The sequence below is a fragment of the Liolophura sinensis genome, chromosome 7 (assembly GCF_032854445.1).
Source record: "Liolophura sinensis isolate JHLJ2023 chromosome 7, CUHK_Ljap_v2, whole genome shotgun sequence".
Taxonomy (NCBI): Eukaryota; Metazoa; Mollusca; class Polyplacophora; order Chitonida; family Chitonidae; genus Liolophura; species Liolophura sinensis.
This window is the reverse complement of record NC_088301.1, coordinates 46,841,322-46,913,410: the sequence shown is the minus strand read 5'-3', so window position 1 is coordinate 46,913,410 and position 72,089 is coordinate 46,841,322. Positions and strand designations below refer to the sequence as shown.

Below are 72,089 nucleotides of genomic sequence, written 5' to 3'. Positions count from 1 at the left end.
TTTACAAAAGCATTTTAGAAATTACCTGAATGCTTTACCTATAAACATCAAACAACTCACTCAGTGTCTAAGGAACATTATATTTACAAGTCGTAATGGTTTAAATGATATGTCCATTGTTTTTCTACCGAGGCATAAATGTTTTTACTGACCAAATTGTTATTCAGCATTAATTTACATTAAACATTGTGGGCATGGCAGAAACATGGCTTGTAAATATATAAGTATGAATAATGAAAAATAATGTGAGACCTGTGAAAAGAGAATTGACAGAGAATTTACTATAGGTCAGTCTAGCGAAGGGATAAAAAATTAACACCGTTAACGAAAACTGTATACAGAACGCTTAAGCTATCTAACGTTATATATATATATATATATATATATATATATATATATATATATATATATATATATATATATATATATATATATATATATACTGGTGAAAATTTAGACACCGATAGCAACAAGATGGATTGTGTAATGAACATGCCACATTGCACAATATATCTATCGGTACATATCTGTACAACAACTGGTACAGATGTTCATGCATTATAAACCTACCTGAAACTTTATACGCTATGTGGTAAAGGTACGTGTACATGTAACATGCAACCAGATCAACTAATTAATTGGTACCAGGTAATCATTACCACCTCCAGGTGTTGGCAGAAACAGGGACTAAGTTAAAGTGGATATTACCTACTCCCATGGATGAATTTATAATAATTCGTAAGGTTGCATTTTGGTGACACATGATTGCTACGCCTAATTATCGACATGTTCTGTAGAAGATAAACAAATGCAGTGCAGTGCCATAAACAAGAACAGCTAGTATAGGCGTGCCTGTGTTATAATTGTGATGTCTTGATCGGTGCTCATGGTGTTTTTGACACTGTCATGGAGACATACGATGTATGACTCGGCTTCCTGTGGGGTTAATCTACGAGCAGAAGGGTTAGAAAATGTAGATGTATATATATTATATATTCTCATACGCAGATGCAATGTCAGTATAGGCGCGTTATGGGCTGACTGGAGCACGAATCGTAATCAATGTTGTATATAAACCAATAAATTATGTGTACCGCGAAACGAATATAGTGAGTGAACAGGGGTGCATGGTCAAAATCATACTAATTAAAGACAGGTCTGTCACATGGCCAGCTTGGGAAAGTGTTAAGCTTGTTAGTTTTGAGTCATGGCAACGAGCGTGGTATTCATGTCTATGGCAACCAAAGCATAGACGCCTTGCCACATGTTGTGGCGACAATTTTTTGAATCGTCAAAAAATCTCTACATATATGTAACTTATTAAACTTAGGCAGGTTAATCGGAAAGCCTTTTATCTTCATTTCGCATTGTCACGATACAGACACAAGCACAAATAAACGTAAAATGTTTAAAATATTGCTTCACACATTGCATAAAGCCATTTTCCTGCATTATATGTGTATTTAATTTTTTCCTTGTTTTTATTGATTTTAATTTTTTGAATTAATTGTGGATGAGAGACGGATGTACAAGGGAAGAAAACTTTCTGCATGGACATATTCCAACTGCAGTTCCGGACTTTTCATTCTTATCAAGGATACTTTCGTTTTCATCAGTGATACTTTCGTTCTCATCAGGGATACTTTCGATTTCTTCAGGGATACTTTCGTTCCCATCATCAGGGATACTAGTTTTGTTTATAAAATGATCGATTTTGATCACAAACCTCACATGCTGTAAAAGCATGAAAAACGTGACCGGATAAAGGTACACGTGGTCGCCTGTATGGTCGCCTGTGGACATTGAATAGTAACCTTATGTTAAGGTATAAATGATTGATCATACACAAAGATACACATTTGTGGCAAGTCCTTCATCCTCAAAGCACCAATGGAACTAGACAAGCGACATTTGCTTGACATTTGAGTTCCATCGCACCTGTTGTGTATGACTGAGAATGCCTTGAGCAGATCACAATCGAACGAATAGCTGTAGATGCCCACACAATGGCCGTTGGTCATGGATATGGATAATGGGGGTAAGTGGTATCACCTGTGTCAGACTGGCGCAATGTTTACGACCTTTATCTGTAACAAGGTACTAAACCCACAGGTTATCAGCACCTTGAGGGGACTGGTTTTCATCGGTGATCCGAAAATGTCCTGAGACCTGTCTGTTAAAGTGCTTGAAAGGTCAACATTGAAAATTTATGACGGAGTCTCTATGGAATATAATAGGTCTGAAATAACGCCCAAAGTAGCATACCATGCGTACCAGCTTCAATCTTCTGGATGTATACAAAAGTTACTACAATATAGAATGATTTGTTCATACTGAGTCGTATATCTACTTTAACTGACCTGTTCATGATAACGCATACATGTGATCGGTATGCCTGGAGCGTCCTGGAGTGCCTGACAAATAGTCAGAGATGCTTTTAGTGATCTTGACGGTATTTAGGGAACTGCAAGAAGTACGCTTAGTCCTCAGGAGTTTCCAAATCACTTGGCATCGTTACACGTGCTGATTGCTTAAAGCATTAGGCATATGATCCATCAGATGCAGTCGGCGTGAAATTTCTATATGCATCGCTTTTGGTGGTAGGATATTATTTTCAAGGCCTTAAATTCATACAGATGAATTTCCTAGTTATAAGTTCATAACATGTTTTAATATGCGATAAAATAAGAACACATACCTTGTCATCATCATTTCTTAGCGCCATAGTTCAGCATTATCAGTCCTTACAGCCCATCTCAGTAATATCAGGCTGTAAACACCCATTTCAGCATTATCAGTCCCTAGTACCCAAGGTCAACTGAATCAGACCATATAACCCAGTTCAATGGTATCAGTCCCTATGTTCCAGTTCAGCATTATCAGTCCCTATATCGCAGTTCAGCATTGTCCACATATCCAGTTCAGCAATATCAGCCATTTGCATCAGGGTTTGTCATTCCCTGTAACTCAGTTCAGTGACATCAGAGCCCGGTTTCACAGAGCACTCTTAACGTCAAGTTCACTTGACTACCACGGCAACTGGTACCATAGGAATTACGTCGTCATGGTAGTTGCGAGCTAGTAACGTTAAGAGAGCTTTGTGAAACTGGACCAAACTCCTATATCCCAGTTCAGCGTTATCAGTCCCTATACCCCAGTTCAGCATTATCAGTCCCTATACCCCAGTTCAGCGTTATGAGTCCCTATACCCCAGTTCAGCGTTATGAGTCCCTATATCCCAGTTCAGCGTTATCAGTCCCTATACCCCAGTTCAGCGTTATCAGTCCCTATATCCCAGTTCAGCATTATCAGTCCCTATATCCCAGTTCAGCGTTATCAGTCCCTATATCCCAGTTCAGCATTATCAGTCCCTATACCCCAGTTCAGCGTTATGAGTCCCTATACCCCAGTTCAGCGTTATGAGTCCCTATACCCCAGTTCAGCGTTATCAGTCCCTATACCCCAGTTCAGCGTTATCAGCCCCTATACCCCAGTTCAGCGTTATCAGTCCCTATACCCCAGTTCAGCGTTATCAGTCCCTATATCCCAGTTCAGCATTATCACGCCCTCGCTCTCATTCCAATACAGTGTTATCAGTCCTTATATCCGAGTTCAGCTTTTAAGCCCCTACGTTAGTTCTCTATAACATTTTGAATTTCCATAACCAATTTTCGTTTTTTCAAGACTGGGAGTGGGCGCGATATTCGGGAGGCCAGTCAGTTCCGTAGTTGATTGGGTAAGGTGCATGTCAGTGTTTTTCAATCGCTAGGAGACTCACGGTGTTGGTTCAATTCCAGTCTCAGACAGAATGTCTTTGCATGTCTCCATTGTTCATTGGTGATTTCATGACCGTAAGCAAGTGACAGCGCTCGGAAAGCCCTTTAGATGGACTTACATGGAATTCAGTGTAGATGTCTTGCCTTAATTTCATCAAATGACATGTTACTAAAAATAATCCGTTACTTTTGCCAGAAAATCTGTTGTCTGAATGACGCTGCAATGTATTCTGTTAAAATAACATAATACTGTCATATTCAACATAACATCCTGTCAGTGTTATAGAATCCTTATGTTGATTTAAATTTGTGTTAAATTTAACAGATTATTTTTTGAGAGTGCACATTGAGCTCGCGCTGGGAGTGACATTTTATTCATAGTTTTGCAGTGGCGTCATAGCCGCTCTGAACCAATCATCAGCACACTCTTTGTTCACGTGACTAGAGTACTGGAGGTCTACCAGCAACTTGCGGATGGTCGTGGGTTTCCTTCCCACCATAATGCTGGCGGCCGTCGTATAAGTGAAATATTCCTAAGTACGGCGTAAAACAACAATCAAATAAATAAATAAATAGTGTACTGGATGTGAAAACAAAGCAATTTTAACCAGGCGAGATGGGTATTAAAGAAGATTTTAGCATAAAAAATGGAAAATATAGTTTCAGGTAAGAATTTTTTTCTGGAAAAGTAATTAAGATGTATCTAGCCTTTAGATATGATAGTTTCAATGTCCGATAGTATTTTAAACTTTAGCAATGGGCAAAAATCAGCATATCACCCATTTAGCTCCATGTTATCTATCATATCCTGCTTGCTGATAGGAACCCGGATGCCCGAAACTATAAACAATGTGTCACGTGTGGAAAAGGTCGTCATTTGCGTGCCAAAGATAGATACGAAGGTGGTTTACTCCTTTTGGCACTTTGGTTTCATCCACACAAAACCCTAACTGGTCGCCGTCGTCAATACTGTATACATGTAAATGCAAAAAAGTGCATGGCGTGGAACATATGCATGAAATCATCTTGTTCGGTTCTGAGAGCCGTGAAACCAAGAGATGGATCCAACACATCCGATATCCCACCACCCCTTCTCATGACAAAGTTACTTTTCATTCCATTCCCGGTGAAAGCAATTGTGACGTCATGACGTGACAGAAAGATTGAACATTTGTAAGCAATTAGTGGGGTTGAACTATTTGCAACAATATTATTTATGACTGGTCAGTTGCGTGTAAAATCTGAGCAGCGACGAAAAGTGTGATAGCTGACAAATGGTAACACGTACCTGGTGAAAGACGGCCTGTTGTCAGTTTAGGGTTGATCTGACTGTCCAGCTATCTTCTTGTGCTATCCATGTTTTGAGACCGATCAGAAACAAGACCAAATATTGGCAAAAAAAGCGTATATATTTTGAAACGCATTTCCATTTATTAAAATCAGGTGTAATAAAGTAGTTTTGATACTTGCACATGCAACCATTGTCTGAGCCCCAACATTTCTGTTGATATAAAGACCATTGTGCAATAATTCAAACATACATAAATCAATGAACCTTGCATCGTAAATAAGGCCGCATATCTTGGAGTTTTCATTAGATTTCTTTTATAATTTTTAGATATTTCATGACATAGCAATTAGAATTGCTCAGTAAAGTGCGTTAAATCTGGATAGCCTGCAGGTCACCGGAACTTCATCATGCGTTGCTTGAGGCCACAGACATTAAACTAAATAATACATATTGGGTTAGACAGCATTCACCAACACGGATAACATTCCCCAAAGCTACAGGATGTATATGTTGGCAACACTTTTAATTATATATCATGTACAAGCATCAAAGTATTACTGCAACTGATATTTTCATTCTGTGTTTGTCATAAAGAGGGATGTCATCAAAATTTGCACAGGCTTTTACTTCACACAAAGAGAGCGACAATACGTTTGTTCAGTTTTGCCGGAAATATATAGTATAGTGTATTTTATGGCGTCAATGCAATTTTACATTAAATGCCGTTTGTTACATAATAATTTTGGACTGCACGTTAAAATTATTTGCAATTAAAATGGGAATTGTCCTTAATCAAACCATGGAGATGCCCCAAGAGCAGTACTAACATAAGTGGCATATGTGTTCCATAATTTGATTGCTGCATAATGGGTACATAAAAAACTGTAAAACACAGATGATGACATTAAGGAAATCTAGAAAGTACCCCCACACGTCATTTTTATATTTCTTAACAGTCCCTCTATTTATGCATGTTTTTCCGTCAATTTTGGAAATGACATCATCCTTGAACTCAATGGACCAGCTTAGCGCATCGTTCGAGTATCCCCCACATATTCATTGATTTGACACATGTAACCCTTTGACAGGCTGCTTAATATCCGAAATGACCGCTGAGGCCTAAGGAAAAAAGTAGTTTGACGCCATTTTTAGCCCTCAGTAGGATAGTTGAGAAGCATGTTTTGTACTCAGTGCCCGGAGCAAAGCATGCATCGAAGTTCTCCATGTACTTCTTACAGCGCATGCGCCGATCTCTACGTTCGCTTTACATCACTGCTACCACTGGCAGATTTTATACTGAAATCTTGAACAACGCCTCAGTCACTGGGGTCATGGTGATGAGGCCGGAAGTTGTGTCAGAGAACACAAACAATCTGTCAAAACCTATTAATACTTGATAGACATGCATTCTGTTCTAAAGTATATGCACAACAAATGATTCTCAGTATGAATGGTCCGAACTAGGCGAATGTTTAAGCTGAGCATAGCTTGCGTCAATGGATTAAATTCAGTCCAGTCATCTTGACCCAGGAATCAATGAAACACGATGATAAGGCAACCTGGTAGAAGAGATAACCAACCACATGGGAGTTGTCCGCTGACAGGACTAATGACTAAGTAACGTTGTAGTCCCATTAAAGCTAGGCCGTCAGTCACAAATGGCTCCCTATACATACATACACTATATACACTACCTGATCTGGAAGTACGGAAACTGTATTAAACATTTATGTACTAAGTTAGATACGTCTGGACCAGAGTGGCCTGAGTCAGACCATGTGAGTATGGAAAGCTTGAGTCTAAAGCACCGTCAAGGCGGTTGACGCACTCCAAGGACTTGTTCTCCTGACCTCTACATACCTGGCAGGTCTAGTCCAAACAAAGGGAATATAGTTTGACGAATGCGTAAATCTGTATGAACCGAACATGAGAAGTCCTAAATAATGTAATGGAAATGACTATAGATGTATTGTATACACACATGTTAGATAACAATGCCGCCAAGCGCATGTATGATCCATTGTAAATATACATTTTTCATTATAAATACCAAAGCCATAAAAGAAAAAAAAAAAGAAAAATACACTACGAAAAGGGCAAAGGCCACATATAGGCCTATATTTAGTAAATGCCTTCGAATCACAATTCATCCGTTGTAAGGTGCAATGTTAATGGTAGAATAAAAACAAAGTGTAATTTATATGGAGCGAAATTCTATTCAATCTTCTGAACTTCTGTGGCAAATAATGCTCTCACATGCGACAGCAGAATAAATGGTTTTCTCTGGTAATGCTCGCCAATCCGGTGTTTTTATTGGCCTGGTCGAGAGTTGTGCGGATCTCTGTGAAAAGATATGACTATCTCTGCTCTATGCTGACATTTACTTCGGTACAGATCCACTTGGATCTGTTTTATATGTCAAACCACCATGCATACAAAACATTACTCGTTACTGATGGTTTTGTGTTGGGAAGCCATCAATTTGATCTCAAGTAAAGTCCTCTGCATGTCAAAAGACCTCACGGTTGCCTGGAACGAGTGGATTGATTTTTTTTTTTTTTGATTGGTGTTTTACGCCATACTCAAGAATATTTCACTCATACGACGGCGGCCAGCATTATGGTGGGTGGAAACCGGGCAGAGCCCGGGGGAAACCCACGACCATCCGCAGGTTGCTGACAGACCTTCTCACGTACGGCCAGAGAAGAAGCCAGCATAAGCTGGACTTGAACTCGTATCGAACGCATTGGTGAGAGACTCCTGGGTCATTACGCTGCGCTAGCGCTTTAACCGACTGAGCCACGGAGGCCCCCGAGTGGATTGAGATTCTGTAAGTAAGAAATCTGTCCATAGGACTCAAAGTTTTCCATGCCAACTGACCGAGTTTAATATATTGCACGAGTATTACAATTTTTGGGAAACGTATATATAAAAAACGGTCCCGGTTATTCATGAAAAAAAGAGAATATCGGTATATTTCTTCTTTAATTGTCCAAGGTGACTCACTGAAAGACAGATGGCGATTTGACGATATTCTTCATGAATGCAACCTCCACCAAATGTTAAACATTCTCTACATATTTAGTAAATCCCATCTCCTGCCAAGGTTCTTGTAATCAATTCATTAGCCAAATGCTACACATAAAATCAGTAGGAATTCCGGAGGTAGGCATGTATGTACAAAAATGCTCTAAATAGTTAGATCTTGATTGGTTTGAGTTTTCGATATTAGCTTTTTAAGAAACTCGAACATATCGCTGGAGTGTAACTCGGTGTTGTATCTATAAAAAATTATCATTCTTAAAAAGAAACTGATATGAGGAAGATGCAAGTCCCTTGTTCTTCACCTTGAGTCGCATTTGTTATCCTAACTTCGTAGATCTTTGTCAAACAGCATCTGAAGTGCTGACATATATCTGACATACCGGTCAAGATTGAGTCAAAGACGGCAGAAATATAGCTTAAGGACCCATGGGTTAAGGGAGCACTGCGCATTCACATTCTGATTTTTTCTGATTTATCTGATCTCTGCAGGAGAAATAAGGATTACACAACATGAACATGAATAGAAAGAAATCCATGATGTCGTCAAATAGTCCTATGTAAGGATCCAGGTTTGTAAATGTTGATATCATGGTCTCGAGATATATTACAAGCCGGATGAACCCGATAACGATACTGAATGTCCGGAACGATCAGATTTATATATACTGACCTATTACCTGTATTGCTTATTGCGGCTTTTATATGAGGCGGTAGGTCATGGTTTGATGCTAAGCATGAGTTGATAGATGGTTTGCAATGGCAGCCATCTTTGAGGTAAATTTGTGTCTATGAACTACCGCCTCATATAGGTTACATATAAAATATGTAATCAGCAATGCAGGCGATAGGTCATTATATTTCACCTGTATCGGTATATGCTGTGCCTGAGTGTCCGGTCTGGCGTCTTCAGCATGGCGTTCCAGTGAGGGAGCACTGTAAATATATTTGCACTGATATTGGCTCGTTATACAAGGAGATGTTTCTGAAAGCGACACAAAATACACAAAAAAGCAGATCAATTAGTTATATGCTACAACTACAGGATCTCAGAGGTCCCAGCCCCTTTGAATCACATAATATGAACCCTGAAGTGTTGTATGAAATGTTTTCACCAGATAAATTTCCGTATCACTTCACGGAGTAGTGTAGGCTATGCACCTAGCATTGCATCTTTGCATGGACATATACAACGGCTTAATGATTTCCATTCGAATTGAATTTTACACGTTTTACAATGGTGTTGGAAGGTCGAATTTTGCTACCGCTGGCTCTGTCGAAAATTTAGGTGAGAAGTTTAGCATCCACAATTTGAGATTCGGTGGCTTCCCTTGGGCTCTGCGTATCCGGATTCATCCACCCACAAATTTGATCGGCGTCATGTAAATGAAACATTCTTCAGTGTGCGGCGTAAAAACCACGCGGTAAAATTAATAAATAAGATATACTAGGCTTTACTTATAGAACTGAATGTTGTTAAACCCACGCGATTGTTATGAGGGTCCCATGACGGCGGATGTTCGCTTCCTGCCAAGTCAGCTAATACTACTTGTTCTGCCTGTGGCTCATTACGTGTACATCACTATTATTATCTTTTATTTACGATTGTTCTAATTCATATAACCCACAGAATTAAGCTTGAAAGATAATTTTAGGACCACAGAACATCGGCTTTACGCCCCACACCAGTGGCCACGATTTAGTTTCAACCAGTATTTCCGTGTCTTAACTCTCCTGCTTTCAAAATTCACAGAATTACAGTCCTGGTGTCTATTGCACGTTGCTAAAAGGTCATCGATAAGCTCATAACATCTGCACAGTCCGAAGTTTTAACTTGTTTTCCTAGGAGAAATGTATCTATTTTATAACGCATTTCTGGCCCATATAGCTTTAGATTGAAAAGTTATTCTACGGCGTGTAGGAGCTACATGTACCAACCCTGTGGAAAAGAGAAAATATCGCCACCAGCTCTGCTTGCGTGAGACATGGCAGGTGTTGATGTGATTCTGCTGGCTTGGTTATGACACTAATCACCACTATCCCGTTTCAACCACGCATACATGTATATATAAATTCATACTGGCCCAACATAACATATTATTGCAGGTTGTTGGCATAACACCTACAACCACACTGGAAAGCTGCGTGACTGAGTCTTATGTCTCAACCATTCCTCTCCAGTGTGATGTTCTACCGTGAGTTTTGTTCATGAGCTGTGTGCCTTCCTTACATGCGTTGGAGGACTTCTTCGGTGACCTCATGATTAGTGCGTCCGCCTCGACGTGGGAGACATGGGGCCACTTTCACAAAAGTTCGTAAGTCACATTTCTCGTAACTCTTCTCGTAAATGACGTCGCCTTATGACACAACTGCCGGTACAACGTCATTTATGTCAAAAGTCACGAGAAATGTGACTTACGAGCTTTTGTGAAGCGGCCATTGGGATCAAACTCAGGTCTATCGCGCCTACCAAAGACTAAAAATGGCACTTATTTCTGGAGCGCTTGGTGCTCAGCGCTAAGAGTTGGCCCGGTGTCAGTACAATGTGACTTGTTGGGGCGTCATGTCTTGTATGATACTTACATATATCATACATGCATCAGTCTTGTGCCTCGACTTTGTCTCTCAGTTGTTCTTGATTACCACACAATAAACACACGCGATCTTGTGTCTCAATCAAACCTTGTCTGTTGATTACTACACAGCAGACATACGTGAGTCTGGTGTCTCAACCTTCTCTCATGATTATTACACAACAGACATACGTGAGTCTTGTGTCACAACCGTGTCTCTTGATTACTACACCACACACATACGTGTCTTGTGTCTCAACCTTCTCTCATGATTATTACACAACAGACATACTTGAGTCTTGTGTCACAACCGTGTCTCTTGATTACTACACCACAGACATACGTGTCTTGTGTCTCAACCTTCTCTAATGATTATTACACGACAGACATACGTGAGTCTTGTATCACAACCGTGTCTATTGATTTGTACACAACAGACATACGTGAGTCTTGTGTCTCAATCTTGTCTCTTGATTACTACACCACAGACATACGTGTCTTGCGTCTTAACCTTCTCTCATGATTATTACACGACAGACATACGTGAGTCTTGTGTCACAACCGTGTCTCTTGATTAGTACACAACAGACATACGTGAGTCTTGTGTCTCAATCTTGTCTCATGATTACTAAACAACAGACACACGTGAGTCTTGTGTCTCAACTTTGTCTCCTGATTACTACACATGCAGTAGACATACGTGAGTCTTGTGTCTCAGCTGTCTCTTGATAAGTACACGATTCAGATGTGTGTGTCTTTTGTCTCAACTGTGTCTTTTGATAAGTATATAATAGTGTCTAAACTATTCTTCACTGCACGATACTCATGAAACTTATATTAAATACACATCACCGCGACAAGAAATCAATGCATGATTTTCTATCTCCTGAAAGAGTTCTCCTAGTGTCCTTCATACATTCTCCACACGCAGATAATTTCCACACACGAATTCACTAATGTCTTGGCCTGACAGGGTCTAATGGTGGTGCTAAAACGAATAAAAATAAACCAGGTCGAAATCCCATTCATCGGAGTAATCTGTCAAACAAGTCACGTTTTGTAAGCCAGTGTGGATATTTCTCCAAAATGAGTAATGCGATACACATGCGTGATCACATGCAAGATGTTTGAGCGTCGATTCTCTTAGAATAGACAAATGCATATATTCCATCACAAATATTAACTACATCATTTCTGTCTAGGGAAAATAATCCAAGAATTCTGCACCACACTATATAGTTTAGGCGCCTTTTGGTAAGCAACGCAGTTAAAGAATATAAAAAGACTATAGCATGTGTGGAGCTACGACAATATGATAGCTGGCAAATGATCACACATAACCAGTGAAATTTGGACCTCATGTCAATTTAATCACATTTGAGGTTTTATTCTAACTGTTTATATAAATGCTTAGATAAAAGCAACTTATGCAACCCCTGGTACAAAAAACAAACAGAATTAGATAAAAGAAATTATTCATTAGTAATTTATTAGACGTCATTCGTCTCGAATTACCCAAATGCTGAGTAGTCCTCACATTTAAGAAACAATAACATAAAAATGAAGGCAAAGGAGCAAAGCATCCCGGTTGTTTCATACTATTAAAGCAAAAGTAATATTTTATCGGAGACACAACGTCTGCTTCTTTTGTCGGTTTTCAAGATAAGGTCAAGTGATTTCTTCTTAATCTGTTGTATATTCTGTACTCATTTTGTTCTAAATCTGACGAGAACAGGTTCACATACAGAAGCGTCGTCGAAATACGTGTAAATAGTAAACTTTCTGCGTATCAATAACACATTGTTCATGTTAGAATTCCAGGAGAGTAATATGTACGGTGCAACGGTATAGTAGTGGTATTAGATGTTAGATGGTATTTACCAACGAAACCACCTGCAACGTAGGTGAATGAGTAGCTCACGGCAACGTGTCGTCAAAGATGAGAACTTCACTATACCTCCAAGCTCTCCGCTCTAGATTCTTTGTGGGCGTCCAACCCCAATAGAACATGTTCGATCATCGATAATGGGATGTAAGCCAAAAATGCATCTTTAACATAATCAGTATAATATTTATAATTTATACATATAGTCAAAATTGTATATGATCACATAACACATACCAACATTTTTATTCATACAAAAAAGAACGAAAAAAGGTCATAATTCAAGGGGCACTATGGTATATTGAAAAATGGCAAAAACATGTAATCATAACAGACATTATTACAATATTCATGTGTATAGGTACTACAATTAGAACATTATCAGGAAATAAAAATAATATAAGCAAGAAACCCCTTGTCTCACTTTTCAAACTGGTGTGACAAATCAACATCTCGAAAAGCTTGTACAAGTCACACACCAGGCGATGTGCGAACCCCTTTAACAAATAAATTTTAAGACTGGCTGGCGAAATTAAGGAGCGTTCACAAGTTATTCATGGAAGGGTTTTCAATTTTAAGTGTCTTTGGGGGGGGGGGGGGGGGTGTAATTACCGAAGTTTCCAGTGGAAAAAAAATCGATGCGCTACGTTTTCTATTAAAAAGAGTTCATCTATGAAAATGCAATTCCTGACTTTATGAAAAGGTGTATCTGACAAAACATGAGCAGAGTGTTAAGGTTTCATTAGTCGTCTTAAATCATGGGTTAGTTATCAAGGGGTAAACAGTGATTATTTCCCCCCCCCCCCCAAAAAAAAAAAAAAAACCAACAAAAATCTGTGATCATCGAAATGCCAAATGAGTATAAAGGAAATGACATAGTAGTATGGAATGGAATGAGAAGGGGATGAAGATGGGCCCTAAACTCATTATAGACGCGGATCATCAATCCTCAAATAGCGGAGTGTGTATGTTGCGCTTTTACAAAGATTGTATTTCACTGGTTAACCGCAATATATCAGTCTTCCCGGAAAATGCTGGGTATTTCTCCAACCTTTCTGAAATCAGGAAACAAGTCATGCTCAGTGGCCAAACTTGCACACAAAGGAATCTGTAAGTTGTGACCATGTGAAAGGGTTGATCGGATATTTAAATCATTAATGTCTCCATTCAACTGAATGATGGCTAAGTAAAATAGGCAAAAGTGTATAAAATTTATGAGAAAGCCTATAAATCTCTCCAGGCGTATATTCACTTACACGTTACAGCTCAAACAGAAGAGACGTAGTTAGAGCACAGAACATTCCGTACCGCAATAGGTACTGCATGGACTTGCTAGACACGGAAGCGAATAGAAAGGAATCGTTAAATGTCATTAGTCTCGGTTAGCGTCAAATTAGCTCGACATTTATGCTCTCTGCAAGTTTCCACCTTCGCATCGTTAGCACAGACATGTTACCCTACGCCAGGCGCTTCTCAGCCTTCAACCGTTAAGCCGTTAGCTGCCGGTCGATGTGAAACCAATGTGTCACCAATCCTCTTGAAGGATACGTAATTACGAAAGAACAATTTCCAAATGACCCTACCCAAGCAAGACACATCACATCAATAAAACAATCGATGAAATATTACACAAGCATCATGACACCCTGTCTTCTTTATGGATGAACAGTCTCTTTGTAAAGGAAAATTATTTTCTCGGTGTATAAGCAGGTAATAACGCAATGTTTAGCATAAGCAGGTAACAAACATGGCAATATTTCATCTCTGTCAGGCGTGACTGAAGGCAATAGTTACTTTGAAGTTGTTAAGTGCGAGGAATTTCCACGCTCATTCTTTTATTATGAATCTTCACGATCGCACAATCCCACAATAATGTCGCTTCAGATAATGTACAATCAATATATAATATAAAGAATTGTCCACATCTATAGGTGAGTATGTCTATACAAATATTTGCTTCTTGATGTATTTTAGCAGATAGCTCTAAATATCTATTACAACTTCAGGGTAATTCTTTCTTACAATGAGTATAGCATAATAAGAACTTGGTATGATACCACAAAACGTGTTTCACTACGCCAATATTTAGATAATGCAATGTAATAAGCGTTATGTATCAAATTTGTTATGTATTCGCAATGGTAACACCTAATATTAAAAAAAATGAGTATAACACTTAAGGTTTTTGTCTAAAACTGCCTTTCTGGAATCCAACCCAGATACAGAACTGCTAAGCTTCTGCACTATATCCTCATGGCTGTGAGATCACACATAGCCGGATTTATTTCAATTTTATAGAATTAAATGAACCAGATATACATCTCTTTTTGTTAGATTTATGTTATACCCTATTACGCATAAACATCCGGACGATAATATTAATTAACGTTAACACTGAAAACACTGATATAAGCTTTTGATACAATAAAGTATTTTCACGAAGTCAGTCAGTTCCAGGGGGACATTTCTGCTCAATGTTCTCTGCTTAAACGGAATGCAGTCACGTCACCAGAATGACAGTCTGCTGTGAAAGCCTACAATATAGTTGTATAGTCACATGTGTATAGATTAAAAGTAAACTGATGGACATAAAAACTTTTGCTGCTGATGTGATCCAATGCATTTCACCATATATGTATAACAGTGCAAGATCACTTTTTCAGATAAGACACCCATGCCCGAGAGGGGTTGATAGCACTCGTTTAATCGAAAGTTAATTGTTAGCAACCAAATCCTTCCTTACCGTGTCACCGACCATTACCGCTGTATTACCGGTAAAAAATCAATTAATCAGCATTAGAATGTTACAAAATTTGTATTATTATTGTTGTCTTCTGCAGGCTGCTCAACAATCTGCACACGCAATTGGAGTTGCGTGCACCATGTATATGAAATGATGTATACTTAGTTAACAACTTCCGATTTCATCTACTCATTCATAAATATGAAACCCAACTTCAGAAGTGAAAAAGTGTTGTTGTTACGCAACAACCAAACAAATATACAAACAAATAAAATGATTAAATTTTCGCTATCCCAAACGAAGATGGATATTTTCGATATAACCCGTCAATGCAGACAGCAATTGCAGCTTTGCAGATATCTATAAAAGAGAACGTTATGCTATATCATACACTGCTGATTAATTCTATGACAATGAGATATACACGGGCAACTCTCTGCATTGCAAAGAAATATCATGAACGTCCTGTATATAAATCTCACAATGTAGGTCTAACCATTCGTACAGCATTTATTGTTTTAAGATAAATTACTAACTCTCTACTATTCACTTTCGCTTTAATATTATTTAGGCCTGTTAATTCAGATAAACTTTTACTTTATAGTAGTCATATACTACAAAATATGGAAAAACACTGTATTCTTTTTTTTTTAATTTTATTATGGATACTGCCTTTTTTGGCTGCCGAAATGAACTGTGATTTTGATTTCATCACTATTACTTTTCAGGCATCCGAAACACAACGAAGGAAGAACATAATATTTAACATCGGCGCGATACATAACAGCATATTTATTTCAGAGGACTTTTCCCATAAAGTGTCTAATCAAGTAGCACTGTATAAAGCCTATCGGTTGTTGCATACATGTATAACCAAATAATGCCATATAACGATCGTAACACATGTAGCCCCACAAGACATTGTTTTCTATTGTCTTCTTTAAGAACGCAACGAGATTTCTACAGTATAAACAGACACGGGGCTGTATTTCCGGTGATCGATAGGTCAGGAGCCAAACATCTTGAGCACCTGGGGAGAACACCCACAGATTTAATTAGATGACAGGAGGCTGCCATGAAGGTTTTCAGCAAATATCAATGATATCAGATGGCTGCCACATTGATTGGTTTTAAGCAAAATGCCACGATCAGCACACAGACACATGCCTGGTTGTTCACTTGATGAGTTAGACTCCAGGCACTAGATTTGGTAATTATCACGACATTACGTCCATTTTTTTTCGACGACGTACACAACTCGCTGAGACGCTTTAGCACCAGTCTTTTATATTCTTCATTTCACCGGAAAACCACAGTACATCTGGCCATTTCTAGTCTTAATGATGTACACCATCGCATAAAACCCAATATAACTCTCGAGCCACGTAACATATAACAAAGCAAGACACACCTGTATAAAGCCGCGTGGTGTTCCACATGGTGTTCCACACACAAGGGTGGTTGAGCTTAGCCAGCAATGGAATGATTAACAGGTACATAATCGGGAACACTCTGTATATGGCAAATATTTTCCACCACACTGGAGTCAGAATCATCGGTGTCGGACGATTGCGATTGTCTATGACATTTGTATTGCTCTCGATTTTCAGAATTACTACAGAGAATCGGTTCACTGATACTCCTCCTAGGTGTTCCGTCTCTCACATCTGGTAGGAGAAAGGTATCGATTCCAGTCTTGTCGATCGAGGCGTCTTGCTCATTTCCAGTTTTTATATGATTAGCACCGTGAGTCATTTCCACCTGTTCAATCTGCAATGTGGAACAATCCGCCGACAATCTCACGGTAATCGTTGATGTCCGACTATCCCCACGGATATACACTGCCTTCGTTGATGAAAAGGTATTGAACGTGACGTGAGCTGTGTTATCCCCAGCACATGTGCGCTTGCGTGCACCTTTAAACCCGTCCATGTACGTTCTGCTGGCTTTCATGTCCGTGCTTTCTTTGCAAGAGCGTCCTAAGACACCTGTCATGGCAACACTGGGTTGGCTACTTAGTCTTGGCCGCTGGACGGAAGGCGTTGCTGAGGCTCTCCGGGAATCGAGCACCGCAGTAAGCTGTGTGCTTTCCTCATGATCCGTTGAATCCCAAAACCTCCGCGAGGCCGGCCAGCTTGGACCACAGCCCATAAGAATACCATGCGGCTTGTCGAGGGCAAACACGCAGTCGAACACCAGTGATATAGCTTGCATCTATCGCCGTGCTAAATGCCTCGCATCCTCTTCAGCATCGTGAGGCTGCCACGGCACCAGTATATACTGTCGATATAAGCAATACCTGGCGAAGGGTTACCGGACACGCATGCGCGCTGACTGCTGTTAGTAAATAAACCTACCACATGCCTCTCTTTGACTGTGAGAATAGTTTCGATTTCCAGGACGTATCTTCGAGGGAAAGAGAATAATTCCCAATACTTATTAAATCACATTCACCATACTATAATAAAAACAAGAGGTTATTTGTTATTAAGGGTTGGTTTGTAAAGCTATTTATCTTTTAAGCGATGTTTGACGTCAACCGAGATTTATTAGAGTCCGCGGACGAGCAAATCAATAAACAGGCGTCATGTGTGAGTTTATTCCTCTTCAATCTCGTCTCTGTCGACCAGATAGCTATAGGTTCCCTCAGGCGTTGTAGAAAGTAAATTATATCGGACAGTGGCTATCCGATTTAGTCGAATCATTTGAACACTGATTTTTTAAAAACCTTCTTTATGACTGAACGGATTTATGGGAACGGGAATTATATAATCTCGGTACATGAATGATCTCACATTAATATAATCGAGTATATAATTAAATTGTAATTAAATGTACATGCCATGCAGTCTTACTGGACAACGCTCCACATAACTAACCGGATGTTGGTCACATGCCCGGATATGTATTATGAGAAGCAAGTCTTCCACAATCTGTATACTGTTATAACTTGGAAATGTGAGTGCATGAAAATGGTTGACAAACCATCTTTTTGGGGGGCAATACATTACTGGTCGTAAGGTTTCAATTAAAACATTCATCGCTGTTCTGTGCCTTTAGATATGAGCAAGCACCGAGTTTATTGCACATTTCATCGGAAAAAGTTTAATGCACACCGAAAATAAATCTGAAAAGACGTACTGATATTGCAGCAGAACAGTCCTGCGAGTAATACATTGTTTTTTATTTAACATGCACAGAATATCCGAGACTCTCTTGGCATCATATTAGACCGTTAAACATGCCGAGTACACAATTCATAGGTTGAGTGGTCTTGCTTCAAACTTCCATGTTCTCAAATTGGGTGGATTTAAATAGCTATATACAAACGGCACAATGACTCGTATGTTATTCTTCGTCGATTTGTTCTAAAATAAAGTACATAATGTTCATGACAATTGTCAGCAACATCTGTATCCTATAAGCAGGTACTATAGATGCTGAAGAGTCCATGTGTAGAATATTCAATCATTTCACATATCAACAGTATACCATGCGTATAGTCAGGAGTCTATATAGACGTCTACAGTTTCCAAAAATTCTTGTTACAATGCATCAGTTGCTCGTTCATAGATACATGCATACTGTGCAGATCGACTAGCGACAAAAATAGGCTTATCCGTCAAAACTGTTATAACTACTGATGATAGGAATACTGTATGATAGATGTATATTTCTCTTTACGTCAAGCAGGAATTATTATCAAAAGTACATGCAGTAAGTAAATACGTCCGGTTTCTCATTGATTTCAGCTTGCACTTGCACTAACTGTAAGTATATCCTACAGTTGAACAACGATGGAACATGTGGCATGTGATATTGAAACATGATTGCATTTATTACATGTCTATACATACGGAGCAATGTTACGGTCGCCTTCACTCAAAAACTTAATCTGTTAATTTTTACAAAAACTTATGCTAGAGTTATGCTGGAATGTATTTTGTTAGTTTAGTAGAATCTTTATGGTGGATTAATCGAATATGTGTGTTATATTTAAAAGAATAATCTGCTGTATTTGCAGAATACATTCGTAGACTTCCTGTTAAACTTAACTGATGATTTTTTTTTACAGTTATTAGTTGCCCGTTGAGGGTAATCGACTAATCGATGCCAAGAATGAAGCTTAGCATACAGGATAATGATGAACATATAACGGACAAAACATCCATGGTACACGAGAGTGCTATATCGTTGTTAGCTCCTAACGGCCAATACTGGGATGATTTATTCATTTAATTAATTGGTCTTCGATTCAGAATATTTCCATCATTAATGTCCACAAAGCTCTCGTACTCATGGAAATCGCTTTCCTCGTATAGTATATATATATATATATATACATACTCATACTTCTGAAGGAACTATTACATTAGAAGGGATAAAATGACAAATAATAGCCTTAAATGTGATCGATCCATTCAATTATTATGTACACAACATAAAATTTCACGGTTTTTTTTTCTACTTCAGACAAGAATTTTTGGCAGCGTATTATGTAACGGGTAAAACTGAGAACTTACAAAGAATCCAGTATAAAACCTTTATAATTATGCTTTTTCTGACAAAAATGTTATACAAATTTTGTAACTGGGTAGCTTTCCACTAAGTCGTTAGTCTGCTCCTCTTTGGACTTGCATCAACAAGGATTCGGCTGAAGGAAAGAGCATCTTCGTGATCCCTTAGCATCACAGCTTTTTTTTAAAAATCTAATTCTTCTACCAGGCAATTACATGAACAACTAAAATAAAACCCTCCGTTAGACTGATAGGGGGGCGGATTTCACTGGTTAAAGATCCTCAGATTAGGATTGGAAGGACTTGAAATGGACATGCTTTTATTTCATTATTATCACAATGTCGTCGCTGTTTGTGATCTCTTCCAGAAAGATATTTTTGGCTAAATCATTTTTACAAAACCAAATATTTTAAACTGTATGCTCAAAACCTTGGCTGCGATTATAGGACCACAGCATAGAATCAGCGGTAAAAACTTCATCGATTTGATGCATATATTTAAGGTTTTATTTGGATTTTAAGCTAAAGCTCGACATCGCTTTGGAAACTGGCCCTTGTTTTACTCTATGTATGCCTGTACATTTAATCTTTCACACTGATTTAGCCAATGCTCTGTAGCTCAATAAAACAAACAATTAGTCGCGCCGTAGCTATTAGCACCATGTATGACCAATTAGCTCGCAGTTCAAACCCAGTTTTTGAATCAGGTTTTAAAGTTACCTGTTGAATTAAGGCTTTTGGCTAAAGTAACGACCAAATAAACATATCAATTGATCTAAAGGTAACCTAAATACGAAATAGCTTAACATATACAAAAAAAACGCAGTTTACAAATTATCTTATTTTATACAGTTCTTAAAACATAACTGTTTAATTGTTGTTTGAACCCATGGTCAAGACATTTTCACTCAGGGGCTACAGTGATGGCTATGGATGGTGGCAACCGCTTCTTGGCAACCAGACTCTGAGAACATTGAATTCCAAGACTCGCGGGTGACCTAGCAACGGAAACGCAAGGACCTAACCAAGCAACCATGACCCGCTTCCTCATAAGCACCAGTTTTTAATATTTTTTAACTTACATATCGTACAGGCCTGCATGGTAATATGGCATCACCCTGTAATCTCCTTTCGGCGATCTTTACTCATTCATTTCTCAAAGTGTTTGTGCCGCCTTTGAATCAGTTCTGTTTTAACGAGCAAAATCTCTAAATGAGTTATCGGCAGTCACCATCACCCACTGAATGTCCTCTGCATATTACTGTGATCATACTGGGGAAATATATGATATAATGTTCTCCCTCGAGACCCTTCCATGAAATGGACTCTCAGCCAACCACGTTGTAACACAGTGCATTAGTTATATTAGCTCTAGTTATGAGTGAACCCTCAATTACCCTCGTTAAGGTTGTCTGGCGGAATTTTATTGCACCTGTCTTCAAAGCCATGTCACGGTGAACTTTGTCCGCTTGGGGTTACAGGCGGATCGCAAACAATGCTGTGGATGTCTCACATATCGTGGCGGAGTCCGCTGAGTTGCTCTCGCGTCCATTCGTGGGTAGACAAGATCAGGTCTGATGAAGAAAAGTTGAATTCATGGCGTCTGCATTGGCTGGCGTCCAAATTAACTAATTCAGGCAAAACAGCCTGGTGAGAAAGCGTGTATAAGTTGCATGTGTCCCTGGTGCACGAAGCATTGATTAGGCTCTACTTCAACCCAGCAAAATTTCTACGTCACGCCAATATTGCATACATGTTTAATGCAGTTATATATGACATGCACCCCAATGTAGAGTCTCAATACACAGCTCAACCTTTCGTTATGAATAAATAAATACAACATCAACTAGTGAGTATTTCACAAGACTTCTTGCAATTCTGTGAATATTGTAAAAGTTAGCTAAAAAAAAAAGATATTTACCGCAAAAGATCGAACCAAATTTTTGGTAGTCAACACTTTACAAAATATAACACAAACGAATCAAATGATGTGAAAAGGCCTAAAACAGCTGTTATGGATACATCTTCATTAATATACGTTCACACATGCACCAAATAAAGCAACAGTTCCCTCACTGTATTGGTCTACTGCTAAAACCTCCTTGGGTCGAAATCGTAATTATAATTAGTGTGATATTATCTCGAATTCTCAAACCATTCCATCTTTAATAAATCCGATCCTCTTCGCTTTCCTGATTTTGACGAAGCTCATAAAGTTACAATATATACTTCTTATTTATCCCCTTAGTCAAAACGTGCAAACCGTACATGAAATATATGACTTGCCTCCATTCGATTTTGTATTTGATAGGACCTATCGCACTGCGTCAACGCTGCTTTCCCACTTTTCTGGGCAACATGCTTGGTCGTGCTTGGTGGAACAATGCACATGCAGCACACTATACACTAAAGAGAACAGTCCATGACAAAATAGATAGCCTAGCTCTGAAAATACAAGCAATGCGCAAACTCGGAATTTTGCAAACAAGAGTTCATGACGATAGTTCATGCCATCATGTACAACACGCGGGAAATCATATACATGTAACAATGCTTAATCGCGTCCCTATATGAGGAACACCATTTTGTACTGCAGCGTCTTATCATGAGGTTCAGAAGTTTAAAACTGTACATGTAGCCCCCCCACCCCATCCCAATTAGAACTATGTACTTTTACATGTTTTATTAATATCTATATTTTTCTGCACGCTAGGGAGAACTGTAGCATTTGGCACTCTAGCTTAATATCTTATAGTTCTCATATAGTAGGCCTAACCTTCTTATCGGTGTTTTACGCTGTTCTCAAGAATATTTCCCTTATACGACGGCGGCCAGCATTATGGTGGGTGGATACCGGGCAGAGCCCGGGGGAATCCCACGACCATCCGCAGGTTGCTGGCAGACCTTCCCACGTACGGTCGGAGAGGAAGGCAGCATGAGATGGACTTGACCTCACAGCGACCGCATTGGTGAGAGACTCCTGGGTCATTGCGCTGCGCCAGCGCGCTTAGCAACTGAGCTACAGCAAAAGAGATGAAGGTTCAAAGGGAAAAGGCCATCTGGAACCACTGGAAATGGAAAACGGCCGAACCATATAAGCCATTCAGTTTTGTGCACACAGCAGAAAAACAATATCGCATTACTTCATTTTTTGAATTCATAAGTTTGAATCTAATGTGTTAAAAGTGCTTCATTTTCTATGGGCAAAGTTTAAGGAGAGGGAAACAACGGGCCATACACAACGGCTATACTGTTTACAAACCGAGCCCTACACTCAGGTCGGATCGACAAACGGTCAAAGCGTTTTCGAGTTACGTTAAAGTCTGATGTCACATCCGGTTCGTTAAAATTGATTTTCTCACTTTATGGGCTGTCGCATATTGCAAATTGCAGGTTAGCAGGGGATGAAAAATGGGATTTCTTCAAAATTGCGGATATTCGGAAATAGGATGAACACTATGTATTTTACAGGAATGGCAAATAACCTACAAAACGGTGTTGTCTGTGTGAACTTTCGCCAAAAAAAAAAAAAAAAAAAAAACTTCCGCTAAAATCTTGAAATTTCCGGTAATGGATTCAGCGCACAAAGGTACATCTAAAACGGTCAAATTGGGTTCCTTTTAGGATAAACTTCTCGAGAAAATGAAACGGAAATGAAAATGTCACGTGACCTATTATCACCAATTATTTAATAATCTATATAAACTAATGGTACAGGTTTGTATCTTGACGATGTATACTCATATGGATTATAGTGCTTGAATTTCAGTTCTGCAGTGATCACATAACAACAAAAACGTTTTCTAGTTCAAAGGGTTCATTCTGAAAAAGATCTTACTACAAAGAGCTTATGGCTTATATATTGCCAATGTGGCGCCAAGTCATAATAATTTATTCCGTTATTCAGAATCATCATTGCTGTGAAACATTACTTGTGCATGCATTTTATTGTTATTTACATCATTAAACCAGTGACATAAAATCAGTTGCCTATAAAATTCATGCACAGAACATATATATGTGTATATATATACATATACACAAGAAGTGACATTCCGGCCTGCTTCCGATGAAGATTATAGTCGGCACACCTATACGAATCTGTTAAAACAAGAACGCACTTAAATTTAATGTCTAGGCATGCCTCGAAAATTTTTCACTTTTGGTAACCATATATGGAGATAAACATCTCATCACAGTGAATAATACACGTGTTGAAGTCAGAAATACACAACTATCTATTTATTTGATTCTTGTTTAACGCATTACCAATAGGGGATAGCGACCATTTTTTTTGTAGGTGGGTGGAGTGTCCCGGCGCGCCCTGGTAAACCACCTAACAATTAACATTGGTTGAAGAATGTTATACTGCACACACAAACGAACATGTGGGCGCCTTCGACACCAATGTCCTACGAGTCAGAGTTGGAAAATGTACTAAATTTGCAAGTGAACAGTCACGACCTAAATCAAGAAAATAGCCATCATGTACAACACGCGGGAAATCATTAGTCGTGGATAAGGACACTATGAACTACTTCACAATCTTAATTTATTTAAACATGGCATCTTTACCCGCCCTTCCAAAAGTAATAAGTATTTAATATCGAAACTTATTCATACAAATCGAATTCAACATGTTATATATGTAATATTACATATCTTTGCCAACAAAACGACAAACAATCAGGTCATCGTAGACTTTCGATCACCCATGTGCACCAAGGCGAACAATAAAAGTTGAATCTATTCAAAGATTTGTTCGTGTGAAAGAGTTTTCGTTGCAAAAACTGTGTCTCGTGACCTTATAAAAATGTACTGTAGAGCAGTTCATGGATTGAACTACATTTATCTGTAACTTAGCTTTGGCTACAAAAGAACTTGCCTGTACGAAACACTTCAACCCAACACTTGAACATTTACAAAACAAGAGATGCAGAGTCGGGAAATTAGAGTTGTAATTTCGTATGCCACCCTGGCCCAGTTTCACGGGAGGATGAAACCGGAGTGCCCGGGGACAACCAATGACATTTCCAACAAATGACTTACACATATGCACGTAATATTGCTGGACAAGTGGTCTTTAAAGAACATTTACGTTGTGCAAACGGCCTCAGAAGTGTCACGGGTTACTTATCAACACGACCCCACACAGTCAGTGCCCATGCAAGACCGGCGATGAACCTCGTGTTCCTGGCGATTGAAAGACAAGCGCCTCTAACTACTAGGCTATACAGACTGATCCAAATATTTCCGTAGCACAAGATGGCAAGTCATGATTTTTATTATTTACCGTGATTAATATGCACACATAGCATAAATAATGCGTACAGTCTTATCATGTTATTGTTCGCATGTATGCGCAACCTGAGCTCAATAAAGCAATACTTTTTGCGATACCCTCCAGAAAATGCAAGACATCTCCAGACCACACGTACATATGGATCGATAAAGTATCCCAGATAAAGGTTGAAAAGCATGCCTTTTTAGTTTTGTGATTTAGCATAAGAACCAAGAAATCGTGGTTCACAGTGAGTAAAATTCCGCACAAGAAAACCTAAAGCGTCACCATGTTATCACTTGTACTTATACATTTAACTGCAAAGAATAGTACGACTGTGCCTTACACCGAAGCAGACCATCAAAACAATTTGAACTTGAAGTGTACATACTTATTTTATTTGGGTAAAATCTGAGGGAGAAGACATCCCTTCCCTTCACATCAAGGAACACCTTTACCGGTGACTGTCTTCATCCCACAACAAAACATTAACACATTCTGAATGGAACATCGATCATCATCGAACAAGTAGGACTGTCTTATATATTTATTCATATAGGGTATTTAAAATACAATAATAATGCATCTTTCATAAGCAGCAAATACTTTTCTCCACCAAATCTGTTCAAGCATGGAGATCTAACTCTTGTTCTCATCTTCAGTGAAGTAAGGTGTTCAAAAAATCATGTTCATGAATGTAGCCTATGATTCATTATAAAAGAGAATATTCTTCAGGCAAATGATGAGATATTCTCTTCATGAACACTTTATAATGGAAGTAAATGTTTTCCAGTTCACCCCAGACTGAGAATCAATAATGATTGATCATTTCGTCCAGCTGACCTTGGGAATGTCAAAATGTTCTGTTAGGTTATCTAAATGTCGATTAAAATCCATGATTCTTTCCTTGTGAGTCTTGCTTGCTTTTTCAAGGATCTCCTCTTCCTGGCGCTTTTGCTTAACCCTCTCAAAAGCTAGCTCTGCTTTCGTTCGCTTGTCGACATACCCCTTTTTCACTACAACTTGTGAAGAACAACCCTCCTGTAGGCTGTCTCCATCCTCCTTGACAGTGTTCTCTACCATTTGTTTTAGCTCTTTGTCCTTCCTCTTCTTCTTTTTCTTTATTTTGTGATCAGACACTCCCTTAAGCTTCAGGGATCCTGAGGCCACACTACCGTACGGGTCTGACATTTCCTTAACCCACAAGTCAATCTCACACTACACGTCAATATGTCGACTGTTAACAGCCAAAGAAATCAAATGTGGAGAGACCTGGAATTCAAATGAGTTAATTTATTGACCTGATTGTTGTTAAATGAAATTTTCAGAAAAGTTCTCATTTATACTATCACATTCAGTTTTACAAGAAGAGAAAACAGAAGTTCCCATGGCAAACTACATCAATCAACCATTGGTAATTGCTGACAACATTTCCTGTGTGTGGCATACTGACTAGAACGCCACATTAGTGCAAGATGAGACCACACAAGCTTTTGGCTGCCTGTAGTCACTAACAACAAATTTTCTGTTTCGATTTTTGGTTTCGAACCAGTGTCATTGGGCATTAAGCCACAATCATTCATTCACTCATTCATTTAAAACAGCGTCTCTGGCTGTCACCAGCAACACCTGCCGATTGGTTAAACATGGCATTCACTAATCATTCCTGTACAGATAAGGGAGCCAAGTCAGTTCTGATTATCTGACAGGTAACATAGGAAACAACATTCTTCCTGGTGTTCTATGCTAATCATTTTATTGCATAACAAGTAAAAATTATCTCTGTGATGACAATATTGCTTTCTCAATCAAACTTGCTTTAGCAAAACATAATTCTTAATATTGCAAGATAGCAATAAAGTGGATTTTAAAGGCTAGAAAAATCCTTTTCCTGTCTTGTCTCCTCCACCTCAATGATTAACCTCATTATGTCAGCTTTATTTAAACCACATTTAAATCAGCTCTGATATGATCGGAATATTAATTTATCTTGATTCTTTTTTTATCCAAGATATTTTGCAATGCTTCTGCACACATGGAGTTCAACTTTCATATAAACTTTTTTTTAATTTTCAAATTAACAAATATTACACCTATAATGTGTCTGAAGTTTAGCTCGGACCTGTAAAGTGTGGAATGCACACAACTTTCCCTTGTATGAACTGTATAGGCTCAATGCACTCTGCAACTGCACAGCGGCACTGTGAACAGAAAGTCAGTCATCATTTAATGGTAAATGAATGGTTTTAGTGTTCGTTGACCTGCATGTTTTCAATTATAAAGAACAGAACTAAGCAGTTTGTGTAGCTGTTTCTACATTTAAATTAGATTTCATACCTTACCCCTAATATGTTTCTACAGCTAATCTATATGGAATTTTTTGTTCCCATAAGAAAAATTTCCACAACAAGTATTAACAGTTCTTGAGTTCTCGATTATGTGTTATTCATTATGTTCTGAGTATTTTTGTCCTGAAACATTTGCATTTGCTCACCTTGTACGGACCCTTAAAATTGCTTCTCTTTCCTTGATTGAGTATTTCAAAACATCAACATTTAGACTACCACCAACCTAGAACGTGAATGACAGGCGATATGTTTTGGATAAGCACAATCACACTTTCCTTCAGTGGAGAAAGAGATATACAGGGAATCAGAAAATCACAATTACAGTATGAAATCATATAACTATGTAAAGGTCTTTTAAAAAAAGATTTTAGCAAGCATCACACATCACGATACATTTCAGCATTTAAGATAAAGCAAACCTCGATTGTACATGTACTTTGTCGAATAAAACATGATATTGAGTTAAGGTGTCAAAGAACATGTCAACCTCAATAGCTACAGTCTTTAGTCTACGTTTGTCAGATGCCTTACTCAAAAATTTACACTTATTACAGTGACCGCCTCTGCAAAACTATTTACACAGCAGCAGAGATGTTTCTTCATGAGAGAAAACTATTTGAAAAGTCCAATCTTTGCAACGTCATTATGTGAAGAAAACCTGTGCACCTTGCAAAAAAAAATGGATACTTCACTGAAAAACTGTACACGTAGAAATCTTTTTATTATTTGGTCTCAATGAAAGATTTTGTATAAAATTACCATAAATAGTTTACGAACTGATTAAGAACATTTATTTGACCCCATACTTAATAAGGACATCATCAACGAAGTCTGGTATAAGATTATAAGAAAAAGTAAAAAAACTGACCACTCTGACTGTACTCTGGATAAAAATTTACAAATACCTCTCCAAAGACAAATCCAACTGCTTGTTTTACCACATACTTGAAAAGGATGGCATCAATTGTGAAGTTTTCAGTATTTTCTTCAAAATCTCTGTAAATGATAACCGTAACATGAAATTATTAAGAAACACTACACTACATTATCGGTACAACAAATTATCAAGAACAAGAAAATTTGAAGAGTAATATTTCTGAAGTTTCCACTGATCTTACAAAGAAGTTTTGAGGTTTAATTAGAAGATAGTATTCCATACACACTTTAATAATATAAAGTGGTAAGTTAACACATTTATTTACAAATGCAATTTTCTTGGTCACAATGTTTGGTCATTTATACAATATATATTCACATGATTTTTCACCAAGTAATTTCCCTTCTGGATTACAGCGTACATCAAGGTACTTTGATGGTAAAAAAAATCATTCTGTGAAATTAGAGGCGAGTACTGTACTTACAATTTGGTTTTCAGATAGGTGAAATCTGGCTTATTGATGACCACCCTCTTGTACATCACCAAGACTGGAAGGAGAGGTATATTTGTATATTTGATTAATGTTTTATGCATCCTACAGTATATTTCACTTACATTACGGTAATCAGTTGAACAGGATTGGGTGATGCAGACGATACAATTAAGCAGAAAGCTATGTTCAATATCCTATGTAATATGACGCGACTGGAGCCATATGTAAATTGTCTTTTGGTATCAGTAAAAACCACCAGTCTAAATAACAAAAACCTAAATCATTCAGATGTTTCCTTTGAGCATGGATGCCAACAAAATAGCCCCTTGTTAGTGTTGTGAAACTATATTCAATTCTCACTGTAGGAATATGTTGGTATAATTAAGGTGAAAACTTCTTTTGTCTGTCTTGAGTGGTACATAAGAAATCTTTTGAAGTGTGCACGTGAGAAAAGCAGTAAGAAAAAAAAAAGAGATTTGTGAACAATTATTAAAGCCCACTAATTATAAAACTGTGTGTGTCCTTTTAGTTGAGTACTAGTCTTGTGCACGTAGCTACACACAGAAGTTGTCGTTGTAGTATTTTCAGGCCATAACTAGCAATGTGAAAATGATGCTCCGCAAGATGACAGAAAAACTGGCCAACCATTTATCCAAACTAGCCCATACTAGAAGCCATAGTTTCTCACATCGTCAACAGAATAATATGTGGGAAATATCCATCATCAAACTTACTTATTAGCAAACCTACATGAACATTACTTCTTCTGACTTATTCTACAAAACTCCACGGTTGTAGTTTTATAGGCGGCGCCAGTATCACAGGAAGTGTATTATGTCATTGATCGGTGTGGAACAAGAGCCGTCTATGGCGGACCCCTTTCTGTCATTTTTATTTTGCTTTCTCTGTGTGGATTTATTGTCCCCCGAAAGAATCCAGAATGTTGATTATTGAAAATCATTGCGGTTATTCTTGGAGAATTCATACAATAACGATAACGGTCCGTGAAATGCGACATAGGGACAGGGGAGGTAAGCGAGTATGGAGTATCTTGAATCATCATATCCGGTTCAATTTGACACCACAACTTCATTATCTCTGGATGGTAACCACCAAATAAGACGACGTTTCAAGTATCCCATAATGCAAAAATCGCAATATATGCTTTTGATGTGTTCCGGTGTTCTTTCGAAGAAGGAAGTCAGCTGCAATTGTATCTTCGCTATGATTTGAAGTAAAGATGCACTCAGAAGAAGGCGCTTACCAAAAACCGGAGCCATGTCTGCTGTAAGCAACGCGGGAGTGAAAGACGGCTCGAAGTCAAATTTCTGGAAGAAATCCAGTAACGTCCCGGGAAGGTGAGTGCCCGGTCCTGGCAAGGAGGGCGTCCAACGTCACACATTTTACAACAACAACTACACTGCCGGATCATATTACACTGTCTGTATTCCGTCAGGTTGAACTTGGACTACTGCATATGTGAAAGTTGTAAGGCTTTATTGGATCAGAATGTATACAATGTAAATGGTTTTATAGTAGCCATGTCGGTTCAATATCTAAACAACCAAAGTACATGATTATATGGAACCCTGTCCTGAGTATGTGGGGCTGTGTTTACGTATATTTGTGGGCCTAAACATAGCCCCATGGAACTGAAGATGGCACGACAGTAAGAAAATGCCACAATCGTCCTCTCTTAATTTATAGACTTTTAGTCCAGGATTTTAAACTCATGGGTGTGATTTTAATGTCACTTAAAAGGGATAGTATGTAGAATCTTTGCTAATTGACTACCCCAAATACTCTGCCTAAGTCCGAGTACACTTAGTTGCAGAAAGTAACTCTGAAATTGATCAACATGAAATGTTGGGAGAGTTAGGGGAATAATATGTCTTATCGATGGCTTCTAATATGTCTGATCGATGGTAAGCCAAATTTACTGTATCTTCGCACGCGGATTAAATCTTCCCTGGCGTAAATTGATGTCAACCGAGTGGTTCCCATATTCGACTAACATGTTCTGACTCGCCGAACCAAAAATGATCCGTGACAACTGCACAAATTGACAACATAAATACATTTTTAAACACTACCCACTGTGGCTGCCATCACATTCTGATAGTCAAGCTTACAAGTCATGTGATCAATGTGAGCCTAGATAAAAATAAGATTGTTCAATGGAGATAATACCATGGAGTGGGAATCTTTACACTTGGCAAGCCTAGTCGTCTATTTGACTGGTTCACTCCCCCTGTCGTCAGATGGCGCTTCAGTCTCGTTCGTTCCCGCAAGTGATCAAAATGGATACAGACAGCTTAAGGCCAGAGTGGATGTATTTTCTGAAAATGTATTTATTTTGTGAATTTGTGCAGTTGCCATGGATAGTTTTTGGTTCGGCTAGACTCAGAACAGGTTAGTTGATTATGGGGACCTCTTGGTTGACATCTATTTATGCCAGGGAAAATTGTGGTAAATGTGGCTTAGCATCAGTCCGACATATTAGAAGCAGTTATTCCCTGTAACTCTGCCAACACTTTGGTTGATTTCAGAGTTACATTCCGCAACAAGAGTGCACTGAATGTTGGATGAGGAATAATTTCAATCGCTATTCAAAATTTTGTAATGAGTCCAGGACTGTTGGTGACAATTCAAGTGTTCACATGACCCGGTCTTGTGACCAGACATTTTACGCTTGAAACGATACTTTATTGGATTATCATTACCAGACTTTGTGCAGCAATTGGATGGGGAGATGTTATGATGTGGATGTGACCAGCTAGAGATATTTGGAGTTGTTATTCAGGCTGCCATCTGTGTCCCACCATTTAAACAAGGGCACTCGTCTCTGACTGTAGGTTGAACAGCCATGTATATGGCATATCCAACAGTCACTCAGTGTACTTGGATCAACTCTGCCTAGAAATGCCATACTAACATAATGGGCCAGCCTAACGAATAATTGACAAAAATGAAGAATTGCATTGTTTTCCCTTCTGTTTCTTTGAACGGATTGAAGAATTGCTAGCTGGATTGGATTGCAAGATGGATTGTAATGGTTCGCAGTCCAGATCTGACAGGGCTTCCCAGGCCATCATGTGAGGTCATGATTTTCTTTTATCCGATCAAAGAAATGGATCCGAAATGATGTTAAATTGTGTAACAGTGACATATTGTTTATTTTTGGATAGCTTGAAATGTGAATCGTTGAAATTTGAAATTTGTAATTCCTTAAATCCTCAACAAATTCGACCACAGATCTAGTGAGAATGTACCTTATAGCATGAATGTATCAGACTTATTTTATAATTCCTGTAAAGTTCACAAGTGCCTTTACGTGAACAATACATTTAGTCTTCCAAATCCTGTAAATAATGATTTCAAATCTCATCGATTGTGGTACTTTACTGGTTAAATTTGTTGATTATTTAAGGTATGTGACCCCTTGCAAATCCGGTCTTTGTAACCTTCTGGTCAATCATTGCTGTCTTTTGGCTGACCCATGCACAGGGTTTCAGAAACATTGTAGGCATCAACATGCTGCAGGCTCATGATGTAATTAAAAACAGGATGGACACTTGAATGGGCTCGGAACTATACTGCAGATTAAAACTTTTCATTTTTAAATCGATTCTCAGCATAAAACTACCATAGCAAGGAAAATGCTTCAGATTTCAGTTCACAATGGGTCTTTTATTTGCGAACTTTGATTGTCAAGTAAAAATATAGGATGCATTTTGATAAACAGCTTTGTTACAAATGACCAATTGCGCTCTTTTGCTGAATGGAGATGGAAAGAGTCACCATTTTCCTTGGCATGGTTATTTTTTTGCAGAAGAACTTCACGAAGCCAGCTTGCAGTCCCTTTACATGTTCTCTGTTTTAAAGAACCATTACTTTTATCTGTCTACATTATTACTTTCGCCTGGTTAATTCATTTAGAGCTTTCTTCTTAACATTTTTAAATGCAAGTTATTTTGATTAGAACTAGCCATGCAGCCAATCAGTATACTTCAGTAGTATGGCATTTTTAGACATACTTGGATCATTGATTGGCTTGTTTGAAATTAAGAATGAGGCAAGTGGATTATATGCCTACCCTCAGCTGAATTTTAGTTATGCCACAATTGTTCTTCTCAGCATGACATTAGCTGAAGAATTTAACCCAGGAAATCCTACCTTCACTGTCAGTAAATTTTGTATGATAGTAAGACAGTACTTGTTAATTTTATGTCAGTACCACATAAGTGGAATGGCAGAACAATATAGTCTATATTTTTGTAGTGGTTATACTATATTCCGTAACAATTTCCTATACAATATGTATCTTATATGTATCTTACACTACAGGTATGTTTACAAGTACTAAGCTCAGTATTAATCATGAGGTTTAATTTGTATTGTAGTATAAAGCCTGTGTATGGTGCCCAGCATCCTCCAATACAAGATAGACAACAAGAGTAAGAGTCTATATTGTCATTTTACTTTTTGTAATAAATGTGGATGTTAAAGTTACATGTATACTTCAAAATTCGTTGAGGTCAGTTGTGATGCTGTCCCTGTTATTCCTTGGTAAATGCCACATGTGACTGTCACCTAAACCCGTGCATCTCTGTGGCTCGATTCTGCACTTTTACTATAAGCTAAAGAGATACTGCTTGCTTTACTCAGACCAGACAGATCTTTTCGCCTATAGTCCACACATATTTCCTCCATGTGTAATCGTAACAATTTCTAAACATAAGTCTTCATGCATGCTCCATCTAGACTTGGCTGCAGGCACAATGTCAGCAGTACAGTTTCATCCTTCCTTTCCCACCATTAGGAAAGTGTGATCCCAGATTATACCTTTTCAGGTAGAAGAAACCTGGGGACTACTCCAGTGATACTAAGATGATACATAATAATTTACCACTGGTGTTAATGTCTTGATATATCATGCTGAGTCAAGTTGGAATACTCATGAAGACTTACATGTGAGATCTGTTGCGATGAGAGGCGAGGGGTAATTCTTAGGGCTTTGAGTGAAAAGATACAGTGATTGCTCCAAATGAGTTAAGGAGTGTCTCTATGGCTAATGGTAAAATTACAGAGTTGAGCCACGGAAAATGGAAACACACAGCCTGATGGATTTAATAAAGCCTTCATATGAGTTTCCAGTTTATAAACAAACTGTTGTTTAAGTTAAGGAAGAACATAATTGCTATTAAACATTGTTGCAACTTAAAAGAAAACTCTCAGATCAGTTATACGGGAAGTTAAACTGGTTATTGTCCCTGTAGCAAGATGTTATAATTGTTTGTGATTTTTTTGTCAACAAACTACAATGCTCCTAAGAAGGAGAAACAAGGAAAAACTATACCTTGCTCTGGGTATCCATGCTGTGGTGTGTTAACCAAAAAGAGGGCAGACTTTCAGGAAATCCTGAATACATAGTGGCCTCTTGCAGCTGACCTGTGGTAGTACACATTGCTCTACAATATTACCACACCAAATAGCTCAGTGTCCAACTATATGGACATTTAAGAGTTTTCCTTCTTTTTTTTTCCTCAAAGTTTTTGTGCACTGTTTTTTTAGGACACATATGAATCAAAACACAAGGAAAGATGACAAAACAAAAGCCCGTTCTAATGATTCCTTTGTGGCCTTTGCTAATTCCACATCTGATGCCTGGGATGATGGTGATGATGACCTTATTGGTATGGCAAACGTGCAGATGTCCTTGCGGGATGTTCAGTCTACTGCGAAAGCAGTTCTGGATCACCACAGTAAACAGCAGGTTGAAGCAGGCTCAGCAAATGGTATGCAATACAGCTGACATGTGTATACAAGCTCTAATTGCTTGTTGATATTTTACCTGTATTGATACTTAGAAAGATAGTTAAGACCAGAATGTGTCACTGTTTTTATTGAAAATTGTTGGAAAATGGATCATTCAAATGAACTACAATTGCAGTGTACTTTTCATTGTCTGATTGTGTAGCCCAAAATTACTGTATTACTTTGGCATTAAATGACAGTGAAAGAAGGAAAGAAATATTGTATTACTAATTTATTATAGGGATGTTATCTAACTTTAAGTGTATTAAACTTACTTCTGTTTTTTCTGTATTAACATAGTTACAAGTTTATATTTGTCAAACATTCAAGTTCAGTATGGTAATAATTTTTTGTATCTCTCTTGCCCACAGATAAGGCAGGGTTTGTCCCATCAGGCCTCTCTTCCCCTGGCCTTGGCCCCTCTTCTCCTGGCCTGGGTCCAGGGGTAGGAGTCCGTCTGAATAGTGCTGGATACAAACCTGTGAAGACAACCAATATAAGATTGGGTCAGATACCTGTCCCAGACAGAGAATCCACAAAATTAGAACGCATGAAAGCTGTGCTATCAGGAAACACAGACTTAAGTATAGTTCATTATCAGAATTTCTTCATTACCAATGCCACACATTTTCATGCATGTGTTTTTCATCAAGATATATCTACATCCACATTATAATAGGTGTGGATCACAACAGCATGTGGCTGTTATACAAGAAGATTGCAGTCTGTAAAGAATACCATAAATTTTTTCTAAATGTATACAAGAGGAAATGAATAATATAATAATTGTAAATCTTGAATATTACCTTATTTGGGTTATAACTCTAAAGAAAATAAAATGTTCTCATTGTCACTGAGCTGATGTTAGTTTGCATACAAGCAGAATCTACAGAATCCTAGATAGCACTGATTGTGTGTATTATGTCTCCCCTCAACTTTAAGACCTACATATTGTGTATGATGTCCAGTGTCCACCAAAACATTGCCAGTATGATATTTCAGGAACTGATCTGCAGATATTCACCACTTTTGTCATGAAACTTCATGACATGAGCCTTAGAAACAGTATAGGTATTTTTTTGACATTGTGGCAGACACTAGCCTTTTATATATCCAGAACTGCTGGGCTTAATTTAATCAATTTTGTTTTGAAGTTTGAAATTATGAATTGGTGGACTTTTGTCATGTACTTTTGTCATGAGTCATGTACATGTAGTTTGGTTCCAAGACCCTTCCTCTAGTTTCTCTCTGTGTTTGTTTAGATGAATTGAGGAAACTGTGCTGGTCTGGTATACCACGGTGTATGAGAGCAACAACATGGAAGATTCTTGCTGTAAGTGACTAGCATATGCTATGGAATAGCCAACTGAAACCTTTATTTTGTGCTGAATACTAGTCAAATCACACACTTCCCCTGGACTTTATTCTGTTACAGTTTATTATAGAGTTATTCTGATAATCTGAACTCGATCTTTAATCTTTGCCAGATACATTTATGTAGAAAGATAGAAAGTCTAAGAAATCATCCTGCCCATTTTGCAGCTTACATGTTCCTACTCTGCACTGGCTAATCATACCACGCGAACCAAAGTAAGTGGAGTGATGGTTAATTTTAGGGTGATTTTTTTCCTCTTTCCAGGGTTATGTTCCTGCTAGTGAAGACAGGCGGAACCCAACACTAGAACGAAAACGACGGGAATATTTTAACTTCATTGACCAGTATTACGATACCCGGTTACAAGAGAATTATCAAGACACTTTCCGCCAGGTACCTGGTCAAATTTTCTTCAAATTAGAGGTTGAAAATATACATTACCCTATTTCTTCTAGTTTTTGGGACACCTAGTCTGCTCTTTTTAGGTACACATGTAACTGTATCATGATTATTTAGTTTCCTTTTTCTCACATAGTTAAACCATTTAATGAACAACATACACATATCTTTACTTTTCCAAAAAAATGGGAAAGAAATGCAGGATTCTGCTTTCCACAGTACTAATATCTGTCCCAATAATTAGAAAAATTAGTGTATGCATGCCAGATTACTTGGTCACTAAAATGGTTGTGAAAATTTTAGGACTGTACTCATTCAACCTTCAGTCCTTCAATTTATTGTTACTGTTCACCTGGATGCTTTTGTAAATTAAATAGAAATGTTGTAAAGGTAACATTTCAAGATTTCTTTGTCTGCAGTTCTGTGGCTGCAATGGTGTGATTTTCTTGAGTTAATTATTGAAATTCCTGTAAGTTTTACATGAATAGTTTAACCTTGAATTTAATAAGCACTAAATATATAGTTTGTTATCTCCCCAACTGTAGGTATTTAAATAGATTGTATGATATGATTTGTTTCTATTATTTCCTTTCAGATCAGTATAGACATACCTAGGATGAACCCTCTTATTCCACTTTTTCAACAGAAAGTTGTTCAGGAGGTGAGTACAATAAATAAGGTGAAATGTTTCTTTATAAATTTCTTTTTGGGGTTGAACAATGGTGATCAACTTTATTGATGGAAGAAACCACTGCCACATACCTGCCAAATCCACCTGATCTGATGAGAAACAGATTGGAGCTTGAGACCATGTCGTTCAGAGCTGATTGAGTGTGACAAGACTAAGGCATTAGCAAATGAGTCACAGAATGGCCATATCTACATGTAAGAATTAAATTATCAAAAACAAATATGCAAAATTGATTAAACGGCCAACCTGTTATGTACCTAATTGACTTTTAACAATGTTTCTTTCTTTACATGTTCTTGTTACCTTCGTACCAACTTGCCCGTTTCAGATATTTGAGCGCATTCTGTACATCTGGGCCTACCGCCATCAAGCTAGCGGTTATGTGCAAGGAATCAATGATCTGGTCACCCCTTTCTTTGTCATCTTTTTGTCAGAATTTATAAAAAATGGTAAGTACCATGGAAATAGTAAAACTGGTTGCATTACATTCTTATGAATTTCATAGTTTCCCACTACCTTACTTCTGCTGGTTGGGACAGTGACGGGAACAGCACTATTGGTTGTGTTGTTGCTTTTTGTATATAAGAATGTATATAGCTTCACTTTTCAAACTGCACGGTGTTTTTTCTTGTTTCATATATTGATGTATTTTTGATAGGACTCTGAAGTACATGTTTCGATTCCTAAATATTTGTTTTCTCTGTGAAGGCCTTGGGGGGAGAACATTTTCATTGTAAATTGACAAAGCTACCTTCAATAAATAAAGATATTATTATATATAATTATTATTATAATATTTTCTGCTCGCTCAGTTTGAAGGATAGGTGTTTACATATTGATTTTTGACATTTATGCTTTGTATTCAAAGTCCATGAAATCTTTGTCATAGAATATGTCAATTCTGATACAATTTCTAGATTGCATGAGACACAAACTTTGGGTATCTAACTTTACTAATTAAATTTCCCCCTTTCAAGTACTTTCTTGTGAGAATCTTTAATATGGAACTGTGCTACTTTTTCGTTTTGCACTCTGCATAAAGAAGGTCAATTACCGGTCAGTCAGGTGCTCGTGAACAGTGACTGGGTGGGACTGATGGAAAGGGAAAAGCTTATATTGAGTGTCATGGAGCATTTTGTGTATCTATAGATAATACAGATATTTGGAATGCAAAGCTAACAACACTACAGAATCTGCATTGAAGGTTAATCCTGGTATTAACATTAGTGTAGACTAGCGTTACCTCTGTCAGTATGACCGTTATGGGTTTCGGATGAGACCAGAGACGAGACTTCAGCTTGACTTACCTTTTCACATTTTGCTACATTTTTTGTTGACAAGTAATGAACATAGGATAATTGTACTGCATTGCAGGATTTTGTGAGTGACAGAGCTGTGTTTTGTTTTATTTCTTCAGATGTAGAGGTGGAAAACTGTGATTTAAAACAACTACCAGAAGAAACATTAAGGATTATTGAAGCTGACAGCTTTTGGTGCACATCGAAGCTGCTGGATGGAATCCAGGATAACTACACATTTGCCCAGCCAGGGATCCAACAAAAAGTCAATGATTTAAAGGAGCTCATGAAAAGAATTGATGGTAAGTTTGCTCTTCATTCACTGGTATTTGGAATTTATTATTCCATAAATTTATTTAAATGATGAGCAACACAGCTGGGTGGTCAAGTCTTTGACTGGTGAATATATAATTGAAGTTTTAGCAGTGTTGTACCAAATGTGATAAAACTGACAGTTTAATAATTTTTTGGAAAGAAGAAAAAATCCTGATATTGTTAAAAAACAAAGAAGAAAAGAAAATGATGCAATCATGAAGCTAACAAAAACTAAACAGTAACGTTGTTCACAAAAAGTTGAATGTTCTGATGTGGAGAACAAGTATAAGAAAAAACAAGGAAACCTCAAATTTCTACATCGTAATATTTTAACTGCAGTTTCTTTGGATGTAGTAGTATATGTGTCAGTTTGAATGATTTATAGCTGCTCAGTGTTGACTCAAATGTAAACAAATCATCCTTTTAAAATGACTGATACATTTTTATATGCCCCCGCAAATTCGTATGCGTGCTATATCTTTGACAGTTTTCAACATAGAGTTTTAATTTTTGGTTAATACATAGACATGCAGGTGATGATCTGTTGCGATTCACATTTGTCCATTTCTGCACTTCTGATGGGAACCAGATAGCCATTTTCCTTATACATACTAGATAAGTAGATATGATTTCGTGACCGGCGTGTAACTCCAAGTGATTTCAGGGTAGAGTTTTAAATTTTAGTGGACACATACATAAACAGATGACGATTAGTCGCGACTCACATTTGTTTGTATCCGCACTTGCCATGGTTACCAGATAGCCATTTTCCTTAGATATGCTATATAAATAGATATGACTTCGTGATTTCATCATGGTTACCAGATCGCCATTTTCCTTGTATATACTATAGAGGTAAATATGATTTTTTGTCCAGGCTGCCAACTGTCCAAGTCCAACTGTTTTTCATTTTTGGTGGATGCATTCATAAACATATGGTGATGGGCTCGGTTGTCATGGCTACCAGATTACCATTATGATATGATTTCATGTCCGGGCTATAACTCCAACAGTTTGTTACATAGAGTTTTAGTAGATACACAGATGATGATGTGTCATGAATCACATTTGTCCAATTTCATCGTTATCATGTTAACCAGAGCCATTTTCCTTATATGTGCTATATAAATAGAAATCATTTCGTGTTCGGGCTACAACTTCACCTGTTTTCCGCATTAAGTTTTTGTTTGTGGTAGACACATTTGTCATGGTAACCATGTATCTATATTCAACACCCATGAAGATTCCCATCAGGGATAATACTCACGGTGATGCTGCTGGTATTCTTTTATACATTTCAAACAAATGCATTTGTGGGGGCGTATTTTGTGTTCACCTGAACTGTTATTTTCAAATTATTGAACTTGATTTGGAAATGTCATTATGAATTAACCGCTTAATAAACAGCAACAGGATTGAATGAGATCATACTACAGACTGAGTAATAGCGTTTGTCTGTGTTTCCTTTGATCAGCACCTCTTCATGCACATCTGGAGAAGCACCATGTTGAGTTCTTACAATTTTCATTTCGCTGGATGAACAACTTGCTCATGCGAGAAATTCCCTTGCGCTGTATAATAAGACTTTGGGATACCTATTTGGTGAGTGCTTTAAACAGTGTCTAGCGTCAACTCTCTGAATAGGATGATTTTCGACAATACAAAACTGTTACACAATCTCTTGATTTGTGTTGATAAATTATCTTCTTTCATTAACGTGCACATTGGCGGAAGCTAATTCATACCTTAATATACAATATTGCTTTACTTTTTTTTTCAGTCTGAACAGGATGGATTTGCCATTTTCCACCTCTATGTTTGTGCTGCCTTTCTGGCTCGCTTTTCAAAAGATCTACTGAGGGAAAAGGACTTCCAGGTAACAATAAAATAGCTGTATAGAAAAGGCTTGGGTTATTTGGAAAAGTATGTTATGCTGGATTGGGAAAGGTTCCTTCTTAATTTCTTTCTATCTAAACCTAGTAAAATTTGCTAGTTACATATTTTAAATGTTAAAATTTCTTCTACCGATAGCTGCAACTGATATTCCCCTCATGAACGAAAAGGCAGGCATGAATCCAGCTCTCACTGGTTTTGGCCAAGACGTCCATTCATGTTTGTCATATACTGGGGGCACAGACTTTCTCTGGGAACTCTTGTTTCTTCCGGCCAATAATCCTGGAGAAGTGGGAAATTCCCGAGAAGAACATTAAACACCAACGCAATGAATATGTGAACATACAAGCAAAAGTCACAGTTGTCACTTCTGTCACCAGAACTTTTGTTTTGATTTTAAGGGTCTGATGATGATGCTACAGAATCTGCCAACACATCATTGGGGCAACGAAGAGATTGGCGAAGTGCTAGCAGAGGCTTACAAACTCAAGTACATGTTCGCTGATGCTCCTAATCATCTCAAAAGCAAGACCTGACTGCATAGGGATGTAGCTGTGAGATATTCTGGTTAACCCTTTTTAAAGTAGCCAATGCTCCCCAGGTGTGTTGCATTGGGACAGATTATCAGACAGCTGATAGTTTCCAGAGCAAAAGACCGTGGTGTATGGGGAAAGTACTGGTACTTTTCCTAGCCAAAACTAGATAGAAGTCGCACTTTGTTGACGAAGAGGACAAGTTGTGGACAGCTATGGATTGTGTGAGGATATGGAAATGTTGAGCTCACATCAACACAGGACAGAGAAAAAGAACCAGAAATCAAAAATCATGGGGTTTATCTGCTGACATTTATGACTATCTTGGTGTGTGCTTAAAAAAGTGTCTGAACAGCTTCACATCCTGACAGTTGTTGTCCAAGGGCATCGACTTTTAGTGATAAAAACTTCTGTTTTCCGTGCGAGAAGAAGGCACAGTATCGCCATGTCTAAATATAGGTTGTTACCTGTATATATGTAAAATAGTGACATGTATAAATAAGAAAAATTCATTTCTTTAGGTGTAAAGTATTTTGTTGTATTCCAGGCTATTGCTTAAGTAGAATCCTTGTAAAAGATGCAAATTAATTATGCCAGAGGTTTCTCTTATGATATGACTGTAGTTAATACCTATAATATCATGCTTGTGTCACATTTACTCTAGGAAAGTTAAAATTAAAGGGAGGCTACTCTCGGAGATGATCCAGCTATCATTAAAACGAGATGTGATGGGCTTGCCGTGGCTAATGTTTTTGGGCATATAGAAGCAGTACATATATTTCTACTGATATTCTCTCCATAGGAATCTTGGGCTTTAGGATATTGGTATTACTTTTATTAGTGCTGTGACATTTTCCTGTGTGTGGTTACTATATCCTCCCATGTTGCCAGAAATTCTACCTATACACGGGTTGTACAGTGTGTTATCACCCTGATCACAATCGATACTTCCATTGAAACCTCTGGTTTTATGAAATAACCTCAAAGGTTGTGAAGTCAGATTTTTCACACTGAATGTGAGAATGGTTATTATGAAAATGTGGCAGCATTTTCAGTGGTTAATGACTTGATGTGCTAATTCTCTCACATTAGACCTTCTGGCCATACGGTTTTGATTCGGTGAAGAAATCAAATACTTTTTACATGAGGAATGAGGAAGAGACCTAAAGACATACAGTGTCTATCTCACATGTAATTTGGTGTTTCGGAGGGTTTGCAGAAGAAAGATAGGTATCATATCTCCTGTGTTGGAAGAGCATGTTCATTGTATACAAGAAAAATTATCATGTCTGTGAGTCGGGATAGTGAGTTTTGCCTGATTGGGTGCCAGTTTTGTAAAACAAATACTCATGTTTGAAGAACAAATGTTTAGCCTAGTCTTGCGCAGCTAGCGGAATAGAACTGATCATTCATTTTCTCTCTCTTCTCAAGTCTTACTATACCTGTATGCAGACAATAAGACATTAGTCATGATTAACAGTTTCTGCAGACTTTCAAGATGAATTATATATTCCTAGCATAATACATCAGCATGTGTATGCTAAGTAAGATATAAAATAAAGGAGCATGGTGACTTGTGTTACGTTTAAAGAGGTGGGGACACCGTGTCCCCCCCCCCACTCCCATAAAAAAGTCTAGTCTAGTCTATTAGTCTAGTAAACATTGGGGACTGCATTTGTGTGTTTAAAATGTCTTCTGGTTGCTGTAAATTTGTCTTGTATTTATATGCAATGACTTATCATTTGCAAGTTATCATGTGTATGATAAGGGGATGGTAATACTTGGGATTCAGGCCCCATTGGATTAAGTATCTATTAGAGTATGCAAATAGTGCACTATTTGCATGTAAGTTGTTCAAATTTGAATGAGCTATTGCCCTGGTAATTTAAAAAGGTTGCTTTGAAATGTAAAAATCACCATACATTGAATCAGTTGAATTCTTGGTTTCTATGGATAAATAATGTTAATAAATAAATAAGACATCATTTCATCATAGCGACACAGAGGAATATATTGCTGCTGATACACTGTCCATGTTAGTACTGTGACAGATGGGTATACTGACAACTTCTAAAGCATAGATTTGCATCCTTTGTGGGGGGACCTGTAAAATTAACACTTTTCTATTAGAAAGGCAGGCCTACATTTCTCTCCTGAAGGTTTGTTTAAACTTCAGGTGTGATGGATTGTATACAAATATGCTCATACAGTGAACACAAGTTGTTCTCAGTTTTTAAAGGTCATACGCAGAACAACGCAAGGATGTTAGTTAATTGTTGATTTGATTTAAATTTATTATGAAATGCCAACAGGCGAATAATGTAAATTCATGTGGAGTGAAATAAATTGAAATTTACTCTACCTAAAATATTTTCTTTTTGTTTTTAACCCTTAATATGCAGCCATAAAAGAATATAATTTTATAGTGTCAGATTGTTAAAACTTATCAAGCCATTGATATATATTGTCATTTTAACTGTGCCCATGGTGCAAACAAAACACATGCCAGATTCTTCATCTGGACGATATATATACCGGCCTGCTAGCACAGTTAGTGGAGTGGTAGGTCCAGGGTCAATCCTGGATCGAGTCACACCTAAGACTTTAAAAGAGGAAGTTGCAGCTTCTTCTCTTGGCGTTCAGCATGAAGGGGATAGTGCAACGACAGGTTGAACCCTGTCAGTATAATGGCTGGGGAAGGACGGTTACTGGTCTTCGGTAAGGCGTGTCAGTGAAGCAGCACTATATAAAATAGCGGTGTAAATCCGTCCTGCGACAAGGAGGCGCATTACATGCTTTCTAAGGATTCCTTTGTCGCCATATGACTGAAAAATTGTTAAGTACGACGTTAAACCCCAGGCACTCACTCTGGACGATATATATGATCTCCTGTAAATCTGTAGGCCCTACATTCCTGTGAAGATGCTCAATTTATTTGTGTTCGGGGCCTCTGTGTCCCATTGGTTAGTGGGCTAGTACAACGGAATAACCCAGCAGCCTCTCACCAATGCGGTTTCTGTGACTGTCCAGCTCAAGCTGGTCGTACGTGGGAATGTCTTCACCACGGACGGTGGTGGTTTTCCCCAGGGCTTTGCCCTGTTTCCTCCTATCATAATGCCGGCCGTTGTCGTATTAGTGAAATATTATAGACTACAGCATAAAAAACTAATCAACTAAGTAATCCGATAAAGTTCCTGTTTCAAACTGTTTTGCACTGTAGTTTTTATTTTTGTTAAATAGGTACATAGAGAATTGAGTATTTGTCGTGCCTCACATTTTCCAGTTTCACAGTTGCCCCGATAACCAGGTTTTTACTAGTTTCCTTGTTTACTATATTTATTTTTTGATTGGTGTTTTACGCCGTACTCAAGAATATTCTGTCTGCCAAATAGACAACTCCAGTTGTTATGTACATGCTGTTTTAGTTTTGGTGGATACATACCTACATACATACACACGTACACACAGAGATGATGGTGTGTTGGTGGTTGATATGGAAGTACCCATTCAAAATATTTTAGTTATTTTCTGCGTACGCCTAGTCAAAGGATCCTGATATTGTCTTTGTAAGCCAAAAATTAAAGTTTTCTGATACTGCCTGCGTGCGCCATGTCAAATGTTTCTGATACTGTCTGCGTGACTCTAGACAAAGTTTCTGGCACTGTCTGCGTGCATTATGTAGTGAAAAGGTCTGTGATACTGTGGGCGTGCGCCTAGTCAGGCATTTCTGATACTATCTATGTAGATGTACCCATTCAAAATATTTTAGTTATTGTCTGCGTATGCCTAGTCAAAGGTTTCTGATTCTATCTGCGTGACTCTAGTCAAAGGTTTCTGATACTGTCTGCGTGACTCTTGTCCGATGCTGTCTGCGTACGACTGTTCAAAAGTTTCTAATATAATCGGTACATACGCCCAGTTAAGGTTTGAATACGCGTCGTCAAACTGAAAACAAAAGTCAATGGTTTCTAACACTGTTTGCGTTTAGGACTAACTAAAGTTTCTGATATTGTCTCCGTACACCTAGTCAAAGGTGGATAGAGCTTGTGGTTTTACGCTGAGAAGTAGACTATAATAATGTCTGTGTATGCGTATAGTCAAACGTTTCTGTTAAAGTCTGCGAGCGCGTATAGTCAAAAGATTTCTGATACTGTCTGCTTAACCCCATTCAAAGGATTCTGATACTGTATTTGTACAGCCAGATAATGGCTTCTGAACTTAAGATGCCATTTATTTTTGAATAGTTATATATCGTCACCAGAGGCATATGCAATTTAACATTATGAATTAGAAAAAGTATTCTGACTGCAATTTTCTTGCAGTTAGAGAGACATTCAACATATCAATGGATAAATGTAAACCAAAGACGGAATGCTGGAAGTACCTTGTATACACAAATAGAAATAATGAAACAGAGCCGACTCACCACGTGTATCACTGCATGCAAAGCATGCTTCTTAGCCTCGGTTCTTCATCGTCAAAATCTATTCTGTGTGTAGGGGAATTGGGAAGATTTCCTGTTACTCTAACCCTCTCTGAACATATGATTAAATTCTGGTTACACTGTTACATAGCAGTAGGAAGGTTAAGAAGATATCTAGACGTCTTTATTCAAATATTAATGGAAGTTGCTTCTTCACATCAAAGAAATGATGGTAAATGCTTTCGAGAAATACAAACTATGCTGAATGTGGTTTATACATAAATGTAATTATGCTTGAAGGCTTTGGTAATTAGTTAATTACCTCTTTTTAAGACAAATCGCTTTTAAAATACTGGAGGTCCAGTCATCATGGTCAAGAACTTGTAAACCACAGCGTAAAACTGATAAATGTAAAATTTGTAATAATTAAGTCAAGGATGAATTTGAATACCACTATTTGGTACAATTTCCACATTTACGAAGTACAAGAATCTATCTGATACCTAAATGCAATTATGTACAGTATGTACAAATTAACACACTTCTTCCATTTGTATAATATTTTATAACAAGGAAGTGTTTTGCTATTAAAGAGGATATCTACCGGAGATTTTTGGCAACAAAATCCACATTCGCCATTCAAATCAAATTTTCTTTACATGCCAAGTAGACACCTGTCCCGTACCTATACTATGTCAGAAACCCCAAAAGGATCTGGTATGGTAAGAAAGGGTACGATATAAAGAATTACTGTCTTCCAGTAAAGATATCGTACACCTGCACTATTTATTAGGGTTAAAATGATTCAAAAGCTTGAAAAAAGTTATAGTGCTATACCCGCTTTATAAATTTCAGGAACTTATGACTGACTCTGAACGGTGACGCGTGCACAGACGAGACTGATATTCTGTGAAACACAATTATTTGTCTCTTTGAATTGGCTTAAGCTATACACCTAGTGAAAGATTTCCAGTTTGCTCATACACGATTGTAAAAAGTTACCAATACTGTCCTTTTAGCATTTCTCCCCCATCCCCCCATGTGTGTTTGCGGTCACTAAAAGATTTCTCACGATGATTTTTACAGACGGTCCCAGGTTTCTCACCCATTTTGCTAACGGTCAATAAAATGTGTGTCATGATACTTATACCAAGTAAGTTTAAAACATAACAAAAATGACAAAAGAGAGTAAAACCAGATGAATGACGACAGTATGAAACTTGGCAAATGGTCACATATGTTACCAGAGAAATCCGGCCTCTTGTTAACTGACTAGAGTTAGGGTTTTATTCTAACTGTTCATGTAGATGTATATGCCTAAAAGTAGCAGATTACACGCTTCTAGAACCACGGATTACAAAGGATTAGGTAAAAAAAATACAAAAAAGATAATTGCAAATTTAGACGCCACTAGTCTAGAAGTATCAAATGTGGTATTGTTGAAATGATATTTCTCTCATTACTAATCATGGTGGTTACCTACGCCGAACTCCGATTTCTAGATTCTGGCACTGCTTTGTGTATGGCTCTGATATATTATTTTGCTTGTTGATGGTCAAGAGTTGCAATGTATAAAATGTTTGCGAAAAATTCCTTGAGTCCAGTGGGAGCTTTCTGATGAAATTTACGGTTGCCACCATGTCACTGTTATTATCATGCTTATACATCCACAATAGTTTAACTGCATGTATATAAAGTTTCACTTATAGCAAGTCAGAAGTACATAAAGGCTTAATGAGAAGAGTTACGACCTTCAAAGGTTTGTAATGCTATTTTACGAGGGTTCTTAAATCTCAGGAGCAGTTTACAAATTAAACTGAATAAATAGCCAAACATGCACGCAAATTTTACACCGTCACATCCTACTGTCGTTTTGTGTGTGTTTCTCTCAGGGTTCTGCCTTAAACGGATTGAGAATGGCTCCTCACAGAACAGAGTCCCTCAGAGTCCTTTTGGTTAATATTCCATTCATCTTTATTTGTAGCACTTTAAATGATCAGTTTTCGAGCTGAAAACTGTTTTGAACATTTAAGTGAACTTCAGAGTCTTGCACGAGTATAATGCAAAGGCAAATATCTAATGGCAGAACTCTTATTTACACAGAAAGTAATAAATGTGCTGCTCCGTAGATACAAAATTTGTTTTCGTTTTAGGGAAAGCTGGTGTCTTCTGCATTTGTACAACGGTACATGTTTTTTTTTAAATGAAAGGCTGTTTAAATCTCTGTAGTTATCTCTTGCATTCAGTTACGTGGAGGAAACATGAAAGTTCTGGACAAACAATTACATACTTTCCATCTAACTTGTATAACATTCCACACGTGACAAAGAATTTTAATTTGCTCATCGAGATGAAAGGGCCACAATATTGATGGAAGACAAATTGGTCTTTCATCCAAAGATCTGAAACTAGCTAAAAGTTAAAAACAACATTATACATGAGGTAATATTTTTCACGAATTTTTCGTTCAAATTTTGTTGTTGTTTTATTATGCACTTAATTTCATGTACAAGACATTACAAGTAGTGACTGCAGTATAATTAGGATGTGTGACCAAAGGTAAGCCCCGCAAACGGATTACTCCCAAGCATCGTCCCCCCACATGCTTTACATGACGGTAAGGCTAGCTTGAGCAGTCTTCAAGTTTAAACTAAATTACAGTTTAATATTGTAATATCACTGTGATGAATTTGGACAAGACCTTTCCAAAGCCTGGGTTGCTAAATTCTGTAACTTCTGTCAATCAACAAGTTGTAGAATGTTATCTCAGACACACACAATCCAGTCGCCATGTTTCAAGATTATCAGACATTATCAGTCAAGGATGTCTTCATAGAAGCAAATTTCACCACTCCATTATACGTTCACTCTTGCGGGCAACACCAGCATCTTGTCATTTAGCATAGATCAGAACAGATCAAATATAACTGATACTGAAAAGAGCAGACAAAAAATTAAACATCCAAAAAGTATCAACTGCCACAATACAACTATATTTATTTAGCCCAATACATTGGGTATAGGTGGTATTCAAAGCATAAACTGGGGGCTGAGGTAGTTAACGTGCTCATTTCGAAAACATTTACCTTTCCCAAGGAATCGATCTAGAGGAACAGGTCTTTAATTGTATGTTCAAAAAGTGTCTTTATTAATTCTGCAGGACCTACAATAAAAAACCTTTAACTACGACAAAGAACATTTGCTCTGGAAATTTGCGTTATTCTCATAAAAAAAAACTCCTCTGAGAACCATATTCACTACCTCTTATTAAGCGTGTACTCAGGTCATTTGGCCAGTTGAGAGTAATTTCAAATCAAATAGAATAAAATAACATAAATGAGCTGTATATATTCGGATGGTTAAAATATGAAAAATGAAGACAAGAAAAGTTATCACAGAATTACTGACCTTTGAAACTAGCTCCGTGATTCGTGGTTTTCCTCTTATATGGTTGAGATGTAAACATGGAAGACCTAATTCTTAAGTAATGTCAGTTTTCTGCTTTTTTAAACTAGCTAATCATCAGTCGAAAGATGCACCACTAAAATGAGAGAAAACTTACGTCTGACACCACCAAAATAAGAGAAAACTTAGTCTGACACCACCAAAACAAGAGAAAACTTACGTCTTACACCACCAAAATAAGAGAAAACTTACGTCCGACACCACCAAAATAAAAGAAAACTTAGTCTGACACCACCAAAACAAGAGAAAACTTATGTCTGACACCACCAAACTAAAAGAAGGCTTAAAGGCTACATACACGTGTCAAGTATGATAGTATGATAACGAATTCCTGTATAAATGCGTTGCATGTTTTCTACAACTTTTCTCAATTTTAGTTGTGAAACCAGTAGCATTGTCATGATTTGTATACAAGAGAAGTTAAATTGCTTGGATGTGCAGTTTGTCTGTACATGCATCCACGATGAGTTAACTGCACTGGCACGAAGTTCATGATAGACATACTCTAAGATACATATCTGAGTTAAGCGTGTAAATTTATGCAGCACAAGTAAGAGTATCCGGTCATGTTATCAATGTATATGAAAACATATCTGGGTCGCCACAGTCCACTGAGCACTTAATACTAGTGTACATTGGATATGCCTGTACATATGGGTCTGTATATAACCATAACATTTATTATAGGCCCCGAAACTGTATATACGAGTCTGTCTATATATAGATTGGACTTAATTGTAGTTAAAGGGAAGAGATTTAGAGTGAGTAAGATGGAAGTTGTTTTTTTTTTTTTTTTTTTGCTTTCTTTTGCCATTGTCTCAGCTTTTATCACCTGTTAAATCGTGTTTCTATCGATCTCCCAATGTCTCACTGACCTAGATATAAATGACTTCATTTGCTGGGTGTTATTTTTAGCGTCTATTATTTATCCGGTGTGGAGAAAAAATGTTGTTTCTCTCATCAAAAGCTGCAGACCCGGTTTTGCCTAGCCCGACATCACGTGATTGTTTAATATAGAAGACCAGTTCGTTGAATTACCTGTGTGACATACCTGTAGTCTGGCGTGTATGCTTACCCTAGTTTACAATGAAATCCTAAGGTGAGGAAGAAAAATAAGAGCAAGACCGTCTTGGTTTTCGTTTACATGGGCACGGGACACGCCTGAACACAAACGAAAACGGTTAATTCGTAGTCTGTGATTCTCGAATAGTAATTTAACACTAGTAAGGAGTTTCGGAAGAGATAACGGTGTCCATTGAGGTTCATACTTCGACCCAGTGCTTATAAGGACTTGTGGGGTGTTACATCCTTACACGACAGAAAGATGCCTAGCCCTTTCGGTCGGTCAGCCCTGCCCCTGACGGCTTGTGCAGCCTCTCTGATCGCGGCTATTCTACTGGTGCTATCTTACGCCTCTCCCTACTGGTCCAGCGATGCCATCTACTCCCATGGACTGTGGAGGAGGACGGGATGCAGATCGCTTGCCTGCTGGAATTACGATTACTACCATCATGTACCCCGTGAGTATATTTGTGAAGTGTCCATCTGAAAATAAGGCCATTTGGTATAAATATTATAAAAGCCTTATAATTATATTACCTGAGTTATTTGGAGCACATGGTAATTTAGTCACATGTCCTGTAATATATTTGTTAATATACTAAGGCCTATGTCCGTATGTTACATATTTTGATCATTATTATTTTGTTTTTGTTATTTAAATTTACATGTATGTATCGCAGTACAAAGACTGACATAATGTTTTGTAATATAGTCGTAAAATAATATGACAAAATATAAAGATATGTATTGATACAGATTAAGACGATTACCATAGCTAAAACTTAGTTTTGGCAAGCAGCTTTCTTCCATGTTGTGTTTGATACTTGAATATGTATATGAAAAGTTTATGTGGGTTTATATCACATTATTTGTACAAACATACATATAAACAAACATTGCCCATATAATATTTTATTTATTAATTTATTTGATTGTTGTTCTACGTGTAATATATTTATAAATATGTATGATTCTCCATATTCAAATGTAACTCGTATTTTCACAATATATCGTGTGTGTGCCATGATATACACGAACCGACAATGTACTAGTTTAGAGGGTGTGTATCTGAAGGTTAAGTGAGTGCGATCGGGTAGGCGTGCGGGTTGAAATAAGGGAGATAGTTCAGGGATAAACGATTTCTTTATAAGAATATTTTTAACAACAGATTCAACCTCATTTTAAATATTAATTTGTTTGATATAGCTTTATATTACTACCATCTTGGTCTTTGTTGAACCTTCAAAAATAAACTATGCAACAAAGGTATTTTCAAACTTATAAATTCACGCATGTAAATTATTGCTTACTTTATTAATGTGATACAAATACATTTTTGCTCACATTATTAACGTGTTTAAGTACTGTAACAATGTAAGTAATTATCACGAAATGTAAACGGAGATTAGTTCAATATAAATACAAGAAGTTAAGGTCAGACTAAGCAAAGGCCTCTTCCTTACCTTCTCTAGTTTTACATTTCTGTCAACAACTTGGTGGAGTGTCAAGTCTGGTGTCTCCGGCATCATACTTCAGTGGCCACTTGAAGACACAGTACATATACACACCTAATGACTCCTCGTTCTGATATGACGGAAAAATTGTTAAGTACGACGTAAAACCCCAAACAACGTTTGGATATCTCTATCAACATCGTATATGGTTGACATTTGGATCCCATTTCATATTTCTACTGCACCGGTATCCTGACTGTGTATTTTAAATGATAAGGAACACGATGTAAAAACTGATTGATACAATATTATTTGTCGTTTTTTGTCAATTGTCATATTTTCTGTTTTGAGATCTGCTAGTTGAGCAGTGGTGGAAGGAAGTGTATGCAATACTATATACGGTTTTCACGGTTATATACGGTTACTATTATCTAAAAAATCGAATATTCCAAAATTTACCTTGTTAGATAAATAAGATATGCAAATTAAAGGTATTTAATCGAGACTCAGCATACAAGGCACTAAGGGAGATAACTTCCAGCCTACTTTATTAGAGCACATCAGATTTTGTTATGTTACGCATTATAGTTAAACTGCAGTCTGTTTCTTTTAGCGAGTCGCCTATATTCATTTGTCGGTAAAATCAGCCACACTCGCTACCAAAATTGCCATTAGTCAGGGAAACGTAACAACACAAGCTCTACACATTGATATGTTTAATGTCGACATTATTACAAAGAGAATGCACTTGAATACTTTTTCTAATTCATAATGTTAATCTCCATAAGCTTAGTTTCGACAACAAGAATTCATTGCCTCCTGTGACGTCATAATTATTCAAAAGTATGTCGCATGCTGGGCACTGGGCGTGGAGAGTACTTTGTTTACAATGGCTGCACCAACAAGCGGTTAGAACAAACACCACGCAGAAGCACAACCTACACTAATATACTGTCTCTGCGAATAGACTACATTGCTTTGATTTCTAACACCTGTCTCTAAATCTATTCTGTCGTGATATCATATCTTACAAGAGATAGAATAAAATTCATTTATTAAGGTTATATTATACTAAAAGATGTAAAACAATTTCAAATATAGCAGTTCGGTAACAGGACTTACAGTTAAGTCGATAGGAGTTTAGGTAACTGATTCAGTTAACTCCTTCAAAACATATTGTGCTCAACCCAATATCCAGCATGCCACTGGTGTTTTAATAATTCTAACGTCACCGACGGTAGTGGGTTCTTGCCGTCGAAACCGAGCTTATGAACTTTAACATTATGAATTAGAAATGTTTTAGAGTTTTAAGCTCATTTTCCTTCCAAGAATATCAACTTTCAACATATCTACGTGTAGAGATTGTGTTGTTACGTGTCACTGACTAAAGGCAATTTGGGTAGCATGTATGGCTGATTTTACAGACAGCTGAATACAGGCGATTCGCTAAAAGAAACAGACTACAATACATTGCATTCTCAACCTGTTCTTCACAGGTTCTTCGTATCTATGATATATATCGTGTTACATAGTGGCCTGCTATTAATGACTATAATCGTGTTTGTGTCCTTTGTTTCGTGCATACATAGGTGTAGGTTACTGTGATGTAAGAGCAATGCAAGCGACTTGAGGTGGTCTGTGGTGTATTGTGTGAACATAGTATACTCAACATACTAGTTTTTCTAGTTTACCGTGTGAAACTTCATTATATATCACTGGTCTGCCTCAGAATTTTTAGACGCTTTACATAGCGTTATAATATTAATTAATATGTGTCTTTAAAAAATGCAACCTACATATTCATATGGCCAAGAATTGTAGCGAAGAAGCCCATTATTTGTTCAAGCTGTTTGAATTACTTGAAAAACAAGATTGCAACAAAATTTACCCTACAGTCATTGTAATTCTTGCATCATATTTGTGCTTGATAAATGGCACCGTCACGAAGTTAAAGGCGTAGAAAACATGAAAATGACATGAAGTTCAGATGAAAGAGTGCGAAAAGTTATTCCTAAATGTGTTCTTCAGAATTTTTGCGGATTTTTCCTTAAGGAGAAAAAGACAATAGATAATAATTTTTGTATGGTGGGTATTTGGGACCACCTTTTGGTATTTATAGTCTTTGTTTAATAATGTCATAAATGAGGATGTAACACAGGTTTAATAAATATGTTTGCACTAGAATTTGTTCTTTTCAGCTAACAAATTTAATCAGTATGGATGATATTTATGTTTTTAATATGTTCACAACTATTACTATAATTTAGGTTAAAAGCATATGTTTCGATATAAACAACAAATTTACATTCAAATAAATTTATTAGACAAGCATCACATCCTTATTTAGAACATTATTATGCAAGAACGATAAATACCAAAGTTGGTCCCAAATTCCCACCATACAAAAATATTTTCAAATACCCTTTCCTCTTGAAAAAAAAATTCCCCAAAAATGTTAAAGATCATACTTGCAAATAAGTTTTGACGCTCTTTCATCTGATTTTGACATCATTTTTATGTTTTCTTCTTTAAGTCAAAACGTGGTAGAATGATTTGAAACTTTACAAGATACAGAAGTCTACTTTAGTCACAATATACAGATTTGACAACTTCTTTTCACCTTCTTTTAAATATAAAAAGTTTGATATTTCAGTTATAAATAGGTTAATATATTAACCTATTAACCAGGCGCTTGTATCTTGTCTATTACAGCCTGGCTGAAAGCCGTTCGCGCCATGGAGACCATGGCTGTGATCGTCTTATCCCTCCCTGTCGTTGTCGTGCCCATATACCTGTACGCCTCCCACGGGTTGTACTACCGAACCATGAACCTTATTGCAGCAGGCATGTGTCTAGCCTCAGGTAAGGTTTATTGATTAAAAATATATTATCCGTTAAGAGAACCAAAGACCAACACAAAGACTTCTTTTAAGATTTGGATGATAATTGGGTCCCGAGCGTGCCCGGGAAAGACATATAAGTAAATAATGTTAATGGATGCCCCATAGGAGATCTTCGTGGTGGCACCTAAAACCTATCGGAATGCCCATTCTGCCTAACAGGATTACACGCCGCGTACAACAAACTTGAGAAATTACAATAACTTCGAAACCCGACATGAACAATAAATCAAATGTGGATCAAAGCCGTAACAAGAGCCGAGACAATTCACGTACCGTCCAATGAAACGAATATGAGCGCGAGTATACAATGAATGATAAGTGCCGATAACAATCATTAACTCGTACATTATTAAATATTCCGACATATTAGTTACTACCACAGTTTGAAGATCAGAATAGAACTTAAAATCCCAGTTGTTCAGCTGTTATGTTAAAGACGCCTGATCATACGTATTCGTGAGCATCAGCATGCGTATGGTATTAAGGATTGGATGACAGAAGCACAGGAATTCAAAATCTGAAAAATGCAGCAGTATCTCGTCTTGGCAAAATTGGGTGGGCGGGTGGGAAGACAAAAGGTTGTGTGTAGTAGAGGAACACTATATTGATATGACCCCCAATAGGAGCAATGAAGTGCTCCAGCTATTGGTGGCAGATAAAGGGGAGATAAGCCGTGGCCCAACCAAGGGGGGATAATAAACATATTTACTGCGGAAGAGCACACAGTCGGTCAGTACAGAATAAAGAAGTTTACTTGTTAAGAGTAAACCATATTATTATTTTACAAGGTTGCTGACCGACCTCACCCCATACCGCCATCGGGAAAGGTCATCGAGTACGAATAATATTTGTTTACTTTCTTGATTGGTGACTATCAAGTCCAATAATCATCAAAGAGTCGACTAAAATATTTAACCAGTCAATCGTCTAATCAATAAATACGATCGAGGTTAATCAAACAATTAGAAAACTGATTCACTGAGTCAAAATTTCTTGTCCTTATGTTCTTTAGGTTTTTACGAAATGGTTAAAGCATTGTTCAGCAAACATGCAGTTCTCTTATGAAACGTTTGCTTTTCACTTCTTTATTTGCTTAATAAGCATCTCATTTTTCATCTGGGGGCGTAAAAATGGCATTCAGCTTCACTTTTCCTAAGACCCCATGCAGAGGTCAGTCAGGGAAATAAGTTTGCAGCAGTTGTGACGTCATCGATGATAGATGATTTATGTTTTCATTTTTAGTCATAACTTCCTTCCTTTGAGTACCTCGACAATAATTTTCTTTGTACAGTTCCTTTTAACGATTGCAAGTATTTTTGCGAATGCTTTTGACTGTTTAAACTTCCTTTCCCAAGGGTATACATGAATGAGCCTTCTTCTAACACTTTTCAGGCATCTTCATCATCATTGGAGTGATAATTTACGGGTCGTTCGCCATGGCGACTATGGGTCGGGACTTAGGATGGTGTTTTGTTGTCTGCCTGATATCAGGTATTATCTGCATCTTGGCGTTCCTGCTCTTCCTTGTGGCGGCAATTGTTAGGCGGCCACCGAAGCCCGTGTACTATGCCAGCCACAGTGTCTTGATGGATACCAGCGCCCCGACTACCATTTACACAATAGAAAAGGACCATTCAGCAACTGGATATGTGGTGGACTGAGATATAGTGGAACCCCTCTTTATGTACATACATGTATATGTAAATAATGCGTGCGCGTGTGTGTTTTTTTCATCTGTTACAGACATTTTTTCAATAATTTGCGGCTGATCCATTTGACGTGACATTTTTTTTCTGTACCATTGCAAACTACTTGGTATGATGCAAAAAGTTGTCGAGACATGGCAGGCAGGTAGTGTATTGTAGAGAATACTATGCTAATGCCAACATCTACGTCTACATGAAAAACATACAATAATTGCGGTCGATCGTGATGGGTGACATAAGTTTATCGGAATGTTTAGAAGTATTAATGCAAACGGCACCAGAACTATTTTGAAGGCTTAATTTTTGTATAAAGACGTATAAATATACGGCGTATACATTCTTTCACTATGCATTCGTTTATTCAGTTTGCATCCTCTAGTCTTTTGCTTTTTGGAATCTTCCGGGTATGAAGACTGCATTTCTAACAACTTTGCCTTTTGTACAGAATAAAATGCAAGTTTCAGTTTGCCGAAAAGTACTCATAAAATCAAATATAAGGACCTTATCTTGTAACTAGAAAACTATCCTTCATAGAAATTCGAATTGCGTGTTTTCAATGTCCAGTCCTTTTCGGTCATGTCAACGAACATATTTGTTTTTCTGGCATCCAAGCTTTCCCAGTTTTGCATGTCCACAGTATGAAAGATGGGTTTGCACGGCTCAAAATAAAACAGAGACGACACCCAAAATACGTGTATGACGAATTATATCAATGGAGTGGCATTGTTTAGAAATTAAAGGAATGGATTTTTTTCAGATGTACCTACTAGACTTGCATGATTCGTGTAGTTTGTATGTGACCATGTCTGTAGTCCGTATGTAGTAGCCAACATTTAAGTCCCTGTGTTACAGCAGTCAAGAAGCTGCGTTGTACTTCTATCCACATGTGTATCTATTTATGTAATGTTATGAGGTAAATGCAGTCTGCAATAAACGAATATTCGCCTTGCTGTTTATGTATCATTTTGATATTCGATATAATTACACCATGGACTACTGCTATGCATTTATTTATCTGTTTATTTATTTGTTTGTTTCTTCATGAGGTTTACATATGCTTCATATACACCAATTCTGTAAAATTACATGCATCAATATACAAACATTAGAGCTGATCACCACGATATGACTAAAATTCTGTCAGTGTTAAAGTAAGGATAACCATTCAATTAATAAGGGTGATATCATTATAATGAATAGATAGGACAATATGTGTTAAATTAATCCCGTTCGAATGTTAACCTATAGCACTACATCCGCCAATGCGTTATCTCTCTTATGCAAGAAACAATGACCGCTGAACTCATGCTCGCATCTCTTCATAAATCACAGAAATAAACATTTATACTTGTAATAGGGAAGCACTGCCTCGAGTTATCAGGAAACAGCTAAATGCAAGATATCACATGCCCAACACAAGTACGCGGTCGTAAAACATTTATGTTACTGTATCTATGATTCAAGTTCAAAGTTCGGTAGACCTCGGCCTCTACAGATTGTGGTTGGGTAGAGCCTACAGTTCATCTCACTATTGCTTTTATCCCTGTAGAAACATGGCAGTCCTACTCGCTGCATGTGGAAAGTTGACGGTGGCGTTTCTTGCAACTTTCGGCGCGCACCTGCTTGGAAAGTGCTATTCCACACCGCTTGACGACTACGTCAATAAAGCTGACCCTAATTACAAGTATGAGGTCTTGGATTGGAAATACAGAGGTGACGGATTTACCCTCTACCTCATCAACATGACCTCCCAGCAGTGGCTGACAGGTAAAAAACTGGGGTACCTGTGGTATTGGGGTCAGCAGACTAAACGCTGCCTTGCCTTTTTTTTATTTATGTATTTGATGTGTGCAAATTCATCGCTCTTAACAACCCTTTGTAAAAAAAACTAAACCTTATAGATGATTGGGAAAGATGGCTGACTTTAGTGTCCATGTATGGGAGACAGACGGCGTTTATTTTACTCCAAGGGAAAAAAATGCGTCGTTAACGTCCTCCAAAACGTTATTCTCTCTATGTCTTATACAAATGTCATCAGTAATAAGAAGTTATTACTTTAAACATTTATTCTTAAAAAGTAGCCTCCGTGGCAGTTGTGGTTAGCAGGCCAGCCGGGCTCTGACCGGTTTCTTCCTTCATAATGCTGGCCGCCGTCGTATAATTGAGATATTTTTCAGTGTGGCGTAAAACACCAATCAAATTAATAAATAAATAAATAAATAAGTACTCTTAAAAATTGCACAATTCGCTCATCTCCTTATTTCTTACACTTCCTCTTTGTGTCATTAAAAGTATTTTCCATACCTTATACATTACATATATGAAAAAATTAAATTCTGATTACAGGAAGGTTAGATCCAATCGCGGTGATACAATGGATTAAATATGCTGATCGCGGATCCGACCACCTTACCTGGCCGTTTCGTGTAAATCTGGGCAATGTAACAGACATTCATATACCAATCATGCGGTCGCTGTGAGTTCAAGTCCAACTCATGCTGGCTTCATTTGCGACCGTACGTGGAACGACCTGACAGCAACCTGTGGATGGTCGTGGGCTTTCGCCGGGCTCTGCCCTGTGTCCTCCAACCATAGTGCCGGCCACCCTCTCGTCAAACACCAATCAAATAAATAAATATGCCAATCATATGGTCACTGTGAGTTCAAGCCCAGATCATGCTTGGTTCCTGTCGGGTCGAATGTGGAAAGGTCTTGCAGCAACCTGCGGATGGCCTTGGGTTTCCGCGGGATCTGCCCGATTTCCTCCCACAATAATGCTGGCCGCCGCCGTATAAGTGAAATATCCTAGAGTACGGCTTAAAACACCAATCAAATAAATAAAATATACCAATCGTCAACAGCAATGTATGTTCAAAGTAAATTTCAACACAAACCACCAATGATCTGAGAAAGTATAGAAAGTAAGAAATAAAGATGGAGTCACGTAAAGAGAAGCCGGCTACAGAACCCAATGATGATGAGTAGATGCAAGAGATGTTCTTTAAGCACGATGTATCTCACTTGGGCTTTCGGGCTGCAGCTGTTCATACATCCAAACTGGCGAATTAATGCATATATAGGCCTTTGACCTTGAATTAGGGGATTGTATACAGTTTTGACGCAGAGCGCCACAGATTCTGAGCATTGCGCCCACATTTACTTACAAGTAAATTATACAAAATTGCATACAAACTTGTCGTTAAGGTTTCTGATAGAATGTTATTCTCACACAAGTTTCGCGGTAATAACATGAATGAAATCATCACAAAACACACAGAATTTAACAAATGTTACAAACCGAGATATGTAAAACTATAGGTGGGACTCTTCTGTATATCGCCCTAGAAGTATATTTATTTATTTATTTGATTGGTGTTTTACGCCGTACTCAAGAATAGTTCCTCTATACCACGGCGGCCAGCATTATGATGGGAGGACAATGTTCACAGCCCGGAAGAACCCACAACCATTCACAGATTACTGGCGAGCCTTCGGAGAGAAAGCTGTTATGCAAATAAGGGTAACAATGTTTAGTGTGTGTTATAACTAGGATTGTTGTATAATTATTCCATTAACAAACTGACCTAAGTCAAACTAAGCCTTAAGTACAGTAATCGCACATAATCGTAAAACTCATTTCCAAGACAACTTAAAGATCAAATGAAATTATGTACAGAATCTTTTGTAAGAAACAATATATAATATTAAATAAAGCTGGTAATATGTAAGAGAGAAGCAGTTAAGAGTTTTCACTGATGCATAGAAGATAGTGGATAGTCCAATTCAAAATTTATGTTCGTAGTCCGTGAATAATTTCTAGGTTGAATACAAATAGCACAAGGTTAAGTGGAATTAGACACAATTATAAAGCAGAGCGCCGAAGATCCTGAACGCTCTGTCCATATTTACTTACAAGAGAATTATACTCATTGTAAAACTTGGAGCGAAGACGTTTGGTGGAATAGCCTTGACATACTAGTTTTTGCAGCAATAATTTGTGACGTTGATTGAAATCGTCACACAAGACGCAGGGTCTAACAAATGCTACAAGGTGAGATATGTACACGCCATATGCAGGACCCTTTGGTGTACTGCTGTCCAAGTAAGGATAATTTACAATGTCTAAATTGAAACTATCACTCTTGTCGTAAAGTCTGCCTGAGAGGAAACCATTTCGGTCCTTGATAGAGTTTGATAGAGTATCACTTTGAAGGTATTTAATAGAGTATCACTGACACATTAGTTTTTAAGCCAATAACGTGTTATATACACTGAAGTCATCAAACTTTTAAAGGATCTAACAAATGTTACAAGGCGAGATCTCTTTGATGTATACTATCTTAACATGGATAATTTACGATCTAAAAACTGAAAACATCATGATGTAATAAACATTGACACTTATACAGCCCTGAGCCCGGGTTATGGGGAAGTAGATATAAACTGCTGAAACAGATCGCAGGAGGTCTTCAACACTCTGTCAGTCGACCAGAGAATTATAACGATAATACAAGACCAACGACATAAACAAGTGGCTTCACAACACGCAAATACGTATATCAAAATTAATGAATATTTGACAGTATCATGTGATTCCAACTTTATCAATTTAACTGGTCTTTGGGAATTTTACATTGCGGTTCGCCGGCTAGACGCCTCCATAATTCCGTCTTCACAAAATATTCCATACAAAATTTTGCAAGTTTAGGAAATTTACAGATGAATAAAATTAATATGTCATTGTTTTTAGAGAATGAAGTCAATCATCCTATCTGGTGGCACTTTATGACTGTGGCTATCCCGGACGAGCTGACACACCCAGAGGCCGGTTTGCTGTATATCTCTTACGGTAGCAATGGTGGCAAGTACGTAAAGTTTTACACCAATCTCAATAAAATGCTATGTTGGGACAAATATATGAAAATTTGACCCACTTAGGTCATAACGGTTTGTTACATCGGGGATTTAAGTTTTAACTCGATGTAGTAGCAGCTCTATGTGCAAGCTATAGATCTTACGAAACACATCCACACACACTCAGCCACTCCAGAGACCTTGCTTCAGTTATAAGCGTTAAAATGAAGAGCACACAATTCTCTTAAATCTAAGCTCATTAATAACAAATCATCTTATCAGCGAGCCTATCACACCTCGCCATCCTTCGCTAATTTGCCTTCATCATTTGGCGATACGCTTGGTGACTCGCCCGAAGCCCGTTACACAAGCCGCGTACACACACACACACACACACACACACACACACACATATATATATATATATATATATATATATATATATATATATATATATATATATATATATATATATATATATATATACTGTACACTAACACCGTCACCGTGTACAAAAACAGGCTTGCCAGATAATAAAGGGGACAGCAGATTTGGTTCATGCCGGGGTTACGCGTTCGTTTTGTCTACATCAGTCACGATATACAAGTATCCCATTATTGAACCCTACAAAATATTTTTCTGACAAAAGCAGAGGCTTTTTAACACTCGAGTCCAGACAGTTTTCGGAAATTGCAGCCACTTGGTTCTTTACCTATACATCCTTGAGAAGCGAACTTTCCAATCAGCATCGGCGCTTAACGACAAATTAGCACAAACTACTGATTTTCTATCGCGGGTACAGATGGATCATTTGACATTGGGAAGGTTTGACCTTCATATATAACCCTTTCGAAACAAACTAGTTTCTCACAACAACACACTAAAAACTTAGCATTTAAGAACGAAAGAAACTTCAAATATACATACAGAGCCGCATTTTTCTCTTAAACTTTTAATATGCATGAATGATCGAAGTAACGGATATCATAGGGAATTATATGTTTTAAGGTTCCAAATTCACTGATCACATCAAAAAAGATCCTACGCCTTGCGTTGAAAATGGTGATACCGCACATGATCAAAAGCTAATCTGCCACAAAACGTAGATCTTATCGAACTGAATCTTTCAAATGTCTTCTCGATTTCACTCGTCATTTATTTCCAGCTCTAAATTGCACGATGTCCCCTGAGAGAATACAATTCTCTTTAGTCCAAGATTTCAGGATTTCTCAATTGCACCCTCGGTTTATGGTAGAACAGTACAACCACTACACTATCGGCGCTGGCCTGGTTCTACTCTCTATGCTGTTGTCTGTTACATTGTCTTTTTCTCCAGCTACACCCCTGATATTGGAGACGAGTTCATTTCCTTCATATCACTTATGGCCGTCAGCACAGGCGCAGTTGCTGCAAATCTTCGACAAGTGCCAAATCAACCTGTTGTATTTAAGGTAAAAATCTATCACTTCATGCAAAACTGATACATAATGTTTCCACCTTTCTGAAAAGAGCAAAAGCAACAACGTAAATAAAGATGAGAAAGAAGATTCTTGAAAAACAAAAACAAAGAGTCCAGTCTGAATAGAAAAGACCTATTGTCAGATTGTAAACCTATAAACATATTTTTCATCGTACAAAGACAAAACTAGGCAATGATATGTAGAACAACATATGAAACTATATTTAATTTCGGTGTGAAATATTTAATTTAGTTTATATAGTGTATTTTCATTCCTATTATTTCAGTGGTGCAATGAAACATGTTAACGATATGCCCTTCCCCAACTTTCCAGTTTTTTAAGTTAACTGACGTGGTTATCATTGTAGGCCTAATCAAAATTTGATTTTCTCATTCTCACATTAAGTTATTTAGTGTAAAGCTATTAAGAGCCAATGTTCTTAAAGTCCCCAACACATATCGTTGTATATTAGCCTCCTTGCTGGACTGCATGGTTACAAATTCATAAATCATTCGGTTGATTCTTCAAAATCAGGAGGGTAAATATTAGATATTTTATATCTCACTGATCTGTGTTAAGAACGACCCATCACAGAAGAGTCGCTCTGAAGATGCTGTCATTGCTTGGACATGGAGAACTTTTGTTGAAGAATTTCCAAATAAACCTGAATGGCTTCTCAGGCTTCCCATGACAAAGGTATTATACCAGTTGTAGTCTTATTGAAAAAAATGTTTTGTAAGAAAGATATAGCTGTGGACCTTGATTACGAACTTTTCATCAATACACATGTACCTTTCCTTTAAATTGTCAGCATGGTAAAATTAAATTCTTCGCGTCCACTAATTGAAATCTGTTGCTATGAATACATTTCGAAGATTCTGGTGAAAATATGGTGTACTGGTAACGTTTCTTTCAGGCTGCTGTTCGTGCAATGGATACAATAACAAATTTTACCAAGAAATTACGACCTGAATCAAATGTGCAGAAGTACTTCGTATGTGGAGAATCGAAGGTAACTATGTGCATTATTTTTATTAATTTGATTATTGTTTAACGTCTTATATACAAGAATTTCTCGCATGTAGAACGGCGATCGTAATGAGGTTAATGGTTGGACTTTCCGGATTAAATGACCTGACACACCTTAAAGCCGCAGCGAGAAATGGATTTGAACTTTCTATCTCGATGGTCAAGTTTTGTCCGAAAAATGTTTAGAATTTGCTACAGAATTCATTTGTTTAAATGTGAACTTCCATCTGAAATCACTTTTTAAGCAAGGTTAGTATTATTTTTATAGAAAGAGCAAATTTGTTTATGCATCGAAACTAACATTCGTTTACCAGCCGTCATCCAAAATGGGCGTTCCGGGTAAATATTGGCAAGGCCAATTCCCACACTACGTTTAATACAAACCATAAAAAAACTAAGAAAGTGTCTATCTATGCGTCGACATTAGGATGGAATCATATAAAGAGAATAAGTCAACAGATTTCAATGATGTTTGTCATACAACATCGGATCAGTCAGTACATGTAAACCATGTTCTTATCACATACGAAATACTGCAGAATAACTATGGTTTTTCTTATGACAGCGCGGATGGACCACGTGGACAACCGCTGCTGTCGACAAAAGGGTCGTCGGAATAGCACCAATGGTTATGGACCTACTCAATATTGTAAAGGTATCAGCAAAACAATTTGTCATAATAGCTTACAGTATCAGGAAATCATCAAATGTCCCTTTCTTGACTAGAAAACAGATTTCAGAATGGGTATTATTTATAATACGAGTTTCTGTTACCACTTGTTGAACCCTACAAGTAAGTTTAAACTGCAAAGCTCTTTGATGTCATATTGGTTTTATTAACAATGTGGATATGTCAGAAAATTATACTTTCTGTATTTTGAACGTCTTGATGCAACTTTTCTTAAATACTAAAGGTCTTACAGCCTTGGAGAGTGATACCAGAGTAGCGACTATAGTTTGAAACGGCCTCTTCTCAATTTCCCTCAGTTAGGGTTTTATTCTTACTGTTCATGTAACTGCTTAAATAGAAGCAAACTACACCCCCCTGCCACAATGACTTAAGTGGAATTGTGTCAAAAGTATACATGCAGCGATGTTTAATATGAAAAATAGAAAGGGACCAGGCCTAGCGTATGCTCAGTTCAACAAATGCATCTTGGTTTATGCAGGGATACAGTATGTAATAGGCTTACAGCATATAGAGCAATACCAAAACAGGGACGATTTTGTAGTAAATTGACGATTTACCTGAGTTATTCTCACGGAATACATTTAAAATTTAATAAAGTTTGCTAATATTATGCGGCATATATTATATCACATTGAAGAGATGATGATTCGAGGCCTAAATAAAACATCCCATAGTGATTTATTTCTGGTAAAAATTTGTAATCTTTAATTAAGTGAGTAAGAACTAAAATGCTGACTGGGGAAATACAGCTAAAAATTCTAACTAGTGCAAGAGTTACTTTTCCTTTTACTGGACAGAATCTCCACCACCACTATCGGTCACTTGGGGGATGGACTTTCGCTTTCGGTGACTACTATTCCTTGAATTTCACTGCCCAACTAGACAACCCCTTTGTGAAGAAGATGGCCAATATTGTAGATCCATTTGGTAAGATCTAGAGTGCAATATCGCAAGATCCTTCCGGTTTACACAAACTCGAAAATAAATTCGATATTCTTGGGGCTGCAAATACCGTTATGTTTTATGTTGTTTCCATTCGCATTGGTTTGGAATTGACCTGTGGAAATAGCTATTTTTGTTAGTTTCATTCTAAACTAATTTAGTGCAAACATCAACATTGTGTTGATAATGCCCTCATGTATACAATTATTATTTAAGCTCGGATATTATTCCATGTGCGCTTTGATGCACCAAGGCCATTGCAGTTGATCTCGGACAATAACGGTTGGAACCTGACAATAAACGAGGCAAGGGCCGATTGTTCAAGAGTATATTAAAAGTTGAGCCAGGCTTAATGCTTAATACCAGTCTTGTTTTAATACAAAACTGATGGGATTTTAGTACAGGCTAAAGTTAATACCCGGCTTATCTGCCAATACTGTCATGGACCAGTTTGTCAGTTTTCAACATGATCAATGCTTTTATCCAGCTTACAAGGACAGACTGACTATGCCTAAATACATCATAACGACAAGTGGAGATGAGTTTTTCATTGACGATGACTCTTACTACTACTTCGACCAGATGATTGGCGACAAATACTTAAGGTGAGAAAAAACAAATATGTGACATCAGTGAAACGAGGATATAATAAAAGACGTACAGCAGGGCAGCAAAGACGGTGAAATAACTGAGAAATGCTCAGACGTAAGCGGTGAATTACGGCCACTTACCATTTTGCCCCAGTTAGGGTTTTATTTTAACTGTAAAATGCGACCTCTTGAGACCGTTTGATGGGTGTATGAAGAGTATGTAGCGTATTCGGTGTGGACGTACTTTTTTTCAATTCGGGTTTAGTTGCTGAACTAAACCAAACTTTTGTTGTACTGTGAAGACCTGACTTTGGAAGATAATTCACCTGCTTCTAATTTTGTACCAATCTAAAATGCCATAACTTGTATCCATTTACTCTATAGCGCCAACTTTTGACATCTGTTCTTTGAAGGGTAATTCCTAATGCGGAGCACAGTTTGACATATCATCGTGTTCCTCTGTTTTTTGGCGTGCGAGCGTTTTTCCTGAGTATTATTGAGGTATGTTGTATGGTGTTTGTCAACAGTCTGTTGAGTTTATAAAAAGTCTTAATGTACTATTCTTCTATATATTGTGTAGATGTTTATATTCCTGAACAAGAAACGTAAATATCTCAACACTGAATGTTGATCTTTTCAATAAATTGGCATTAATATGTGTGTGTTTCAAATGTTCATGTATTTCAGGATTTTCCTCGACCACAATTCTACTGGACCAGAAACACAGTGAGTTCGAAATATAACAAGAATTGAAATTTCTTTCTTTTTTATACCTTTGCATCTATAATCAGTGACATTGAAGAAGATGTTTCTTTCATTTTACTGCAGACAAAATACTGCTTAAATCTTTAACTTGTCTCCTAGAGTGAATATGAGTTGTCTGTAAGCTGTCTTCTCTGGATCCGCATCAAGTTATGTCATCAAATCTTCAATGCGGTCATTCCGGTTTGAGATGAAATCTAAAGTTTCATTATTCTATTGCTTTACTGGATAAAAATGTCTAAGCCAGTGTTAATACTTTGTTAGGATCACTTTTGCCCTTTTGAGATATTTTTCAAGTGGATCAACTTCTCATTCTCGGTTGCAGATATTTGGTTTTCATTTTTCAGACTGATACGGGTGGCTCCATTACCTTATATACAAAGACAAAGCCGTCGACTGTCCACGTGTATCACGCCACAACACTGGATGGAATCAGGTGTGTAGAACTTTCCCATATCACGCCGTACCATAATCTGACAGTTAAGTACTGTGTCGTACCTAAAGTTCAGAAGCATACGAAGGCCTTAAGCAGACTGACTAATATTCAAGCAATTGTACAACACACCTCTCAGACAGCTCATATGGCGGTATATAACTATTTTTGAACATCTGAATATGGTTAAAGACTTAAGGTCATAATTAAGGCTGGAATAGGGGAGAAAAAAGATGCTTGGTTAGTTTCACGCCCTTTAAATAAATAAGACTTTATGAGTATGCTATGGCACGTAAAGATGAGTGGTTTGAGTTGTGATAGAAATAATCGCAGATACAATTTTAAATTATGTATACAGTCATGAATATCCAAATTAAATGTTATACAAAGATAGCAGGATCAGTTAACTATTATTCACATATTAAACCGTCTTTTACCTTTCTGCTTCCTCTACCAGACGAGATTTCCGACTAGCCATTGGCGACCCCAATAGCAAAGGCGGTTATATCATTCACCCGGTGCTCTGGGCAAAGGCAGAGGCCAGTAACCCGGTACCGTATATATTAATCAATTGTTTACGTTCATACTCAGCATGAACTGATCGTTTGTTGTGCATTTCCATAGCAGCGCAGTAAATTGTTGTACAAATGAATCTAACGGATTTCTGTGGGAGCCGCATACCGATATGTTACAGTGATAAAAATTGTACCGATCAACACGTACCGCGGATGTACACTGTGAAAAACGGCTGTAAGTTTACAGATAGAAGTTCTGGAAAATATGAGATGTATATCTACTGTAACGATGTAATATAATTATATAGTAACCATCAGTTTACATGTAGTTGCGGGGTGTAACTCTTAAATCGAGAAACAGCCCCAAATGTGTCGGACTGAGGGTAGAGAGCCTTTACCGCCCTTCACAGGGCATTAAATCTTCCCTAGCATAAATTGGCGTCAACCATATAGTCTTTGTAATTAACTAACCTGCTGTGAGACTCACCTAACAAAAAAGTTCTATGGCAATCACTTCTCTTCAAGAAAAATAATCAAATTCTGAGAGCCTGTACAATAGCATTTGGTGAGTTTTCAAGATGGCTGTAGGGTAGACCTTAAAATTGTACTTTTTTTCAATTTGTGCTGTTGCCATGGACTATAGTAATGTCCGTGTGAAGAGCGAAAAATGTTCCCTACCGTCAGTCCGACACATCTGCGACTGTTTCTCTCAGTAACTATCGCAACTGCGTTGCTCGATTATAGTTACATTCCGCAACTAGTGTAAATGCAGAGCAAACTGGCGTAACTCTAAACTTTTACACTATATTTAGGTTCAGAACGGGGTTAGTATACTCTGTAAATGTACTGATAAATGCTGCATAGATATTTCACACTTTTTCTTCAGACATGCAGTCGATTTCACCGGCTCAAAATTGTTTGCGCTGCCAGCTGTAAATTTATAGCAGTTCTTTTACAGTGTAGCTGACAACCTTTTCCAAAATAATGATCTTTCAAGGTTTCAAGGGAGACTACTTATCATGTCTGTGTACATATGTAAACTGATTATGGGCTTCATCAATGTCTTTTTGTAATCATGTACAGTATAAACTAATTTTAGGAAGGAAAGTCTGTTTATCTTTTCATGTAGATGATACAAGAATTTAAATCATATAAATATTGTTAGCTTTCATCATTCATTCTGGTTTGTAGGAACCGGGTGTGTACGTTGCTTCCTTCGATAATCCTCTTGATGGCTGGACTGGGTTTTACATACAGGTAATTTATTTTTTATGGCTGATAAATATTTATTGTGGGCTCAAAAAGTTTAAACTTTTATCAACTCTATTATTAACGACAGGCAAATCTCTAGAAGTAGTAAATATAAAAGAGTACAGCATGGAGAGTAACACCAGTGCAGTGACTACAGTGTAGTTTTTTGCAAATGGTCACACGTACCAGGTGAAATCTGGCATATAGTTAAATAAGCGATACCTTCTTTATTGTGTGTATTATTCTGACTATTCATGTGAATACTTAAATTATAGCAGCTATCAAACCTTAAGGTTTAAGCAGAATTAGGTAAAAATGCAATCTAGAATTACTCACAATTGTGTGCTGTCATCACATTTAATAAACAATCACATGAAAACAATTGACTTGGTGGAATTTCTCGATAATAATATCTGCATGAATATCGCTTCCATTGGTTTGGAATTGTGTATCTCTTTTGGTAGATCTATAGGCCTTGCAGACTCCTGTAATATGATTGAAAAGCTGTTAAGCACGACGGAATACACCCAAGTATGCATTCATGCACTATGGGAAGCACGTTCTGTTCCCAATATAATATTACTATATGATAGATAGCAAATGCTACCAATAGTGTAATCGTCATGTTGTATAATTATCCATTTTGTATCCACAGAGTAACAAAAGTTACTGATATCCACATTAATATATTTGAGTAAAAAACTCTTTTTACAGTTGAGTAAGTATCTGTTCAGGGCACATTTTCTTCTAGAAGGACACAAGCTTGGTACACCATTTGTATGCTGTTTCCTTCGTTTGCCTAGAACATTTCTTGCGTCTTTCCATCATCATCATCATCATTATCAGTGGCTTTTTCTCTATGCACGAATCCATTCCAACTTCATATTTTATATACTTCCTTAGATCGTGGGTGATTTTAAGTTCCTTTGGAAATTGGTCTTGCGATTATTAACAAGGAAAGTCCATTTTACTTGAGGTCTTTAGTATGTGAATGTTTTGTTTTGACACTTTTTACGAATGTCTCTTTCCCGAATTTCAGGTCACGTATCCTGGTCCACGTAACAACTCCGATTTCGAGTTCACTTCTGAAGTGCAGATAATTCCCAACACGCTACCCTTTCCAGATTGCCATGGGGAAAGTTGTCTCGGAAAGCTGGTGTAAATCAGATTATACATAACACGGATAAATTCAAATTATGCTATACCGCCATCACATTAAAAATATCAACACATTAAAGCAATATAACAGCACAGAGTTTCTATATGTGTCATTTTAACATTGTTGTCAAGGATTCTCAGATACAACCAAAAACCTAAACTTAAATACATGGAATGTAGTAAATGTAGAGAAAACAATGACATGTGTATACATGTGTAGAAACTCTTTGGTGTTATTCTAATACGAATTTAAAACAATGTAGCTAATATGGTGTGCATTAAGCATTAACGCAAATGGTCCAGAAAATATCCTTTTTCATCGGATCCATTGACATGCTCAGCAAAAGACAATACGTCTTCATTTTCGCCCATATATGCAAGAATGAAAACTCCCTGTCCAGTAATGAGATAACTGGGCGTGCAATCCTCAATGTTTATATACCATCGGCAATGTAACTTGTTTGAAGATCAACAGTTAACGTGCAACTTAAATATAAAACTTATTTTTAGTAAAAATCGAAATCTATACATTATATGATGGAGCTGACGGCGATTGCTTGATCAAACATTACTTAGTGAATGAAGCAATCGTTGTTCACTTTCACTTCGGCCAGAATTATTATATCTTTTATTGATATATTGCATAAATTCATGTTTAACTAATGACACGGATCTCGTTCTCTCAACCAGATTACAGTATGATTTGAAAAAGTAGTAACTATGTATATTTTCAAAGTAACAAGCACGCTATCTTTGTTTTATGCGTGAATAGTTAGAATAAAAGCCTCCCGGAGTCAAGATGCCGGGTTTCATCGATTAAATGCTTGCCATCTGCCACACTGTTGTCACTGCTCTGGTTTTCGTATTAGTCCATGCTGTAGTGGTTTATATTGAGATTATGAAGGATAATTCATAATTTTAATAACCTTTACCTTAACTGTGTATCTTTTCCCGGACAATGCCGAATCGGGTGCAAGCTGAATTAACTCCTGTTCTCTTGTAATGTATAAGTAATTTGCCTCTGAAAGGCAAAAGATTTCACAATTCAAGACTTCAGGTACGCAAGGTTTCCCTTAAAAAAATTCCCTTCAACAACTCTTCAAGTTCAAAAGCCACTCCAGGGCAAATATCCAATTTAAAAAGGGCGTCAAATATAAACACATAAAACCATATCTTCAGGGTAACGCAGCATTAAAATTTTACACAAATTCAATTACGTTTAATGAAAGTCACCTAAAATGTGAAAATAGGTCTGGCCCAGAAGTAACAAAAGAAAGAAAAAAAAGATGTAAGATAACACGTGAAGAAGAGGTTGATAACCTCTCATGATGATCCGCAAGAAATGATTCAAGGTAAATCTGAATGTAAGAGAATTCTTATATCATGTTCATAATAAATGATTTGTTGCAATTTTCTCTTGCAACCTGTTTGAAGAAGACAAAATACCGAATGTGGTTTATACAGTGCTTGTATTGAAACTGCAACAAGAAAGCAAACATTCGGCAATATAAACAAAGGCTAATTCCCCAGGATTATATGTGAATATGTATATATAAGAAAAGCATTCGATAACATCGTATTTCCATTCAATAATGACCAATTAGTCATGGCACCCGCCATTAGAAGCCATTGTAACAAGAAAGTGCACATTTCTAAATTTGCCACCTTTGCAGGATAACCAGCTAGGTAGGAGCGAAATATGAGCGATGGATAAATATATTTTATTCGGCAAGATAATAGAAAATAATACGAAATCCTTGCGAGGCAGTTTGGTAACATGCTTAATGTAACTTAAGATCTTAAACAAATCTAAAGTTAAGTTAAATGTTTATATTTATTCCCATGTTTTACATCCTCATCAGGCTCATATAGGCCTGTATTCCCTAGGGTTGGGGAATGATCATCGTATAAGAGTGCTTGTGGCTAGACCCCTGGATCAAGGGGCGATTATAGACAAATTTCACATCACTAAAATTGTCCAAGGTCAAAATATTGTTATTGTAAAACAAATTTTCAGATAAAATAATGGAAAGGAACATACAAATTAAGTTTAATGATTGAAATTTAGACTTAAGTCTTAGATCGCTTTGTGAACTCGGGGCCATATGAATTGCGTGAAGAGTATAGTAGGGCTGTATTTGGACCTATAGTTCATACGTATCAAAGTGTGGCACATATTGTCACTATCATTTGATTCTGTATTGAGTTTCGGTTTTGTTGAAGATGTTTTAGTAATATCATGTC

The 72,089-nt window shown here is 37.4% G+C and overlaps 4 protein-coding genes across 7 annotated transcripts; 3 read left to right on the top strand and 1 right to left on the bottom strand.

The window, feature by feature from the left end:
- Nucleotides 1–25,098: 25,098 nt before the first annotated feature.
- On the bottom strand, nucleotides 25,099–29,648 carry LOC135471130 (protein FAM32A-like). 3 transcript variants are annotated; one of them, XM_064750211.1, is made up of 6 exons: nucleotides 29,561–29,648; nucleotides 28,818–28,881; nucleotides 28,362–28,452; nucleotides 27,603–27,679; nucleotides 27,231–27,309; nucleotides 25,099–26,380 (listed from the first exon to the last, which is right to left on the bottom strand). In XM_064750211.1, exon 6 carries the CDS (start codon nucleotides 26,297–26,299, stop codon nucleotides 25,934–25,936), a length of 366 nt encoding a protein of 121 aa, XP_064606281.1. In that variant the 5' UTR covers nucleotides 26,300–26,380; nucleotides 27,231–27,309; nucleotides 27,603–27,679; nucleotides 28,362–28,452; nucleotides 28,818–28,881; nucleotides 29,561–29,648; the 3' UTR covers nucleotides 25,099–25,933. The 3 variants fall into 3 exon arrangements, with proteins under 3 accessions (XP_064606281.1, XP_064606282.1, XP_064606283.1); XM_064750212.1 differs by having other exon boundaries at nucleotides 29,577–29,630; XM_064750213.1 differs by having other exon boundaries at nucleotides 26,317–26,380.
- Nucleotides 29,649–29,682: 34 nt separating this feature from the next.
- Nucleotides 29,683–43,481, top strand: LOC135469834 (TBC1 domain family member 22B-like). 2 transcript variants are annotated; one of them, XM_064748443.1, is made up of 12 exons: nucleotides 29,683–30,184; nucleotides 33,230–33,283; nucleotides 34,401–34,624; nucleotides 35,015–35,227; nucleotides 35,906–35,976; nucleotides 36,283–36,411; nucleotides 37,013–37,078; nucleotides 37,437–37,557; nucleotides 38,526–38,708; nucleotides 40,196–40,323; nucleotides 40,502–40,597; nucleotides 41,016–43,481. In XM_064748443.1, the coding sequence occupies exons 1-12, from the start codon at nucleotides 30,105–30,107 to the stop codon at nucleotides 41,148–41,150; spliced, it is 1,500 nt and encodes a 499-aa protein (XP_064604513.1). In that variant the 5' UTR covers nucleotides 29,683–30,104; the 3' UTR covers nucleotides 41,151–43,481. The 2 variants fall into 2 exon arrangements, with proteins under 2 accessions (XP_064604513.1, XP_064604514.1); XM_064748444.1 differs by lacking the exon at nucleotides 33,230–33,283.
- A 6,667-nt stretch (nucleotides 43,482–50,148) lies between these two features.
- Nucleotides 50,149–57,147, top strand: LOC135471634 (uncharacterized). The gene is made up of 3 exons (XM_064750935.1): nucleotides 50,149–50,555; nucleotides 54,264–54,413; nucleotides 55,847–57,147. The coding sequence occupies exons 1-3, from the start codon at nucleotides 50,360–50,362 to the stop codon at nucleotides 56,113–56,115; spliced, it is 615 nt and encodes a 204-aa protein (XP_064607005.1). The 5' UTR covers nucleotides 50,149–50,359; the 3' UTR covers nucleotides 56,116–57,147.
- A 566-nt stretch (nucleotides 57,148–57,713) lies between these two features.
- LOC135470966 (autocrine proliferation repressor protein A-like) lies at nucleotides 57,714–70,670 on the top strand. Its single transcript, XM_064750015.1, has 14 exons — nucleotides 57,714–57,927; nucleotides 60,911–61,025; nucleotides 62,351–62,465; nucleotides 63,054–63,170; nucleotides 63,391–63,486; nucleotides 64,069–64,158; nucleotides 64,992–65,121; nucleotides 65,624–65,741; nucleotides 66,140–66,227; nucleotides 66,414–66,452; nucleotides 66,836–66,924; nucleotides 67,379–67,472; nucleotides 68,628–68,693; nucleotides 69,727–70,670. The coding sequence occupies exons 1-14, from the start codon at nucleotides 57,714–57,716 to the stop codon at nucleotides 69,847–69,849; spliced, it is 1,494 nt and encodes a 497-aa protein (XP_064606085.1). The 3' UTR covers nucleotides 69,850–70,670.
- Nucleotides 70,671–72,089: the final 1,419 nt, after the last annotated feature.

What these genes read in the sequence shown, in the direction of transcription:
- LOC135469834 (XM_064748443.1), top strand. Translation starts at nt 30,105, where the DNA reads ATGTCTGCTGTAAGCAACGCGGGAGTGAAAGACGGCTCGAAGTCAAAT. An exon ending in TCCAGTAACGTCCCGGGAAG is followed by an intron (nt 30,185 to 33,229) that starts GTGAGTGCCCGG and finishes TTTGTATTGTAG; the next exon opens with TATAAAGCCTGTGTATGGTG. An exon ending in AACAGAAAGTTGTTCAGGAG is followed by an intron (nt 37,079 to 37,436) that starts GTGAGTACAATA and finishes TGCCCGTTTCAG; the next exon opens with ATATTTGAGCGCATTCTGTA.
- LOC135471130 (XM_064750211.1), bottom strand. Translation starts at nt 26,299, where the DNA reads ATGTCAGACCCGTACGGTAGTGTGGCCTCAGGATCCCTGAAGCTTAAG.
- LOC135470966 (XM_064750015.1), top strand. Translation starts at nt 57,714, where the DNA reads ATGGCAGTCCTACTCGCTGCATGTGGAAAGTTGACGGTGGCGTTTCTT. An exon ending in CAATATTGTAGATCCATTTG is followed by an intron (nt 65,122 to 65,623) that starts GTAAGATCTAGA and finishes GCTTTTATCCAG; the next exon opens with CTTACAAGGACAGACTGACT. An exon ending in GGACTGGGTTTTACATACAG is followed by an intron (nt 68,694 to 69,726) that starts GTAATTTATTTT and finishes CCCGAATTTCAG; the next exon opens with GTCACGTATCCTGGTCCACG.
- LOC135471634 (XM_064750935.1), top strand. Translation starts at nt 50,360, where the DNA reads ATGCCTAGCCCTTTCGGTCGGTCAGCCCTGCCCCTGACGGCTTGTGCA. An exon ending in TTACTACCATCATGTACCCC is followed by an intron (nt 50,556 to 54,263) that starts GTGAGTATATTT and finishes TGTCTATTACAG; the next exon opens with CCTGGCTGAAAGCCGTTCGC. An exon ending in AGGCATGTGTCTAGCCTCAG is followed by an intron (nt 54,414 to 55,846) that starts GTAAGGTTTATT and finishes AACACTTTTCAG; the next exon opens with GCATCTTCATCATCATTGGA.